Source organism: Oncorhynchus mykiss, chromosome 23 (genome assembly GCF_013265735.2).
Source record: "Oncorhynchus mykiss isolate Arlee chromosome 23, USDA_OmykA_1.1, whole genome shotgun sequence".
Lineage (NCBI taxonomy): Eukaryota > Metazoa > Chordata > Actinopteri > Salmoniformes > Salmonidae > Oncorhynchus > Oncorhynchus mykiss.
Genome location: NC_048587.1, coordinates 4,582,287 through 4,654,375, shown reverse-complemented (window position 1 = coordinate 4,654,375; position 72,089 = coordinate 4,582,287). Strand labels below are relative to the sequence as shown.

Sequence of the window (72,089 nt, the reverse complement as noted above, 5' to 3'; positions counted from 1 at the left end):
GAGTTGAATGGCATTGAAGGTCGTCTGGAGTTTAGTTAACACAGTGTCCAACGAAGGGCCAGAAGTATACAGAACGATGTCGTCTGCGGAGAGGTGGATCAGAGAATCACCAGCAGCAAGAGCAACTTCATTGATATATACAGAGAAAAGAGTCGACCCGAGAATTGAACCCTGTAGCACCCCCATAGAGACTGCCAGAGGTCCGGACAACAGGACAACAGGACAACAACTCTGTCTGTGAAGTAGTTGGTGAACCAGGCGAGGCAGTCATGTGAGAAACCAAGGCTGTTGAGTCTGCCGATAAGAATGTGGTGATTTACAGAGTTGAAAGCCTTGGACAGGTCAAGGAATAGCGCTGCACAGTATTGTCTCTAATCGATGGTGGTTATGATATTGTTTAGGACCTTGAGCATGGCTGAGGTGCACCCATGACCAGTTCGGAAACCAGATTGCATAGAGGAGAAGGCATGGTGGGATTCGAAATGGTCGGTAACTTGGCTTTCGAAGACCTTAGAAAGGCAGGGTAGGATAGATATAGGTCTGTAGCAGTTTGGGTCTAGATTGTCTCCCCCTTTGAAGAGGGGGATGACCGCGGCAGCTTTCCAATCTTTGGGGATCTCAGACGATACAAAAGAGAGGTTGAACAGGCTAGTAATAGGGGTTGCAACAATTTCGGCTGATAATTTTAGAAAGAGAGAGCCCCGATTGTCTAGCCCTGCTGGTTTGTATGGGTCCAGATTTTGCAGCTCTTTCAGAACATCAGCTATCTGGATTTGTGTGAAGGAGAAATGGGGGAGGCTTTGGCAAGTTGCTGTGGGGGGTGCAGGGCTGTTGACCAGGGTTGGGGTGGCCAGGTGGAAAGCATGTCCAGCCATAGAAAAAGGCTTATTGAAATTCTCAATTATTGTGGATTTATCGGTTGTGACGGTGTTTCCAAGCCTCAGTGCAGTGGACAGCTGGGAGAAGGTGCTCTTATTCTCCATGGACTTTACAGTGTCCCAGAACTTTTTGGAGTTTGTGCTGCAGGATGCAAATTTCTGTTTGAAAAAGCTAGCCTTTGCTTTCCTAACTGCCTGTTAGTTCCTAACTTCCTTGAAAAGTTGCATTTCGCGGGGGCTATTCGATGCTAATGCCGTACGCCACAGGGTATTTTTGTGCTGGTCAAGGGCAGTCAGGTCTGGAGTGAACCAAGGAATATATCTGTTCCTGGTTCATGTTTTTGAATGAGTCATGCTTATTTAAGATGGTGAGGAAAGCACTTTTAAAGAATAACCAGGCATCTTTTACTGACGGAATGAGGTCAATGTCCTTCCAGGATACCCGGGCCAGGTCGATTAGAAAAGCCTGCTTGCTGAAGTGTTTTTTAGGGAGCATTTGACAGTGATGAGGGGTGGTCGTTTGACCGCAGATCCATTACGGACACAAGCAATGAGGCAGTGATTGCTGAGATCCTGGTTGAAGACAGCAGAGGTGTATTTGGAGGGCAGGTTGGTTAGGATGATATCTATGAGGGTGCCTTTGTTTACGGATATGGGGTTGTAACTGGTAGGTTCCTTGATCATTTGTGTGAGATTTAGGGCATCAAGATTAGATTGTAGGATGTCCGGGGTGTTAAGCATGTCCCAGTTTAGGTTACCTAACAGCACAAGCTCTGAAGATAGATGGGCGCAATCAATTCACATATGGTGTCCAGGGCACAGCTGGGGACAGAGGGTGGTCTATAGCAAGCGGCAATGGTGAGAGACTTGTTTCTGGAAAGGTGGATTTTTAAAAGCAGAAGCTCAAATTATTTGGACACAGACCTGGATAATAAGACAGAACTCTGCAAGCTATCTCTGCAGTAGATTTCAACTCCGCCCCCTTTGGCAGTTCTATCATGCTGGAAAATGTTATAGTTAGGGATGGACATTTCTGGGTTTTTGGTGGCCTTCCTAACCCAGGATTCAGACACGGCTTGGACATCCGGGTTGGCATGAATCTAAAGCAATGAGTAAAACAAACTTCTAGGCTTCTAATATTAACATGCATGAATCCAAGGCGTTTTCGGTTACAGAAGTCAACAAATGAGAGCACCTGGGGAATGGGAGTGGAGCTAGGCACTGCATGGCCTGGATTAACCTCTACATCACCAGAGGAGCAGAGGAGGAGTAGGATAAGGGTACGGCTAAGAGCTATAAGAACTGGTCATGTTGTATGTTCGGAAGAGAGAGTAAAAGAAGCAGGTTTCTGGGCGAGGTAGAATAGATTCAATGCATAATGTACAGACAAAGGTATGGTGGGATGTGAATACAGTGGAGGTAAACCTAGGCATTGAGTGATGATAAGAGAGGTATTGTTTCTAGAGACATCAATTAAACCAGGTGAGGTCACCGCATGTGCGGGAGGTGGGACAAGAGGGTTAGCTGAGGCATTTTCAGCAGGGCTGGAGGCTCTACAGTGAAATAAGACAATAACCACTAACCAAAACAGCAGTGCACAAGGCATTTTGACATTAGGGAGAGGCATGCATAGCCGAGTGATCACAAGGTCCAATGAGTAGCTGGACGGGCTGGAGACACGACGATTCAGACAGCTCGCGGGCCGGGGCAAGCAGGCTAGCAGTAGGGCCTTAGAGGGACGTCGTGATGGAAGAAGTCTGTTGTCGCCCCCTCGTGCGTATTACGTCAGCAGACCAGTCGTGATGGATCTGCAGAGGTCCGTGTCGTAAAAGGGTCCAGGCCAATTGGCAAAATTCTTATAGCCCAAGAAGTTGACGGATGGACCACTTCAGCTAACAGTCCGGTATGCTCTAGACAGCTAGAGGGTCGCGGCTAGCAGGCTATCAGATGGGCATTCAGGGGACGGAGGGGCCTCGGGCGGATTACGTCGGTAGTCCAGTCGTAATGGATCGGCGGGACTCCGTATCGGCAATGAAAGGGGTCCAGGCCAATTGGCAATAAAAGTATTGTAGCCCAAGGAGTGGCTGATGGACCTCTTCAGCTAGCTAGTTGGTGCTTGCTTCGTGACCGGGACGTTAGCCAGGAGAAGCCAATCAGGATAGCAGCTAGCTAGCTGCGATGATCCAGGTGAAGAGGTTCAGACCTTGCGGCAGGAATCCAGGGATATAGAGAAAAGGAGTCTGTTAAGATCTGGGTTTAATCACGCTGTGCAGACTGGCAGGAGTTGTCCAGGCTAAAGGTTAGCTGATGACTGCTAGCAGTGGCTAGCTGACTACTAGCTAGTAACTAGTTAGCTGGCTCGCTCTGTTGGGGGTTCCGTTTCTGAAGTAAAGAACATAGCAGAACCATACCACATTGGATGAGGCGGGTTGCAGGAGAGTATGTTGAAGTTGCGGTTAAGACAAGTATAAAAATATATATAGAAAGATAAATACACGGGACACAGGATCTGGGGGAACGTAATCATTTCTAACTCTAAAAATAAGGCTTCTTGCAAATGTTTAAAAAAGCTTCTGTAGGATTTGTGGTTTTGTAGAGACAAAATGTTCCTAGTTAAACTAATATAACAACTGAATTAAAACGCTAGGCATAGTCACATTTCAACAATGATGAATAAGTGTGCGCCATGAAAATTACAAGGTGTGGTATTTAAACACGTGACAGAGGTTGTGGTGAAGTGCACGGAAATCGATGACGTCATCATCCTGGCATTTATACCTGAATCAGAAGTAGATCCGTCATGGTCAGGACGTGTGTGTTATAGACTAAAAATAAAACATTCATTATTAGTAAACTTCAATCCCATAATGAAGTCTTTCATATGCTCTCTGGATTGGAGGCGTCTGTCTTTATTAGCCACGAGGGGTTAGGAGGCAGCTTTATTATCAAGCAAAATTAAAAGGATTGCCTGCGTCTATTTGATGAGGACACCATTCTTGGATCTCATAATTCTCATAATCACAAACGCCATGTAACTAGAAAAATAAAAAAAATGTCTTAGGAACATTAAAACTCTAGAATTATTTTAATTCAGTGTGGAAGCCATATTGCTTTTGTTACATTTAGCCTGACTCATAACTAACCAGTAATCATATACTTTATGTACTGTACTTTATATCTTATCGTGTGCAATTAGGACATCTAGGACTAGCACCTTATTTCATTAGTATATCTAATTAGGACATCTAGGAATAGTATCTTATTTCATTAGTATATTTAATTAGGACATCTATGAATAGTATATTTTATTTCATTAGTGTATTTAATTAGGACATCTAGGAATAGTACCTTTTATTTCATTAGTATATTTAATTAGGACATCTAGGAATAGTACCTTTTATTTCATTAGTATATTTAATTAGGACATCTAGGAATAGTACCTTATTTCATTAGTATGTTTAATTAGGATGTCTAGGTATAGTAGCTTATATTTAATTAATGTATTTAATTAGGATTTCTATGAATAGTACCTTATATTTAATTAGGACATCTAGGCATAGTACCTTATATTTAATTAGGATTTCTAGGAATAGTACCTTATTTCTTTAGTATATTTAATTAGGATGTCTAGGTATAGTACCTTATATTTAATTAATGTATTTAATTAGGATTTCTATGAATAGTACCTTATATTTAATTAGGACATCTAGGCATAGTACCTTATATTTAATTAGGATTTCTAGGAATAGTACCTTATTTCTTTAGTATATTTAATTAGGATGTCTAGGTATAGTACCTTATATTTAATTAATGTATTTAATTAGGATTTCTATGAATAGTACCTTATATTTAATTAGGACATCTAGGCATAGTACCTTATATTTAATTAGGATTTCTAGGAATAGTACCTTATTTCATTAGTATATTTAATTAGGATGTCTAGGTATAGTACCTTATATTTAATTAATGTATTTAATTAGGATTTCAATGAATAGTACCTTATATTGAATTAATATATTTAATTAGGACTTCTAGGAATAGTACCTTGTACAGTATATTTCATTATGTTTCTAGGAATCGTACCTTGTACAGTATATTTCATTATGGTTCTAGGAATAGTACCTTGTACAGTATATTTAATAAGGAACTTCTAGGAATAGTACCTTGTACAGTATATTTAATTAGGACTTCTAGGAATAGTACCTTGTACAGTATATTTAATTAGGACTTCTAGGAATAGTACCTTGTACAGTATATTTAATTATATTTCTAGGAATAGTACCTTGTACAGTATATTAAATTAGGACTCCTAGGAATAGTACCTTGTACAGTATATTAAATTAGGAGTTCTAGGTGAAAGTACCTTGTACAGTATATTAAATTAGGAGTTCTAGGTGAAAGTACCTTGTACAGTATATTAAATTAGGAGTTCTAGGTGAAAGTACCTTGTACAGTATATTTAATTAGAACGTTTAGATAAAGTACCATGTACAATATATTTAGTGCACTTAACTTTCTGTTCTGACATTAAGTAAACCCTGTCTTACAATCTTTTACAAGAAACCATCAAACCAGACCTTTACCTTCCTGTAGAAGTGCACAGTAACTGTACAGACAACACCTATATAATATGTATTACTCACTGTCATGGTATTGTTGTTCAAGGCCTCTCCCTGCATTGTTACCTTGGTTGCTAGAAAGAGCTGACAAGCAGCAGTACAGGAGAATAAGAACCTCTGCAGTCCAAAGCACATTTTTTGGGCTCTCAATAAATCATCTGTCATTGTGGCCCCACACATAATGAGCAATAAAGTTTCCTCGCGGACCGAATGAAGACTTTCATGAAAGAAGAATAAAAACACAGGAGGAGGAAGAGGCTGCGTCCTCTTCCTCCAGAGGTCCATAAAAGATCTGCCTCCTCTTGCATTTTTCAAACACTATTTTCAAATTTGTTGAATAAACAGTATAATGAATTGATTGTGTCACCAAACAACAAAGAAACAGAGTGTTGCTGAGACATTGTGGATTGTTTTTGTACAGGGAGCAAAACTCATCGGACGTTACAGGGAAGTCAGAATCACACCTTACAGGGAGGTCAGAATCACACCTTACAGGGAGTTCAGAATCACACCTTACAGGGAGGTCAGAATCACACCTTACAGGGAGGTCAGAATCACACCTTACAGGGAAGTCAGAATCAGACAGGGAGGTCAGAGTCACACCTTTCAGGGAGGTCAGAATCAGACAGGGAGGTCAGAATCACACCTTACAGGGAGGTCAGAATCACACCTTTCAGGGAGGTCAGAATCACACCTTACAGGGAGGTCAGAATCACACCTTACAGGGAGGTCAGAATCAGACAGGGAGGTCAGAGTCACACCTTTCAGGGAGGTCAGAATCAGACAGGGAGGTCAGAATCACACCTTACAGGGAGGTCAGAATCACACCTTTCAGGGAGGTCAGAATCAGACAGGGATGTCAGAATCACAACTTACAGGGAGGTCAGAATCACACCTTTCAGGGAGGTCAGAATCAGACAGGGAGGTCAGAATCACACCGTACAGGGAGGTCAGAATCAGACAGGGAGGTCAGAATCAGACAGGTAGGTCAGAATCAGACAGGGAGGTCAGAATCACACCTTACATGGAGGTCAGAATCACACCTTACAGGGAGATCAGAATTAGACAGGGAGGTCAGAATCACACCTTACAGGGAGGTCAGAATCAGACAGGGAGGTCAGAATCAGACAGTGAGGTCAGAATCAGACCTTACAGGGAGGTCAGAATCAGACAGGGAGGTCAGAATCAGACAGGGAGGTCATGCCACTTTATGTGGCTATTTTTAATTGACCCTTTATTTAAATAGGCCAGTCAGTTAAAAACAAAATCTTCTTTACAATGACGGCCTCCTGCGGGGACGGGGCCTCGGATATATAAAACATATAGACAAAACACATGTCACGACAAGAGAGACTTCACAACATAAAGAGACACGTCACGACAAGAGAGACTTCACAACATAAAGAGACACGTCACGACAAGAGAGACTTCACAACATAAAGAGACACGTCACGACAAGAGAGACTTCACAACATAAAGAGACACGTCACCACAAGAGAGACTTCACAACATAAAGAGACACGTCACGACAAGAGAGACTTCACAACATAAAGAGACACGTCACGACAAGAGAGACTTCACAACATAAAGAGACACATCACCACAAGAGAGACTTCACAACATAAAGAGACACATCACCACAAGAGAGACTTCACAACATAAAGAGACACGTCACCACAAGAGAGACTTCACAACATAAAGAGACACGTCACGACAAGAGAGACTTCACAACATAAAGAGACACGTCACGACAAGAGAGACTTCACAACATAAAGAGACACGTCACGACAAGAGAGACTTCACAACATAAAGAGACACGTCACCACAAGAGAGACTTCACAACATAAAGAGACACGTCACGACAAGAGAGACTTCACAACATAAAGAGACACATCACCACAAGAGAGACTTCACAACATAAAGAGACACGTCACCACAAGAGAGACTTCACAACATAAAGAGACACATCACCACAAGAGAGACTTCACAACATAAAGAGACACGTCACGACAAGAGAGACTTCACAACATAAAGAGACACATCACCACAAGAGAGACTTCACAACATAAAGAGACACATCACCACAAGAGAGACTTCACAACATAAAGAGACACATCACCACAAGAGAGACTTCACAACATAAAGAGACACGTCACGACAAGAGAGACTTCACAACATAAAGAGACACGTCACGACAAGAGAGACTTCACAACATAAAGAGACACATCACCACAAGAGAGACTTCACAACATAAAGAGACACATCACCACAAGAGAGACTTCACAACATAAAGAGACACGTCACGACAAGAGAGACTTCACAACATAAAGAGACACATCACCACAAGAGAGACTTCACAACATAAAGAGACACATCACCACAAGAGAGACTTCACAACATAAAGAGACACGTCACGACAAGAGAGACTTCACAACATAAAGAGACACATCACCACAAGAGAGACTTCACAACATAAAGAGACACATCACCACAAGAGAGACTTCACAACATAAAGAGACACATCACCACAAGAGAGACTTCACAACATAAAGAGACACGTCACGACAAGAGAGACTTCACAACATAAAGAGACACGCAAGACAACAACATAGCATGGTAGCAACACAACATGGCAGCATAACAACATGGTAGCAACACAACATGGTAGCAACACAACATGGCAGCATAACAACATGGTAGCACAACAACATGGTAGCAACACAACATGGTAGCATAACAACATGGTAGCAGCACAACATGGTAGCAACACAACATGGTAGCAACACAACATGGTAGCAACACAACATGGCAGCATAACAACATGGTAGCAACACAACATGGTAGCAACACAACATGGCAGCATAACAACATGGTAGCACAACAACATGGTAGCAACACAACATGGTAGCAACACAACATGGCAGCATAACAACATGGTAGCACAACAACATGGTAGCAACACAACATGGTAGCAACACAACATGGCAGCATAACAACATGGTAGCACAACAACATGGTAGCAACACAACATGGCAGCATAACAACATGGTAGCATAACAACATGGTAGCAACACAACATGGCAGCAGCACAACATGGTAGCAGCACAAAACATGATACAAACATTTTTGGGCACAGACAACAGCACAAAGGGGCAAGAAGGTAGAGACAACAACATACCCAAATTTAATGTTACCAGGTCAAGGCTTCCAAAATGCCGGGCAGTCAAAACAGACTGGTCAGAGATTGTTAGTGCATTAACTTGACACATGAACATAGATTGGGTAGGGGAAGTAACACCTGGGTAGAGACAATAAAGCAATTACTCTGTAAAACACACCTGAGACTCTCTCACCTCTCAATAAGAGTCTATAGGACTGTCAACATCTCCACTCATCCTCAGTCTAGACCTGAGACTCTCTCACCTCTCAATAAGAGTCTGTAGAACTGTCAACATCTCCACTCATCCTCAGTCTAGACCTGAGACTCTCTGACCTCTCAATAAGAGTCTGTAGAACTGTCAACATCTCCACTCATCCTCAGGCTAGACCTGAGACTCTCTGACCTCTCAATAAGAGTCTGTAGAACTGTCAACATCTCCACTCATCCTCAGGCTAGACCTGAGACTCTCTCACCTCTCAATAAGAGTCTGTAGAGCTGTCAACATCTCCACTCATCCTCAGTCTAAACCTGAGACTCTCTCACCTCCCAATAAGAGTCTGTAGAACTGTCAACATCTCCACTCATCCTCAGTCTAAACCTGAGACTCGCTCACCTCCCAATAAGAGTCTGTAGAACTGTCAACATCTCCACTCATCCTCAGTCTAAACGAGGTGCATCAGTCGTAGAGTGAACAGAACATTGTTGGAGAACATAACATTACTCTTGGGTTAGACCCTGTTGGGGTTTAACCAATACGTATTCCTCTTTGCTCTCTTCATCCAGAAGCTTACAGTGAGGTAAGAACCTGAGACAATGACAACGAGACAATCAAGAGATCAGCATGTTGTCTGGGATTGGGTGACCCACCGACAAATGATACATGATAATTGTTGAAGCCTGTTTTCCAACATGAAGACGATCCACATGCTCCTGACGCTCTGACGTCTTCCCCTGTATTCTGAGGAAGAGAATGACAAGTAACTTTGCTAATAAATGCTGACCCAGATAAGATAATTTCCTGACAGGAACAGTCGAGGGCTGGTTGGACTCTCATATACTTTCTGGGTCATGGACTGTGTCTGAAATGGCTCCCTTATATAGTGCATATGTCTCTGGTCGAAAGTAGTGCACTCTATAAGGAATAGGGTGCCATTTTGGATACGACCATGCAGTCCCATGACATAGCCCCCCCCCCCCCCCCCCCCCCCCCTCCACTCCACTCCACTCCTCAACACCCCACCCCCCTTCTGTCAAGAGAGTCAGGAGGCTTTCCATGGAAGCTGTGAAGCCATCCTCTCATATCCTCTGGTCTTACCATATGGTACAAAGGTAGGCTGAACTAATGGCCTATATTGTAATTACTATACTGTGATAGTTCTTGTTACATGGTTTAAGGTCACTGTCAAGGTCAGCTAGTGACACAGAGGTACTTGTAAGTGTACCCAGGAACACAGACGGTTAACTACATCCTATAGTCAGGAAATATAACCTCTAATCCAACAGAATTCCTCAAATTCAAAAGACCATTTATTCTTATGATGCAATTAATGTAGAAAACGTTTGAGGCGACTTTGCTTTAGGTAATGCTGCCCTGCGTGACACGTGAAAACAAACCCGAAACAGCCAGGCAGTCAATCCACTTTGTTTTGACCAGACACATAATGAGTCTTCAGGGACATGCTAAGGGGGAAATAGCTAATGATTCATGCCATACTGTTATACCATTCTGCATGTTACAAGGTTGCATACGTCAACTGTTCCACGTAGAGGATGGCTCACGGAAAGGCTGCTGAAGGAGGGTTGGTATCAGTAATGACTGCTGCTGAAGGAGGGTTGGTGGTACCAGTAATGACTGCTGCTGAAGGAGGGTTGGTGGTATCAGTAATGACTGCTGCTGAAGGAGGGTTGGTATCAGTAATGACTGCTGCTGAAGGAGGGTTGGTATCAGTAATGACTGCAGCTGAAGGAGGGTTGGTGGTATCAGTAATGACTGCTGCTGAAGGAGGGTTGGTATCAGTAATGACTGCTGCTGAAGGAGGGTTGGTATCAGTAATGACTGCTGCTGAAGGAGGGTTGGTATCAGTAATGACTGCTGCTGAAGGAGGGTTGGTATCAGTAATGACTGCTGCTGAAGGAGGGTTGGTATCAGTAATGACTGCTGCTGAAGGAGGGTTGGTATCAGTAATGACTGCTGCTGAAGGAGGGTTGGTATCAGTAATGACTGCTGCTGAAGGAGGGTTGGTGGTATCAGTAATGACTGCTGCTGAAGGAGGGTTTGTATCAGTAATGACTGCTGCTGAAGGAGGGTTGGTATCAGTAATGACTGCTGCTGAAGGAGGGTTGGTATCAGTAATGACTGCTGCTGAAGGAGGGTTGGTGGTACCAGTAATGACTGCTGCTGAAGGAGGGTTGGTGGTATCAGTAATGACTGCTGCTGAAGGAGGGTTGGTATCAGTAATGACTGCTGCTGAAGGAGGGTTGGTATCAGTAATGACTGCAGCTGAAGGAGGGTTGGTGGTATCAGTAATGACTGCTGCTGAAGGAGGGTTGGTATCAGTAATGACTGCTGCTGAAGGAGGGTTGGTATCAGTAATGACTGCTGCTGAAGGAGGGTTGGTATCAGTAATGACTGCTGCTGAAGGAGGGTTGGTATCAGTAATGACTGCTGCTGAAGGAGGGTTGGTATCAGTAATGACTGCTGCTGAAGGAGGGTTGGTGGTATCAGTAATGACTGCTGCTGAAGGAGGGTTTGTATCAGTAATGACTGCTGCTGAAGGAGGGTTGGTATCAGTAATGACTGCTGCTGAAGGAGGGTTGGTATCAGTAATGACTGCTGCTGAAGGAGGGTTGGTGGTATCAGTAATGACTGCTGCTGAAGGAGGGTTGGTATCAGTAATGACTGCTGCTGAAGGAGGGTTGGTATCAGTAATGACTGCTGCTGAAGGAGGGTTGGTGGTATCAGTAATGACTGCTGCTGAAGGAGGGTTGGTAACAGTAATGACTGCTGATGAAGGAGGGTTGGTGGTATCAGTAATGACTGCTGCTGAAGGAGGGTTGGTGGTATCAGTAATGACTGCTGCTGAAGGTGGGTTGGTATCAGTAATGACTGCTGCTGAAGGAGGGTTGGTATCAGTAATGACTGCTGCTGAAGGAGGGTTGGTATCAGTAATGACTGCTGCTGAAGGAGGGTTGGTATCAGTAATGACTGCTGCTGAAGGAGGGTTGGTATCAGTAATGACTGCTGCTGAAGGAGGGTTGGTATCAGTAATGACTGCTGCTGAAGGAGGGTTGGTGGTATCAGTAATGACTGCTGCTGAAGGAGGGTTTGTATCAGTAATGACTGCTGCTGAAGGAGGGTTGGTATCAGTAATGACTGCTGCTGAAGGAGGGTTGGTAACAGTAATGACTGCTGCTGAAGGAGGGTTGGTGGTATCAGTAATGACTGCTGCTGAAGGAGGGTTGGTATCAGTAATGACTGCTGCTGAAGGAGGGTTGGTGGTATCAGTAATGACTGCTGCTGAAGGAGGGTTGGTAACAGTAATGACTGCTGATGAAGGAGGGTTGGTGGTATCAGTAATGACTGCTGCTGAAGGAGGCTTGGTATCAGTAATGACTGCTGATGAAGGAGGGTTGGTATCAGTAATGACTGCTGCTGAAGGAGGGTTTGTACCAGTAATGACTGCTGCTGAAGGAGGGTTGGTACCAGTAATGACTGCTGCTGAAGGAGGGTTGGTGGTACCAGTAATGACTGCTACTGAAGGAGGGTTGGTATCAGTAATGACTGCTGCTGAAGGAGGGTTGGTATCAGTAATGACTGCTGCTGAAGGAGGGTTGGTATCAGTAATGACTGCTGCTGAAGGAGGGTTGGTATCAGTAATGACTGCTGATGAAGGAGGGTTGGTATCAGTAATGACTGCTGCTGAAGGACGGTTGGTACCAGTAATGACTGCTGCTGAAGGAGGGTTGGTACCAGTAATGACTGCTGCTGAAGGAGGGTTGGTGGTACCAGTAATGACTGCTGATGAAGGAGGGTTGGTGGTACCAGTAATGACTGCTACTGAAGGAGGGTTGGTATCAGTAATGACTGCTGCTGAAGGAGGGTTGGTATCAGTAATGACTGCTGCTGAAGGAGGGTTGGTATCAGTAATAACTGCTGCTGAAGGAGGGTTGGTGGTACCAGTAATGACTGCTGCTGAAGGAGGGTTGGTGGTATCAGTAATGACTGCTGCTGAAGGAGGGTTGGTATCAGTAATGACTGCTGCTGAAGGAGGGTTGGTATCAGTAATGACTGCTGCTGAAGGAGGGTTGGTGGTATCAGTAATGACTGCTGCTGAAGGAGGGTTGGTATCAGTAATGACTGCTGCTGAAGGAGGGTTGGTACCAGTAATGACTGCTGCTGAAGGAGGGTTGGTGGTATCAGTAATGACTGCTGCTGAAGGAGGGTTGGTATCAGTAATGACTGCTGCTGAAGGAGGGTTGGCATCAGTAATGACTGCTGCTGAAGGAGGGTTGGTATCAGTAATGACTGCTGCTGAAGGAGGGTTGGTGGTACCAGTAATGACTGCTGCTGAAGGAGGGTTGGTATCAGTAATGACTGCTACTGAAGGAGGGTTGGTGGTACCAGTAATGACTGCTGCTGAAGGAGGGTTGGTATCAGTAATGACTGCTGCTGAAGGAGGGTTGATGGTATCAGTAATGACTGCAGCTGAAGGAGGGTTGGTATCAGTAATGACTGCTGCTGAAGGAGGGTTGGTATCAGTAATGACTGCTGCTGAAGGAGGGTTGGTACCAGTAATGACTGCTGCTGAAGGAGGGTTGGTATCAGTAATGACTGCTGCTGAAGGAGGGTTGGTATCAGTAATGACTGCTGCTGAAGGAGGGTTGGTACCAGTAATGACTGCTGCTGAAGGAGGGTTGGTATCAGTAATGACTGCTACTGAAGGAGGGTTGGTATCAGTAATGACTGCTGCTGAAGGAGGGTTGGTATCAGTAATGACTGCTGCTGAAGGAGGGTTGGTACCAGTAATGACTGCTGATGAAGGAGGGTTGGTGGTACCAGTAATGACTGCTGATGAAGGAGGGTTGGTGGTACCAGTAATGACTGCTGATGAAGGAGGGTTGGTGGTACCAGTAATGACTGCTGATGAAGGAGGGTTGGTACCAGTAATGACTGCTGATGAAGGAGGGTTGGTGGTACCAGTAATGACTGCTGATGAAGGAGGGTTGGTGGTACCAGTAATGACTGCTGATGAAGGAGGGTTGGTACCAGTAATGACTGCTGATGAAGGAGGGTTGGTGGTACCAGTAATGACTGCTGCTGAAGGAGGGTTGGTATCAGTAATGACTGCTGCTGAAGGAGGGTTGGTATCAGTAATGACTGCTGATGAAGGAGGGTTGGTACCAGTAATGACTGCTGCTGAAGGAGGGTTGGTGGTCTCAGTAATGACTGCTGCTGAAGGAGGGTTGGTACCAGTAATGACTGCTGCTGAAGGAGGGTTGGTGTCAGTAATGACTGCTGCTGAAGGAGGGTTGGTACCAGTAATGAACCACAGATGCGGCTGTATCCGATGCATGGACCCCAACGTGTGGGCCATTACTTTCAGCTTCCTTTCAACACACGACCCCCACATGAGGGAGAAGGTCTTCTACTCATCATGAAGGATGAATCTCCGGTGTGAGGACCAGAGGGAGCCAGTTTAAAACACATACCATATGCAGTTGGGAAAGAGCTCATTTATCAGCTTGGAAATACAGTTTTCTTGCTATCCCTTCCAAGCCTCCTATCCTCTCCACTCACTCCCCGAGAGCACAATCGCCTCCTAACTGTGTGATTTGACAGGTTTCAAGAGGCAGAAATGTAATCTCAAGTGCTGCCTGGTGTCTGGTCCGGTGTGAATCTCGCTGTGGTAGGGAAGGGACAGGAAGGGGAATCATGTAAAGGTAATGAGGGAATGCACTAGAACTAGTAGGTTCTAATGAGATCCTGTAGTAAGGGACCCGGAGCAGGGAGAAATGGAGACGGATAAGTACCTACTACGAGAAGACGATTGTTTGCAGTGTTCCCGCCATGGAAAATGGATCCGAGCCAAACCTGGGCAATGTGTTTGGCGAGTGAGAAATAATGTGAAAGGTTGACAATCTACAACGGGCATATGGTGCAACCCTGGCCATTTGTTATTGCTAATGACCTAATCGTTCTCCTGGCAGAAATAAAAAATTAAGACCGCTTTACGTCATTTACCAAAACGTCTAAAATAATTCAAAAGAATATGATGAGGGGCCAATGCAAGCATGTGAGATGGGGGGGAAAAAAAAGCTTTGCCTGACAAATGTCTTGGTAGGTGTCTAACGATTTGTCTATTTCGCCAAGCAACTGTCTCTTTATCCCGAACAGCAGGTGCTCTAATCATGTTCAGTGGTCCACTGCATTTATCCTCTGAATGAAAAGGAAGTGTGCATCGTGTGTGTGTGTGTCTTTTAGGTGATGACGGCAGCAACTCAACTATAGGTTTAACCCAGGTCTCAACAACTCAACTATAGGTTTAACCCAGGTCTCAGCAACTCAACTATAGGTTTAACCCAGGTCTCAGCAACTCAACTATAGGTTTAACCCAGGTCTCAGCAACTCAACTATAGGTTTAACCCAGGTCTCAGCAACTCAACTATAGGTTTAACCCAGGTCTCAGCAACTCAACTATAGGTTTAACCCAGGTCTCAGCAACTCAACTATAGGTTTAACCCAGGTCTCAACAACTCAACTATAGGTTTAACCCAGGTCTCAGCAACTCAACTATAGGTTTAACCCAGGTCTCAGCAACTCAACTATAGGTTTAACCCAGGTCTCAGCAACTCAACTATAGGTTTAACCCAGGTCTCAGCAACTCAACTATAGGTTTAACCCAGGTCTCAGCAACTCAACTATAGGTTTAACCCAGGTCTCAGCAACTCAAATATAGGTTTAACCCAGGTCTCAACAACTCAACTATAGGTTTAAACCAGGTCTCAGCAACTCAACTATAGGTTTAACCCAGGTCTCAGCAACTCAACTATAGGTTTAATCCAGGTCTCAGCAACTCAACTATAGGTTTAACCCAGGTCTCAGCAACTCAACTATAGGTTTAACCCAGGTCTCAGCAACTCAACTATAGGTTTAACCCAGGTCTCAGCAACTCAACTATAGGTTTAACCCAGGTCTCAGCAACTCAACTATAGGTTTAACCCAGGTCTCAGCAACTCAACACGTTGAAGTAGCAAGACAAAACTCTTATTTGATGTATTGATTCTTTAAAATTCATACAGAATCCATTAATTCAATCTAACATGCGTATTATTTAAGTGCTAAAACTAGTCTTAAATAGCAACATGACTGCAGTTTCTGCAGGATCGGCAGTAAGATTAGCACACTGAGAAAACTTGCTTTACAAAATGTCAGGTAGAGTCATGTTATTGCAGTGTGCAAAGTCACTCTTTCAAAATACAACTTTGAATCTAATTGTTTTTTTATTTACCAGTAAAACAATGAATAACTGAAGATGAGACAATACATGCTACTCTATACATCACCTATACATCCTGCTCTGTACATCACCAATACATGCTGCTCTGTACATCACCTATACATGCTGCTCTGTACATCACCTATACATGCTACTCTGTACATCACCTATACATGCTACTCTGTACATCACCTATACATGCTGCTCTGTACATCACCTATACATCACCTATACATGCTGCTCTGTACATCACCAATACATCACCTATACATGCTGCTCTGTACATCACCTATACATCACCTATACATGCTGCTCTGTACATCACCTATACATCACCTATACATGCTGCTCTGTACATCACCTATACATGCTGCTCTGTACATCACCTATACATGCTACTCTGTACATCACCTATACATGCTGCTCTGTACATCACCTATACATCACCTATACATGCTGCTCTGTACATCACCTATACATCACCTATACATGCTGCTCTGTACATCACCTATACATGCTGCTCTGTACATCACCTATACATGCTGCTCTGTACATCACCTATACATGCTGCTCTGTACATCACCTATACATGCTGCTCTATACATCACCTATACATCACCTATACATGCTGCTCTGTACATCACCTATACATGCTGCTCTGTACATCTGTACATACTTTGAATCTAATTGTTTTTTTATTTACCAGTAAAACAATGAATAACTGAAGATGAGACAATACATGCTACTCTATACATCACCTATACATCCTGCTCTGTACATCACCAATACATGCTGCTCTGTACATCACCTATACATGCTGCTCTGTACATCACCTATACATGCTACTCTGTACATCACCTATACATGCTGCTCTGTACATCACCAATACATGCTGCTCTGTACATCACCTATACATGCTGCTCTGTACATCACCTATACATGCTGCTCTGTACATCACCTATACATGCTGCTCTGTACATCACCTATACATGCTGCTCTGTACATCACCTATACATGCTACTCTGTACATCACCTATACATGCTGCTCTGTACATCACCTATACATCACCTATACATGCTGCTCTGTACATCACCAATACATCACCTATACATGCTGCTCTGTACATCACCTATACATCACCTATACATGCTGCTCTGTACATCACCTATACATCACCTATACATGCTGCTCTGTACATCACCTATACATGCTGCTCTGTACATCACCTATACATGCTACTCTGTACATCACCTATACATGCTGCTCTGTACATCACCTATACATCACCTATACATGCTGCTCTGTACATCACCTATACATCACCTATACATGCTGCTCTGTACATCACCTATACATGCTGCTCTGTACATCACCTATACATGCTGCTCTGTACATCACCTATACATGCTGCTCTGTACATCACCTATACATGCTGCTCTATACATCACCTATACATCACCTATACATGCTGCTCTGTACATCACCTATACATGCTGCTCTGTACATCACCTATACATGCTGCTCTGTACATCACCTATACATGCTACTCTGTACATCACCTATACATGCTGCTCTGTACATCACCTATACATGCTGCTCTGTACATCACCTATACATGCTGCTCTGTACATCACCTATACATGCTGCTCTGTACATCACCAATACATGCTGCTCTGTACATCACCTATACATCACCTATACATGCTGCTCTGTACATCACCTATACATGCTACTCTGTACATCACCTATACATGCTACTCTGTACATCACCTATACATCACCTATACATGCTACTCTGTACATCACCTATACATCACCTATACATGCTGCTCTATACATCACCTATACATCACCTATACATGCTACTCTGTACATCACCTATACATCACCTATACATGCTGCTCTGTACATCACCTATACATGCTGCTCTGTACATCACCTATACATGCTGCTCTGTACATCACCTATACATGCTAATCTGTACATCACCTATACATGCTGCTCTATACATCACCTATACATGCTGCTCTGTACATCACCTATACATGCTGCTCTATACATCACCTATACATGCTGCTCTGTACATCACCTATACATGCTGCTCTGTACATCACCTATACATGCTGCTCTATACATCACCTATACATCACCTATACATGCTGCTCTGTACATCACCAATACATGCTGCTCTGTACATCACCTATACATGCTACTCTGTACATCACCTATACATGCTACTCTGTACATCACCTATACATGCTACTCTGTACATCACCTATACATGCTGCTCTGTACATCACCTATACATGCTGCTCTGTACATCACCTATACATGCTGCTCTGTACATCACCTATACATGCTGCTCTGTACATCACCTATACATCACCTATACATGCTGCTCTATACATCACCAATACATCACCTATACATGCTGCTCTGTACATCACCAATACATGCTGCTCTGTACATCACCTATACATGCTACTCTGTACATCACCTATACATGCTACTCTGTACATCATCTATACATGCTGCTCTGTACATCACCTATACATCACCTATACATGCTGCTCTGTACATCACCTATACATCACCTATACATGCTGCTCTGTACATCACCTATACATCACCTATACATGCTGCTCTGTACATCACCTATACATGCTGCTCTGTACATCACCTATACATGCTACTCTGTACATCACCTATACATGCTGCTCTGTACATCACCTATACATCACCTATACATGCTGCTCTGTACATCACCTATACATGCTGCTCTGTACATCACCTATACATGCTGCTCTGTACATCACCTATACATGCTACTCTGTACATCACCTATACATGCTGCTCTGTACATCACCTATACATGCTGCTCTGTACATCACCAATACATCACCTATACATGCTGCTCTGTACATCACCTATACATGCTGCTCTGTACATCACCTATACATGCTGCTCTGTACATCACCTATACATGCTACTCTGTACATCACCTATACATGCTGCTCTGTACATCACCTATACATGCTGTTCTGTACATCACCAATACATGCTGCTCTGTACATCACCTATACATGCTGCTCTATACGCCACCTATACATCACCTATACATGCTGCTCTGTACATCACCTATACATGCTACTCTGTACATCACCTATACATCACCTATACATGCTACTCTGTACATCACCTATACATCACCTATACATGCTGCTCTATACATCACCTATACATGCTGCTCTGTACATCACCTATACATGCTGCTCTGTACATCACCTATACATGCTGTTCTGTACATCACCAATACATGCTGCTCTGTACATCACCTATACATGCTGCTCTATACATCACCTATACATCACCTATACATGCTGCTCTGTACATCACCTATACATGCTGCTCTGTACATCACCTATACATCACCTATACATGCTGCTCTGTACATCACCTATACATGCTGCTCTGTACATCACCTATACATGCTGCTCTGTACATCACCTATACATGCTACTCTGTACATCACCTATACATCACCTATACATGCTGCTCTGTACATCACCTATACATCACCTAAACATGCTGCTCTGTACATCACCTATACATGCTGCTCTATACATCACCAATACATGCTGCTCTGTACATCACCTATACATGCTACTCTGTACATCACCTATACATGCTACTCTGTACATCATCTATACATGCTGCTCTGTACATCACCTATACATCACCTATACATGCTGCTCTGTACATCACCTATACATCACCTATACATGCTGCTCTGTACATCACCTATACATCACCTATACATGCTGCTCTGTACATCACCTATACATGCTGCTCTGTACATCACCTATACATGCTACTCTGTACATCACCTATACATGCTACTCTGTACATCACCTATACATGCTGCTCTGTACATCACCTATACATGCTGCTCTGTACATCACCAATACATCACCTATACATGCTGCTCTGTACATCACCTATACACGCTGCTCTGTACATCACCTATACATGCTGCTCTGTACATCACCTATACATGCTACTCTGTACATCACCTATACATGCTGCTCTGTACATCACCTATACATGCTGTTCTGTACATCACCAATACATGCTGCTCTGTACATCACCTATACATGCTGCTCTATACACCACCTATACATCACCTATACATGCTGCTCTGTACATCACCTATACATGCTACTCTGTACATCACCTATACATCACCTATACATGCTACTCTGTACATCACCTATACATCACCTATACATGCTGCTCTATACATCACCTATACATGCTGCTCTGTACATCACCTATACATGCTGCTCTGTACATCACCTGTACATGCTGTTCTGTACATCACCAATACATGCTGCTCTGTACATCACCTATACATGCTGCTCTATACATCACCTATACATCACCTATACATGCTGCTCTGTACATCACCTATACATGCTGCTCTGTACATCACCTATACATCACCTATACATGCTGCTCTGTACATCACCTATACATGCTGCTCTGTACATCACCTATACATGCTGCTCTGTACATCACCTATACATGCTACTCTGTACATCACCTATACATGCTGCTCTGTACATCACCTATACATCAGCTATACATGCTGCTCTGTACATCACCAATACATGCTGCTCTGTACATCACCTATACATGCTGCTCTATACATCACCTATACATCACCTATACATGCTGCTCTGTACATCACCTATACATGCTACTCTGTACATCACCTATACATCACCTATACATGCTACTCTGTACATCACCTATACATCACCTATACATGCTGCTCTGTACATCACCTATACATCACCCATACATGCTGCTCTGTACATCACCTATACATGCTGCTCTGTACATCACCTATACATGCTGCTCTGTACATCACCTATACATGCTGCTCTATACATCACCTATACATCACCTATACATGCTGCTCTGTACATCACCTATACATGCTGCTCTGTACATCACCTATACATGCTGCTCTGTACATCACCTATACATGCTACTCTGTACATCACCTATACATGCTGCTCTGTACATCACCTATACATGCTGCTCTGTACATCACCTATACATGCTGCTCTGTACATCACCTATACATGCTGCTCTGTACATCACCTATACATGCTGCTCTGTACATCACCAATACATGCTGCTCTGTACATCACCTATACATCACCTATACATGCTGCTCTGTACATCACCTATACATGCTACTCTGTACATCACCTATACATCCTACTCTGTACATCACCTATACATCACCTATACATGCTACTCTGTACATCACCTATACATCACCTATACATGCTGCTCTATACATCACCTATACATCACCTATACATGCTACTCTGTACATCACCTATACATCACCTATACATGCTGCTCTGTACATCACCTATACATGCTGCTCTGTACATCACCTATACATGCTGCTCTGTACATCACCTATACATGCTGCTCTGTACATCACCTATACATGCTGCTCTATACATCACCTATACATGCTGCTCTGTACATCACCTATACATGCTGCTCTATACATCACCTATACATGCTGCTCTGTACATCACCTATACATGCTGCTCTGTACATCACCTATACATGCTGCTCTATACATCACCTATACATCACCTATACATGCTGCTCTGTACATCACCAATACATGCTGCTCTGTACATCACCTATACATGCTACTCTGTACATCACCTATACATGCTACTCTGTACATCACCTATACATGCTACTCTGTACATCACCTATACATGCTGCTCTGTACATCACCTATACATGCTGCTCTGTACATCACCTATACATGCTGCTCTGTACATCACCTATACATGCTGCTCTGTACATCACCTATACATCACCTATACATGCTGCTCTATACATCACCAATACATCACCTATACATGCTGCTCTGTACATAACCAATACATGCTGCTCTGTACATCACCTATACATGCTACTCTGTACATCACCTATACATGCTACTCTGTACATCATCTATACATGCTGCTCTGTACATCACCTATACATCACCTATACATGCTGCTCTGTACATCACCTATACATCACCTATACATGCTGCTCTGTACATCACCTATACATCACCTATACATGCTACTCTGTACATCACCTATACATGCTACTCTGTACATCACCTATACATGCTACTCTGTACATCACCTATACATGCTGCTCTGTACATCACCTATACATGCTGCTCTGTACATCACCTATACATGCTGCTCTGTACATCACCTATACATGCTGCTCTGTACATCACCTATACATCACCTATACATGCTGCTCTATACATCACCAATACATCACCTATACATGCTGCTCTGTACATCACCAATACATGCTGCTCTGTACATCACCTATACATGCTACTCTGTACATCACCTATACATGCTACTCTGTACATCATCTATACATGCTGCTCTGTACATCACCTATACATCACCTATACATGCTGCTCTGTACATCACCTATACATCACCTATACATGCTGCTCTGTACATCACCTATACATCACCTATACATGCTGCTCTGTACATCACCTATACATGCTGCTCTGTACATCACCTATACATGCTACTCTGCACATCACCTATACATGCTGCTCTGTACATCACCTATACATCACCTATACATGCTGCTCTGCACATCACCTATACATGCTGCTCTGTACATCACCTATACATGCTGCTCTGTACATCACCTATACATGCTACTCTGTACATCACCTATACATGCTGCTCTGTACATCACCTATACATGCTGCTCTGTACATCACCAATACATCACCTATACATGCTGCTCTGTACATCACCTATACATGCTGCTCTGTACATCACCTATACATGCTGCTCTGTACATCACCTATACATGCTACTCTGTACATCACCTATACATGCTGCTCTGTACATCACCTATACATGCTGTTCTGTACATCACCAATACATGCTGCTCTGTACATCACCTATACATGCTGCTCTATACACCACCTATACATCACCTATACATGCTGCTCTGTACATCACCTATACATGCTACTCTGTACATCACCTATACATCACCTATACATGCTGCTCTATACATCACCTATACATGCTGCTCTGTACATCACCTATACATGCTGCTCTGTACATCACCTATACATGCTGTTCTGTACATCACCAATACATGCTGCTCTGTACATCACCTATACATGCTGCTCTATACATCACCTATACATCACCTATACATGCTGCTCTGTACATCACCTATACATGCTGCTCTGTACATCACCTATACATCACCTATACATGCTGCTCTGTACATCACCTATACATGCTGCTCTGTACATCACCTATACATGCTGCTCTGTACATCACCTATACATGCTACTCTGTACATCACCTATACATGCTGCTCTGTACATCACCTATACATCACCTATACATGCTGCTCTGTACATCACCAATACATGCTGCTCTGTACATCACCTATACATGCTGCTCTATACATCACCTATACATCACCTATACATGCTGCTCTGTACATCACCTATACATGCTACTCTGTACATCACCTATACATCACCTATACATGCTACTCTGTACATCACCTATACATCACCTATACATGCTACTCTGTACATCACCTATACATCACCTATACATGCTGCTCTGTACATCACCTATACATGCTGCTCTGTACAACACCTATACATGCTGTTCTGTACATCACCAATACATGCTGCTCTGTACATCACCTATACATGCTGCTCTATACATCACCTATACATCACCTATACATGCTGCTCTGTACATCACCTATACATGCTACTCTGTACATCACCTATACATCACCTATACATGCTACTCTGTACATCACCTATACATCACCTATACATGCTGCTCTGTACATCACCTATACATGCTGCTCTGTACATCACCTATACATGCTGCTCTGTACATCACCTATACATGCTGCTCTATACATCACCTATACATGCTGCTCTGTACATCACCTATACATCACCTATACATGCTGCTCTATACATCACCTATACATGCTGCTCTGTACATCACCTATACATGCTGCTCTATACATCACCTATACATGCTGCTCTATACATCACCTATACATGCTGCTCTGTACATCACCTATACATGCTGCTCTATACATCACCTATACATGCTGCTCTGTACATCACCTATACATGCTACTCTGTACATCACCTATACATCACCTATACATGCTGCTCTGTACATCACCTATACATGCTGCTCTGTACATCACCTATACATGCTGCTCTGTACATCACCTATACATGCTGCTCTATACATCACCTATACATGCTGCTCTGTACATCACCTATACATCACCTATACATGCTGCTCTATACATCACCTATACATGCTGCTCTGTACATCACCTATACATGCTGCTCTATACATCACCTATACATGCTGCTCTATACATCACCTATACATGCTGCTCTGTACATCACCTATACATGCTGCTCTATACATCACCTATACATGCTGCTCTGTACATCACCTATACATGCTACTCTGTACATCACCTATACATCACCTATACATGCTGCTCTGTACATCACCTATACATGCTGCTCTGTACATCACCTATACATGCTGCTCTATACATCACCTATACATCACCTATACATGCTACTCTGTACATCACCTATACATCACCTATACATGCTGCTCTGTACATCACCTATACATGCTGCTCTGTACATCACCTATACATGCTGCTCTATACATCACCTATACATCACCTATACATGCTGCTCTATACATCACCAATACATCACCTATACATGCTGCTCTGTACATCACCTATACATGCTACTCTGTACATCACCTATACATGCTGCTCTGTACATCACCAATACATGCTGCTCTGTACATCACCTATACATGCTGCTCTGTACATCACCTATACATCACCTATACATGCTGCTCTATACATCACCAATACATCACCTATACATGCTGCTCTGTACATCACCTATACATGCTACTCTGTACATCACCTATACATGCTGCTCTGTACATTACCAATACATGCTGCTCTGTACATCACCAATACATGCTGCTCTATACATCACCTATACATGCTGCTCTGTACATCACCTATACATGCTGCTCTGTACATCACATATACATGCTGCTCTGTACATCACCTATACATGCTGCTCTGTACATCACCTATACATCCTGCTCTGTACATCACCTATACATGCAGCTCTGTACATCACCTATACATGCTGCTCTATACATCACCTATACATGCTGCTCTGTACATCACCTATACATGCTGCTCTATACATCACCTATACATGCTGCTCTGTACATCACCAATACATGCTGCTCTGTACATCACCTATACATCACCTATACATGCTGCTCTGTACATCACCTATACATGCTGCTCTGTACATCACCTATACATGCTGCTCTGTACATCACCTATACATGCTGCTCTATACATCACCTATACATGCTGCTCTGTACATCACCTATACATGCTGCTCTGTACATCACCTATACATGCTGCTCTGTACATCACCTATACATGCTACTCTGTACATCACCTATACATGCTGCTCTGTACATCACCTATACATGCTGCTCTATACATCACCTATACATGCTACTCTGTACATCACCTATACATGCTGCTCTGTATATCACCTATACATTCTGCTCTGTACATCACCAATACATCACCTATACATGCTGCTCTGTACATCACCTATACATGCTGCTCTGTACATCACCTATACATGCTGCTCTGTACATCACCTATACATCACCTATACATGCTGCTCTATACATCACCAATACATCACCTATACATCACCTATACATGCTGCTCTATACATCACCAATACATCACCAATACATCACCTATACATGCTGCTCTATACATCACCTATACATGCTGCTCTATACATCACCTATACATGCTGCTCTGTACATCACCTATACATGCTGCTCTGTACATCACCTATACATGCTGCTCTGTACATCACCAATACATCACCTATACATGCTGCTCTGTACATCACCTATACATGCTGCTCTGTACATCACCAATACATCACCTATACATGCTGCTCTGTACATCACCAATACATGCTGCTCTGTACATCACCAATACATGCTGCTCTGTACATCACCTATACATGCTGCTCTGTACATCACCTATACATGCTGCTCTGTACATCACCTATACATGCTGCTCTGTACATCACCTATACATGCTGCTCTATACATCACCTATACATGCTGCTCTGTACATCACCAATACATGCTGCTCTGTACATCACCTATACATGCTACTCTGTACATCACCAATACATGCTACTCTGTACATCACCTATACATGCTGCTCTATACATCACCTATACATGCTACTATGTACATTCCAATACATGCTGCTCTATACATCACCTATACATGCTGCTCTGTACATCACCTATACATGCTGCTCTGTACATCACCTATACATGCTGCTCTGTACATCACCTATACATGCTGCTCTATACATCACCTATACATCACCTATACATGCTGCTCTATACATCACCTATACATGCTGCTCTGTACATCACCTATACATGCTGCTCTATACATCACCAATACATGCTGCTCTATACATCACCTATACATCACCTATACATGCTGCTCTATACATCACCAATACATGCTGCTCTGTACATCACCTATACATGCTGCTCTATACATCACCTATACATCACCTATACATGCTGCTCTATACATCACCAATACATGCTGCTCTGTACATCACCTATACATGCTGCTCTATACATCACCAATACATGCTGCTCTATACATCACCTATACATGCTGCTCTATACATCACCAATACATGCTGCTCTATACATCACCTATACATCACCTATACATGCTGCTCTATACATCACCAATACATGCTGCTCTGTACATCACCTATACATGCTGCTCTATACATCACCTATACATGCTGCTCTGTACATCACCTATACATGCTGCTCTATACATCACCAATACATGCTGCTCTGTACATCACCTATACATGCTGCTCTATACATCACCTATACATGCTGCTCTGTACATCACCTATACATGCTGCTCTATACATCACCTATACATCACCTATACATGCTGCTCTATACATCACCAATACATGCTGCTCTATACATCACCTATACATGCTGCTCTGTACATCACCTATACATGCTGCTCTATACATCACCAATACATGCTGCTCTGTACATCACCAATACATGCTGCTCTATACATCACCTATACATGCTGCTCTATACATCACCTATACATGCTGCTCTGTACATCACCTATACATGCTGCTCTGTACATCACCTATACATGCTGCTCTATACATCACCTATACATGCTGCTCTGTACACCACCTATACATGCTGCTCTGTACATCACCTATACATGCTGCTCTATACATCACCTATACATGCTGCTCTGTAAACCACCTATACATGCTGCTCTGTACATCACCTATACATGCTGCTCTATACATCACCAATACATGCTGCTCTATACATCACCTATACATGCTGCTCTGTACATCACCTATACATGCTGCTCTATACATCACCAATGCATGCTGCTCTGTACATCACCTATACATGCTGCTCTGTACATCACCAATACATGCTGCTCTGTACATTCCAATACATGCTGCTCTATACATCACCTATACATGCTGCTCTATACATCACCTATACATGCTGCTCTGTACATCACCTATACATGCTGCTCTATACATCACCAATACATGCTGCTCTGTACATCACCAATACATGCTGCTCTATACACCACCTATACATGCTGCTCTGTACATCACCTATACATGCTGCTCTATACATCACCTATACATGCTGCTCTGTACATCACCTATACATGCTGCTCTGTACATCACCAATACATGCTGCTCTATACATCACCTATACATGCTGCTCTGTACATCACCTATACATGCTGCTCTGTACATCACCTATACATGCTGCTCTGTACATCACCTATACATCACCTATACATGCTGCTCTGTACATCACCAATACATGCTGCTCTATACATCACCTATACATGCTGCTCTATACATCACCTATACATGCTGCTCTGTACATCACCAATACATGCTGGTCTGTACATCACCTATACATGCTGCTCTGTACATCACCTATACATGCTGCTCTATACATCACCTATACATGCTGCTCTATACATCACCTATACATGCTGCTCTGTTCATCACCTATACATGCTGCTCTGTACATCACCTATACATGCTGCTCTATACATCACCTATACATGCTGCTCTGTACATCACCTATACATGCTGCTCTGTACATCACCAATACATCACCTATACATGCTGCTCTGTACATCACCAATACATCACCTATACATGCTGCTCTGTACATCACCAATACATCACCTATACATGCTACTCTATACATCACCTATACATGCTGCTCTGTACATCACCTATACATGCTGCTCTATACATCAACTATACATGCTGCTCTATACATCACCTATACATCACCTATACATGCTGCTCTGTACATCACCTATACATGCTGCTCTGTACATCACCAATACATGCTGCTCAATACATCACCAATACATGCTGCTCTGTACATCACCTATACATCACCTATACATGCTGCTCTGTACATCACCTATACATGCTGCTCTGTACATCACCTATACATGCTGCTCTGTACATCACCTATACATGCTGCTCTGTACATCACCTATACATGCTGCTCTGTACATCACCTATACATGCTACTCTGTACATCACCTATACATGCTGCTCTGTACATCACCAACACATGCTACTCTGTACATCACCTATACATGCTGCTCTGTACATCACCAATACATGCTGCTCTGTACATCACCAATACATCACCAATACATGCTACTCTGTACATCACCTATACATGCTGCTCTGTACATCACCAATACATGCTGCTCAATACATCACCAATACATGCTGCTCTGTACATCACCAACACATGCTACTCTGTACATCACCTATACATGCTGCTCTGTACATCACCAATGCATCACCAATACATGCTGCTCTATACATCACCTATAAATGCTACTCTGTACATCACCAACACATGCTACTCTGTACATCACCTATACATGCTGCTCTGTACATCACCAATACATGCTGCTCTGTACATCACCAATACATGCTGCTCTATACATCACCTATACATGCTGCTCTGTACATCAGCTATACATCACCTATACATGCTACTCTGTACATCACCTATACATGCTGCTCTATACATCACCTATACATGCTGCTCTGTACATCACCAATACATCACCTATACATGCTGCTCTGTACATCACCTATACATGCTGCTCTATACATCACCTATACATGCTGCTCTGTACATCACCTATACATGCTACTCTATACATCACCTATACATGCTGCTCTGTACATCACCTATACATGCTGCTCTGTACATCACCAATACATCACCTATACATGCTGCTCTGTACATCACCAATGCATCACCAATACATGCTGCTCTATACATCACCTATACATGCTACTCTGTACATCACCAACACATGCTACTCTGTACATCACCTATACATGCTGCTCTGTACATCACCAATACATGCTGCTCTGTACATCACCAATACATGCTGCTCTATACATCACCTATACATGCTGCTCTGTACATCACCAATACATGCTGCTCTGTACATCACCAATACATGCTGCTCTATACATCACCTATACATGCTGCTCTATACATCACCTATACATGCTGCTCTGTACATCACCAATACATGCTGCTCTATACATCACCTATACATGCTGCTCTGTACATCACCTATACATCACCTATACATGCTGCTCTGTACATCACCTATACATGCTGCTCTATACATCACCTATACATGCTGCTCTGTACATCACCTATACATGCTGCTCTGTACATCACCAATACATCACCTATACATGCTGCTCTGTACATCACCTATACATGCTGCTCTATACATCACCTATACATGCTGCTCTGTACATCACCTATACATGCTGCTCTGTACATCACCTATACATCACCTATACATGCTGCTCTGTACATCACCTATACATCACCAATACATGCTGCTCTGTACATCACCTATACATGCTGCTCTATACATCACCTATACATGCTGCTCTGTACATCACCTATACATGCTGCTCTGTACATCACCTATACATCACCTATACATGCTGCTCTGTACATCACCTATACATGCTGCTCTGTACATCACCTATACATGCTACTCTGTACATCACCTATACATGCTGCTCTGTACATCACCTATACATGCTGCTCTGTACATCACCTATACATACTGCTCAATACATCACCTATACATGCTGCTCTGTACATCACCAATACATGCTGCTCTGTACATCACCTATACATGCTACTCTATACATCACCTATACATGCTGCTCTGTACATCACCTATACATGCTACTCTGTACATCACCAATACATGCTGCTCTGTACATCACCTATACATGCTGCTCTATACATCACCAATACATGCTGCTCTGTACATCACCTATACATGCTACTCTATACATCACCTATACATGCTGCTCTGTACATCACCTATACATGCTGCTCTATACATCACCTATACATGCTGCTCTGTACATCACCTATACATGCTGCTCTATACATCACCTATACATCACCTATACATGCTGCTCTGTACATCACCTATACATGCTGCTCTGTACATCACCTATACATGCTACTCTGTACATCACCTATACATGCTGCTCTGTACATCACCTATACATGCTGCTCTGTACATCACCTATACATGCTGCTCTGTACATCACCTATACATGCTGCTCTGTACATCACCTATACATGCTGCTCTATACATCACCTATACATCACCTATACATGCTGCTCTGTACATCACCTATACATACTGCTCTGTACATCACCTATACATGCTGCTCTGTACATCACCTATACATACTGCTCTATACATCACCAATACATCACCAATACATGCTGCTCTGTACATCACCAATACATCACCAATACATGCTACTCTGTACATCACCAATACAAATTATGTGGCTGTGAGAGCAGAGGGAATTGTGCTGACTTTAACTGGGCATGTGTCCCAAATGGCACCCTCCTGCCTTTATAGTGTGCTACCCCATAGTCCCTGCTCAAATGTAGTGCACTATAAAGGGAGTAGGGTGCCATTTTTGAATGACTAACTTAGTCTGACCTTGAGTTGGGGTTTAGAGGAGGCAGGCCTTGATGGAGTGTGGAGCCACCTCATAATTTACTGCCCTTATCCCAATTAAAGAACTGTAAAAACATTCAAATTAATGCAGTCTTAACTTCTGGAGCAGGCCCTACTTTTCTTAATTAGTGCATAATTATTCCGATTTTGATATCCGCTGAAAACGATCACATGGAAATTATTTCAGGCTCTGTAACAATAGCTCTTGTATGATATATAAATATATATATATATATATATATATATATGCTCTTCTGCTAAAATCTCTATTAACATGTGGAAGTAATTAACTGGTAATTACATTGGAAGTACAACGACCATTAGGAAGTTTGATAGCCTCTGGTCTGTCACTCAGGCCAGAAAGTTCAGCCGTCTGTGAAAAACGATGGTCACTCCATGAAGAAGCTTGGATAGTAAACTAACAGACATTGTAGCTCAGACAGGACACTAACAAGACATTGTAGCTCAGACAGGACACTAACAAGACATTGTAGCTCTGACAGGACACTAACAAGACATTGTATCTCAGACAGGACACTAACAAGACATTGTAGCTCAGACAGGACACAGACAGGACACTAACAAGACATTGTAGCTCAGACAGGACACTAACAAGACATTGTATCTCAGACAGGACACTAACAAGACATTGTAGCTCAGACAGGACACAGACAGGACACTAACACGACATTGTAGCTCAGACAGGACACTAACAAGACATTGTATCTCAGACAGGACACTAACACGACATTGTAGCTCAGACAGGACACTAACAAGTCATTGTATCTCAGACAGGACACTAACAAGACATTGTATCTCAGACAGGACACTAACAAGACATTGTAGCTCAGACAGGACACAGACAGGACACTAACATGACATTGTAGCTCAGACAGGACACTAACAAGACATTGTATCTCAGACAGGACACTAACAAGACATTGTAGCTCAGACAGGACACAGACAGGACACTACCACGACATTGTAGCTCAGACAGGACACTACCACAACATTGTATCTCAGACAGGATACTACCACAACATTGTATCTCAGACAGGACACTAACAAGACTTTGTATCTCAGACAGGACACTAACCCGTCATTGTATCTCAGACAGGACACTAACAAGACTTTGTATCTCAGACAGGTCACTAACCCGTCATACAGGACAATAACACATCATTGTATCCACTATTGACAAGGTGGAAAATACAGATCTTATTGACATCATTGGTCAGCTATAAAAATCTTCTTTTTTTTAAACATCTTCAGTTTATCATCTATTTACTCTGAACCAGAACTGTTAATTTAAATATTTACTTGAATTGTGCCAGAATAGTGTTACATTTCCTGTTTTTAGGGAGTAGTGGGACCTTTGGTTGTTTTAAACGGTAACACAGGACTTCTTGGTTGTTTTGAGGGATGTACGGACGACTTTGTATTAGATAGATTGTACGAAAAGGAAAGATAAATAGTCTTTGCATATCAAGATGAAGTCATCGAAGCTGGCTGGGGGAGAGACAGTCTACACTGGGCTAAGTATATGACTCCCTAATGTAAAGCGTTGTTTTTTACTCTTAAACTTTTACTGGATAGAACATGGGGATTAAGGGACGATTTAGTCAGCAAGCCATATCCACTCTATTTGAAGGAACTCCTCTCTCCTGTGGAAAGGGGAAGTGTATCCTGCATATCCTGCAGTGTGAGACACTGTATCCTGCAGTGTGAGACCAGAGCTGGAGGCCCGAGTACACGGACAGAACACGGACAGAACACGGACAGTACACGGACAGAACACGGACAGAACACGGACAGAACACGGACAGAACACGGACAGATAATTCCGCCACAGCTGCCCTTTCAACTCCTGACCCCCATCCACTTGCAGGGTCAACAAATTAGTGCTCTGGATGTGTTGACCGAGGGAATATAATGTCTTTCCTCTGACTCAACTGTTTACGTAACCGAGAGACTTTTAATGAGGCTATGTCATGTGGCCAGAGAGAAATGGGTCATTTAATCTGCGGTGAGCTAATATAGAAACAATATTTATAAAAACCACCAATGAAAACATGAGAATATATAATTAGGAATAGTTTGAATGGTGATGGGAAAAATGAATAGTGTATCCGGTCAAAGTAATGTTTTGCTTTGGTTCCAGACAAAATCGGAGAAAATATGTTTAAAACTCGGAAATAAGATACGCGGGAACAATCAGGCGAAACATGAGAATATATATAAATGAATATAAATATATAAAATAAAGATGATACATGTTTCACAATCATATTTCCGACTTCTGATCTCATTTGGAACGAATCCAAAACGTGGACTTTACGTAAATCAGGTATTGATGTCAATGCAATATTTTCGTGTTTCGGATAAATACTTGCGGAGAGTGGGGTAACATTCAACATCACTCCGTCAAGGAAAATAAAATATTATTTCCAACAAAGATATCTACGTATATTTCAGGATGTTGTGTATTCCTGGAAATAATCAGAGTGTATGTAATCATAAACGTTTTGAAAACACAGCTTAAGTATCTTGGCACAACTTACCCCACAGGTATATAAAATAATAAAAATTGTTTGTTACATTTCCGTAGCACTTTTCATAACAATCGAAAGCATTTCAAGTATTATTTTTATTTTTTATATAGGTACATAATAATTTGTAGCCTAGCTATATTCAGAGAAGTCTAGCTATATTTAGAGTAGTCCAGCTATAGTTAGAGTAGTCCAGCTATATTTAGAGTAGTCCAGCTATATTTAGAGTAGTCCAGCTATAGTCAGAGTAGTCTAGCTATATTTAGAGTAGTCCAGCTATATTTAGAGTAGTCTAGCTATATTTAGAGTAGCCTAGCTATATTTAGAGTAGCCTAGCTATATTTAGAGTAGTCTAGCTATATTTAGAGTAGTCTAGCTATATTTAGAGTAGTCTAGCTATATTTAGAGTAGTCCAGCTATATTTAGAGTAGCCTAGCTATATTTAGAGTAGTCTAGCTATATTTAGAGTAGCCTAGCTATATTTAGAGTAGCCTAGCTATATTTAGAGTAGTCTAGATATATTTAGAGTAGTCTAGCTATATTTAGAGTAGTTCAGCTATAGTTAGAGTAGTCTAGCTATAGTTAGAGTAGCATGGCTATAGTTTGAGTAGCCTAGCTATAGTTTGAGTAGCATGGCTATAGCTAGGCTACTCTAAATATAGCTAGGCAACTTTAAATATAGTTAGGCTACTCTAAATATAGCAAGGCTACTGTAACTATAGCTGAACTACTGTATATATATATCTAGACTACTCTAAACTATAGCTAGACTACTCTAACTATAGCTAGGCTACTCTAAATATAGCTTGGTTTCTTTACCTCTAGCTAGACTACTCTAAATAAAACCAGGCTACTCTAAATATAGCTAGACTACTCTGAATATAGCTAGACTACTCTAAATATAGCTAGGCTACTTAAATATAGCTAGACTACTCTAAATATAGCCAGGCTACTCCAAATATAACCAGACTACTCTAAATATAGCCAGGCTACTCCAAATATAACCAGACTACTCTAAATATAGCCAGGCTACTCCAAATATAACCAGACTACTCTAAATATAGCTAGACTACTCTAAATATAGCTAGGCTACTTAAATATAACCAGACTACTCCAAACATAACCAGACTACTCTAAATTAAGGTTCTGTGCTGCCATCCTGCCCTGGTTGTCATATGGTGACAAGGACCATGTCATTTTTCTTTTCTTTGACAAAAATGTCTCTCTTTCAGCTTGGGGGATTTCTTCTACATCTGAAGATGATGCATCGTGCTCTGGGTTGTATTCTTCACCGTCCTCTTCTTCAGATACCTCCTCCTCTTCTAAATCATTGTTCTCCTGTACCTCCTGAACATTTGAAAAAAACCTGATCTACGACTTGTTGGTCACTGAAAAGTGCCCTCATGGCTTAAGCAAAGGGGGGACTGTCGTCTGCAACACCTTTATAGCCTCTGACTGCATTCCCCATTAGTAAACGATACTTTCAAGAAATGTTTATTTTGTCTGAAATGTTGTTCATTTTGTGTGTGAACTAGAGTCATGTGTGGGGTCGTGAAGGGGTCGTGGAGGGGAAACGCTAGGAAGTTTTAGTTTTGTCTGAGTTCAGTCAGCAGCACACAATCTCAATTTCTCAGTGCATGTGTGTGTGTGTGTGTGTGTGTGTGTGTGTGTGTGTGTGTGTGTGTGTGTGTGTGTGTGTGTGTGTGTGTGTGTGTGTGTGTGTCTTTGTGGTGTTTAAATGATTTTATAACTGCCGGGTCAAAATTGACCCTAAGACCTTTGTTCCCAGGTGGTGTACAGCGTTCATGGAAATATGAACAAAGGCGATGTTTCACTTGTTCTAATGTTGGGATCACTCTAGGAAAAGTCGTTACATTTCAAGTTGAAAAAATATTATTTAGGGGCGGTTTCTCTGCTGTTAAACATAGGGGCAGGTCATTTTTGACCGTTAAGAAAACACACGGGTTAACCAATGGCCATTGGCTCAACTTAACCAATGGCCATTGGCTCAACTTAACTAATGGCCATTGGCTCAACTTAACTAATGGCCATTGGTTCAACTTAACTAATGGCCATTGGCTCAACTTACCCAATGGCCATTGGCTCAACTTACCCAATGGCCATTGGCTCAACTTACCCAATGGCCATTGGCTCAACTTACCCAATGGCCATTGGCTCAACTTACCCAATGGCCATTGGCTCAACTTAACCAAAGGAAAATATTTTGACTGTATTAGTCCACACAGCTACAAGGAGGCACTTTCATGCCAGGTTTAAGACCTCATATTGAAGCTGATAGAGACTCCAACTGATGTATAGACCGCTCTCAATATTGTACCTTTATTTAACTAGTCAGTTAAGGACAAATTCTTATTTTCAATGACAGCCTAGGAACAGTGGGTTAACTGGTCTAGGAACAGTGGGTTAACTGGTCTAGGAACAGTGGGTTAACTGGCCTAGGAACAGTGGGGGTTAACTGGTCTAGGAACAGTGGGTTAACTGGTCTAGGAACAGTGGGTTAACTGGTCTAGGAACAGTGGGTTAACTGCCTTGTTCAGGGGAGAACAGCAGATTTTTACCTTGTCAGCTCAGGGATTCGATCTTGTAACACTTTTGGTTACTAGTCCAACGCTCTAACCACTAGGCTACCTGCTCTAACCACTAGGCTACCTGGCTCTAACCACTAGGCTACCTGGCTCTAACCACTAGGCTACCTGGCTCTAACCACTAGGCTACCTGGTTCTAACCACTAGGCTACCTGGCTCTAACCACTAGGCTACCTGCTCTAACCACTAGGCTACCTGGCTCTAACCACTAGGCTACCTGGCTCTAACCACTAGGCTACCTGGCTCTAACCACTAGGCTACCTGGCTCTAACCACTAGGCTACCTGGCTCTAACCACTAGGCTACCTGGCTCTAACCACTAGGCTACCTGGCTCTAACCACTAGGTTACCTGGCTCTAACCAATTGGCTACCTGGCTCTAACCACTAGGTTACCTGGCTCTAACCACTAGGTTACCTGGCTCTAACCACCAGGCTACCTGGCTCTAACCACCAGGTTACCTGGCTCTAACCACTAGGCTACCTGGTTCTAACCACTAGGCTACCTGGCTCTAACCACTAGGTTACCTGGCTCTAACCACTAGGTTACCTGGCTCTAACCACCAGGCTACCTGGCTCTAACCACCAGGTTACCTGGCTCTAACCACTAGGCTACCTGGTTCTAACCACTAGGCTACCTGGCTCTAACCACTAGGTTACCTGGCTCTAACCACTAGGCTACCTGGCTCTAACCACTAGGCTACCTGGCTCTAACCACTAGGCTACCTGGCTCTAACCACTAGGCTACCTGGCTCTAACCACTAGGCTACCTGGCTCTAACCACTAGGTTACCTGGCTCTAACCACTAGGTTACCTGGCTCTAACCACTAGGTTACCTGGCTCTAACCACTAGGTTACCTGGCTCTAACCACTAGGCTACCTGGCTCTAACCACTAGGTTACCTGGCTCTAACCACTAGGTTACCTGGCTCTAACCACTAGGTTACCTGGCTCTAACCACTAGGCTCCCTGGCTCTAACCACTAGGTTACCTGGCTCTAACCACTAGGCTCCCTGGCTCTAACCACTAGGCTACCTGGCTCTAACCACTAGCCTACCCTGCCGCCCCATATAACCTGCTTTGGTTTAGATACAAACACCAAGAAAACTCTAACACAATACATTTACTTGACTCTGTGAAATTCTGTTTTTTGGACATTACCACTTTTCCCATGTAGTTTCTTCCTTCACAGACTCCATGAAATGATGACCTCGTCCTAAATATTTGGTCACTTGGTAAAGCTTGTGTATGGTTTCCTTAAACAAAGGGGGTTACTTCCCCCAACAAATGGGGTTGCTCAACGTCCCCTGTTTTTTCTCAACTTCCCCCAATCTACTGATCTACAAACAATATGTATTTTTGTTTGGTAACTAAATAACACAATTGCACATTCTTTGCACAGATGTGCGTAAGCTGCTGAACAGTTGCAGGGTATTACAGACATGATTACATTTAGTCTTTATTACATTAGTATTATACCTATAATGTGTACAAATCAAATAGAGTTGTTCAATGTTCATTATTTTTAATAATGCATGTAATATGTATGGCTATCCTGTAATGTATAAAATGTTGCAATTTATCTCATGTAGATGAATATCATTAGGGGGGGCGTACTCTGGGTAAATTGTCTAATATTTCACAGTTACAGGGAGTTAAACAGTACTACACAATACACTGTGAAAATCACTGTTATAGAGGAATATGCAGTACTACACAATACACTGTAGAAATCACTGTTATAGGGGAATATACAGTACTACACAATACACTGTAGAAATCACTGTTATAGGGGAATATACAGTCCTACACAATACACTGTAGAAACCACTGTTATAGGGGAATGTACAGTACTACACAATACACTGTAGAAATCACTGTTATAGGGGAATATACAGTACTACACAATACACTGTAGAAATCACTGTTATAGGGGAATATACAGTACTACACAATACACTGTAGAAATCACTATTATAGGGGAATATACAGTACTACACAATACATTGTAGAAATCACTGATATGAATGTAATTGTCTTCATATGTCAAATGTCTATATTATCTAATTCACATGGGCAAATACTAGACTTTAATTGAAGCTGAGAGCTCCAGTGTGTCATTATGAAGATGTTTCAGGGCAGCAGAGGTCTCAGAGACACCACACATATTGTTATTCATTTCCTGGTTGTAGTTTACTGTCTGTACATATTGTTATTCATTTCCTGGTTGCAGTTTACTGTCTGTACATATTGTTATTCATTTCCTGGTTGTAGTTTACTGTCTGTACATATTGTTAGTCATTTCCTGGTTGTAGTTTACTGTCTGTACATATTGTTATTCATTTCCTGGTTGTAGCTTACTGTCTGTACATATTGTTATTCATTTCCTGGTTGTAGTTCACTGTCTGTACATATTGTTATTAATTTCCTGGTTGTAGCTTACTGTCTGTACATATTGTTATTCATTTCCTGGTTGTAGTTCACTGTCTGTACATATTGTTATTCATTTCCTGGTTGTAGTTTACTGTCTGTACATATTGTTATTCATTTCCTGGTTGTAGTTCACTGTCTGTACATATTGTTATTAATTTCCTGGTTGTAGCTTACTGTCTGTACATATTGTTATTCATTTCCTGGTTGTAGTTCACTGTCTGTACATATTGTTATTAATTTTCCGGTTGTAGCTTACTGTCTGTACATATTGTTATTAATTTCCTGGTTGTAGTTTATTGTCTGTACATATTGTTATTCATTTCCTGGTTGTAGTTTACTGTCTGTACATATTGTTATTCATTTCCTGGTTGTAGTTTACTGTCTGTACATATTGTTATTCATTTTCCGGTTGTAGCTTACTGTCTGTACATATTGTTATTAATTTCCTGGTTGTAGTTTATTGTCTGTACATATTGTTATTCATTTCCTGGTTGTAGTTTACTGTCTGTACATATTGTTATTCATTTCCTGGTTGTAGTTTACTGTCTGTACATATTGTTATTCATTTCCTGGTTGTAGCTTACTGTCTGTACATATTGTTAAAATTGTAATGTCAATGTTTACAACACATTAAACAATATATGTAGACTTTATTTTCCAAAGAGGGGGACACCTCTAAAGTTTGGTTATGTAAAATAAAATAAATTACACCTCTCTCAGTTTACTACAAATTAATCCTTAGAGAACCCCCCCCCCTCCCCCCCATGTTCCCCACTCATTACCTTCAAGCAAAGAGGTGTAGCTACAATTAGTACACGCCTTTCATTACAATATGGATATTCCCTACTTGTCCTTGGGACACCAACACATCTTACAATCCACAGAAACACCCCCTACCAACCCCCCTTACCTCCCCCACCCTCTCCCCCCGACCTACCGGCAACCCCCTGCCGTGCCTTCCAAGGCGTTTTGTGTCGACGCGGTGCCGGAGCTCAAGGTGCTTGTCCTGGTAAATTGAAGAGCGCTGTAAAGCAAAGGAGAGAGATAATATTACATTTCATCGTGTCAAAAAGGTGTTACTTACTGTGTTAATGGAGCCCAATACGTTTTGGCTGTGAGGCTGAACGCGAGCTCCTCTAACCAGCTGATGATAAAGGCCTCTGAAGATTAAAGCCAGCCCATGCTGTTCTAATATGATGTCATTGTGTAGATTATAGAATGGAAGATATTCACCATTCATTACTCTATCATTAAATATTTCTCAGTGGACACATCATATGAAACACAGTTTTTTTTTACATTTTATTGAAACTTTATTTAACTTAGACAAGTCAGTTAAGAACAAATTATTATTTACAATGACGGTCTACCCCGGCCAAAACACGGACGGCGCCGGGCCACTTGTGCGCCGCCCTATGTTGACTACCAATCACGGGCCGGATGTGATGCAGCCTGTGATACAATGACAATGATAACACTATTCGTCTATTTCTAACAAATTAATTTGTATGTCAAGTTATTTTATTTTTTTGTCTGGAATTTTAAAAATATTTTTTTTGTGGTGTAGTAGTTCTATATTGAGCTGCCGGCAGGCAGTGGAGCAGCACCAGTGTGTCTGGAGACGACACAGGAAATGGGTGTTGAACAGAGCAACAGGATTCACGCAGAGCTTCTCACACTTCCTGCTCTATCTCCTATCCGACGGTGAGAGGAGGGAGGGAGGGAGGGAGGGAGGGAGGGAGGGAGGGAGGGAGGGAGGACAGTGAGAGAAGGAGGGAAGGAGAGCAAGAGAGGGAAGGAAGGCAGGAAAGCGAGAGAGGGGGGGAGGGAGTGAAGGAGAACGAGAGAGGAAAGGAGTGAATGAGAGATAGAGAGGAAGGCAGGGAATGGGAGAAAGGGAGTCTGAGAAAGAAAGAGAGGAAGGCAGGGAATGGGAGAAGGGGAGTCTGAGAAAGAAAGAGAGGAAGGCAGGGAATGGGAGAAGGGGAGTCTGAGAAAGAAAGAGAGGAAGGCAGGGAATGGGAGAAGGGGAGTCTGAGAAAGAAAGAGAGGAAGGCAGGGAATGGGAGAAGGGGAGTCTGAGAAAGAAAGAGAGAGAGAGAGAAACAGAATATCTGCATAGCGGAGGTATAACTGACAGCCGGGGTCAGACCCTCTCTGTTTAATGACACTGACACTTACACATTTTGAATAGTTTAAATATCTACACTTTCAACAATCATCAACTCACCGGTTCCACTCTTCATACCAACCCGCCTAAACCTGACACATAATTACACACGTACTGATGGCATTGCCAGGGGCCGATAATTAAACACTGCCCCGGGAGGATTGGTATTGCTGGTCTACAGCTGGGATGTTGTCGAGAGGTGGAGAGAAAATGCAGCGTTTAACCAGATCCTCTTTAAAGAAGTTGGACCAGAGGTGCTGCTGTTGCGTTAATGGCGTAAGTCTCCGCACACCAATCACCATGTGTGTGTAGTGTGTATACAACGGTACCCTATTCCCTATCTGGTGCACTACTTTTTTTTTACCCCGGGGCACATAGGTACCAGGGTGCTTTTTTGGGGGGGGAAGCAAGCCAATGTCTCTCACCCAACAAGTGATACACAAACAGTGTTACCTGGGGGTTAAACAGCTCCGTCAGGCCCGAGTCTGGTTCTGTCTGTCCATTCATCTATTATCGTCCATTACAGCAACACTCGCACGTTTGATTTGGAAACGTGTCACCCTGCAAAAAAGGCAATTTCGGACACCTTTATGATTCAACCAACACAGATCAGAAAAGGCACAAAGACGACGAATAGGACACATATGCTCAGCATATAACTAGATTTATCTCTCCTGTCCTGAGTGGAAACAATACATCAATATATCTAGATTTATCTCTCCTGAGGGGATAGAATACCTCAATATATCTAGATTTATCTCTCCTAAGGGGGAACAATACCTCAATATATCTAGATTTATCTCTCCTAAGGGGGAACAATACCTCAATATATCTAGATTTATCTCTCCTTTCCTGAGGGGAAAAATACATCAATATAACTAGATTTATCTCTCCTGAGGGCAAACAATACCTCAATATTACTAGATGTATCTCTCCTGAGGGCAAACAATACCTCAATATATCTAGATTTATCTCTCCTGAGGAGAAACAATACCTCAATATATCTAGCTGTATCTCTCCTGAGGAGAAACAATACCACAATATAACTAGATTTATCTCTCCTGAGGAGAAGCAATACCTCAATATATCTAGATTTATCTCTCCTGAGGGGATACAATACCTCAATATATCTAGATTTATCTCTCCTGTCCTGAGGAGAAACAAAACCTCAATATATCTAGTTTTATCTCTCCTGTCCTGAGGGGGAAGACATCACACTCATTGTTTTTCAGAGCCAACATTATTATTGTGACAAAGCGAGACTATTTTGGGCCCATTTCTGTTTTCATTTAAAGCATTTATAATAGAAACCAGTCACGTCATACTCTGGTGTACAGGAACCTGCTCTCACTGTGGACACATGTATTTTCAACATTAAAAACAAGCCATTTAAAAACAATACATGACCTGAACTTTGTACTTTCCACAGATCTCAACAGGCCCTGATATTTCCTTATACGAAGTTGTGAAGCCCACTGAGTCGAGGGAAGGTTTGCGATCCAGACAGATCTGAAGGAGCCAACTCCATGGTGGAACAGGAACAGGAACAGGAACAGGTACAGGGACAGGAACAGAAACGGAACGGGAACGGGAAAGGGAACAGGAACAGCCACCCGTCCTGACTCCTCACCGTAGGTTATGTCCTTTTCATCTCCATGAACCTCTGCTCCCTGCCATGAAAACAAATCACACTTCTCTATTCAAGAGGCCAGTGAATAATGTCCCATTAACCAATCTGGACAGGTTCACACACTACCATCCTCAGACTGGGCAAGAGAGAAACACTGTGTCTTCCCTTCATCTCTATTCTGTTCACCCTGAATATTTTGATTTTGTTATTTCACCTTTATTTAACCAGGTAGGCTAGTTGAGAACACCTTTATTTAACCAGTTAGGCTAGTTGAGAACAAGTTCTCATTTGCAACTGCGACCTGGCCAAGATAAAGCATAGCAGTGTGAACAGACAACACAGAGTTACACATGGAGTAAACAATAAACAAGTCAATAACACAGTAGAAAAAAAAGAGAGTCTATATACATTGTGTGCAAGAGGCATGAGGAGGTAGGCGAATAATTACAATTTAGCAGATTAACACTGGAGTGATGAATGATCAGATGGTCATGTGCAGGTAGAGATACTGGTGTATCTGACCCCCAACAGGTGTCAGTGCAGACAGACAGACTCAAAACCCCAAAACAGGAAGTATCCAGGGTGACCTACATCTTCAAAACATTTACATTTTAGACACAACTGTAACTTATATATTTTACAATGTAAAAATAAAAAGAGAGAGAAAAAAAAAAGTTGAAATCTTACAGGAAGAAAGAAAACAGCACGGTGGTCATTTATTGCTCAAGAATTTTCTAGAAAGGTTAGCTCTACATTACGGCCAGATGCAAATCTGTACTTTCCAGGTAGTCCCGTGTAGCCCACTAGGGGGAAGCCACAGAACTCGGCTGTAATTCAAGTCTCACGTTTCACACACAAATAACATGGGTCATGACACGAATTGTGGTTCATATTAACCATATTCCCATAAGGCCCTTTTCTATAATGACTTTTTTTTTTGATATCGCATCGTAAAGACGAAGGTAATTGAACGAAGATTTTCACAGCATCTAGATCTGAGAGTAGTGAAAATTGGCGGGTATTGTTCTGAAATTGTTGATAAATAAACGTGACTAGAAAGCCGAAAGCTCAGATCAAAAGCGATCTACTGAGTACGTTACAAGGAGTAGCTATAGGAACCCTCCTGGACCACGGTCCCTTATCCCTGTAGCTATACTTTTGGGAGATGGTATCATCACAAATTATAGTGCCGATCACAGTCCAGCAAAAAACAAAAAAAACATTTTTGTTCCTAATCATTGACCGAATTAGTCTTGCATGTTCTTGACCAAAGTCAGATGTCATCGTCATCTAATTGTTCCAAATGACACAGGCCAAATACATGACAAAAGTGTTGTGGAAATGTCCTCAGGCCAGAAACATGCTGAGGTAAATGATGGTAAAGGAAACCTGTCTGTGTCTCTAAACGTGGCTTGGCAGCGAGGTTGCTGCCTCATTAAGGGTTCTCAGCAAGGGCCACGCAAGGCCTTTCACTTCGAGGTTGCTGCCTCATTTCCTGCTGACGGCTCTTTAGGGCCAACTGCTGATGGCTTCTGGAGCCCCGGCTCCGAGAGGACAGGTGTCCGCCGTTGTGAAACCTCTAGCACAGCTGGTAGCATCTGGCACACAGCACTCCATTCACAGGCCTGGCAAAAGACCTGGCGTCCAACCTGGCGTTCCCGGGTCTGCAGAGAAGGTATGTCAAGGGCAGCCGTGGTAAAAGCTTACTCACAGGGCAACCCGGGCCCCCTTGGGAGAGCCTACAACGGAGGGTAGAGGGTCATTTAGTTTCCACACCCACGCTAGGCCTGGCCTCCACGGGAATGGCAACAATGAGCCTCATCAATGCCAAATGTTGTAATTACTGCTGCTGTGTATATGTGAGTGTGTGTGTGTGAGTGTGTGAGTGTGTGTGTGTGTGAGTGTGTGTGTGTGTGTGTGTGTGTGTGAGTGTGTGAGTGTGTGAGTATGTGTGTGTGGCGAGAGAGACAACCGATTCATTAAAATCTGGGCAACAACAGACATATCCTGTGAAGCAAAAAAAAATAAGAAAGGACAACAGTAGTCATATCCCATGTAGCAGAAACAGGGCAACAGCAGTCATATCCCATGTAGCAGAAACAGGGCAACAGCAGTCATATCCCATGTAGCAGAAACAGGGCAACAGCAGTCATATCCCATGTAGCAGAAACAGGGCAACAGCAGTCATATCCCATGTAGCAGAAACAGGGCAACAGCAGTCATATCCCGTGTAGCAGAAACAGGGCAACACCAGTCATATCCCTTGTAGCAGAAACAGGGCAACAGCAGTCATATCCCATGTAGCAGAAACAGGGCAACAGCAGTCATATCCCTTGTAGCAGAAACAGGGCAACAGCAGTCATATCCCATGTAGCAGAAACAGGGCAACAGCAGTCATAGGGAAAGAAAGAACATATATATATATATATATATATATATATATATATATATATATTGTCCACTTCATTCTGTGTATGTCTGCCCCATGTGGGTACAGTCCCCAGTGGAACATGTTTTCTATGATCACAGAGCAGTCCTGATACTCTCCAGGTTTCCCTGTAAATACCTGCGAGTCTAGATGCTGCAGCAACAAAACCCCACTATTTAAGACGTCTGACCTAGAAAGCCTGAGAAAACCATATGGAATACAGGAAGCAGGGAAAAAAGGCAGATTTAGTATGGCTAAAGGTCTTGTGGGATGTTGCGGTGTTTCTCCAAGAGCAGCCTCATAGGAACCATGGCCTAAATCCCTGGGTGGTATAACCGTGATGGAAGCTAGGGCTGTAGTATGATGGAAGCTAGGGCTGTAGTATGATGGAAGCTAGGGCTGTAGTATGCTCTAATAATTTAATGATAACCTAGTGGTCTATAGTCTGTTCTCTAGTCATTAACTTACTGATAACCTACTGGTCTATAGTCTGTTCTGTAGTCATTAACTTAATGATAACCTAGACTTAATGATAACCTATGGATCTATAGACTTAATGACAACCTACTGGTCTCTAGTCTGTTCTCTAGTCATTAACTTAATGATAACCTAGTGGTCTATAGTCGGTTCTCTAGTCATTAACTTAATGATAACCTACTGGTCTATAGTCTGTTCTGTAGTCATTAACTTAATGATAACATACTGGTCTATATATAGTCTGTTCTCTATTCATTAACTTAATGATAACCTAGTGATCTATAGACTTAATGATAACCTAGACTTAATGATAACCTATGGATCTATAGACTTATTAATGACAACCTACTGGTCTATTGTCTTTTCTCTACTCATTAACTTGATAATGATAACCTAGTGTTTTCTATAGACTTTTCTCTATTCATTACCTTCATTAATGATAAGCTAGCGTTCTTGTCAATGCTGTCCTGTATATTTAGGGATAACTATGCAAAGGGGATATAGACATACCTCGTATTTATATGTGATGCGTTGTTCTTCTTCTGTAGTCGAACAATCTAATAAACGGTATTAGATAAACATTCACAATGTGAATCTATTGGATTTGCTGCAGGGGAAATGGACGAACCACTATGTATGTGTCATCTCATGTTATACGGGTGGACGACTCAATTGGTAATAAATATGGATCAAGAGGCCCTTTTACATTGGAAATAATAAAAACAGATATCGCAGTGATATAAGCGACCACTTTGCGATGTTACGGTGAAATTGCTCGGGCACGTTGTGCAGAATACAAAATCTAATTTCTGTGAGCAACCCTCTTCTATCCGCTGTCGTCTCCGCAGATCATTTTTATTCATAGCGGGTAGGACGTATAGCCTAGAACAACGCCAGTGATCTATTTACCGCGAAGCATCCCAGGCCTTTACAGGCAGTTTTGGACAGCTGTGATAGACACATGCTGTATCTGAAATATCTTCAAGCACTCAGCCGATCTAATACATTGATTAAACTTTGCCTGTACCAATCATTTTCCCTGTATCTTCCCTGTCTGTCGGGCACCACCTGAAGGATCGCTGCCTACTTACGTGGAACCACAACGGAGAAGGAAATGGTTTAATTGAAGTATCTGACGTTTTTGAGAACTGTCAAGACTCTTTCAGCCAGAATGATATATGATCTTATAAGGACACGCTTCCCCTTCAAGCTGTGAATTATATTACCCAGCGGTCTGAGAACCCTATTTTAATGGTGCTGTGATGGCAGTATTACGCCCCAATCAGCAGAACAGCAGGACCAGGAAAAAAACAGCCCCTATGACGATTGTAAAATGCCTTGTTTATTTGTTGATGTTCCCAACATTTGAAATGGGATTTGCTTCGGTCACGCAGTCAGATCTGTGACTGGCAGTAGACTCTACTGTGGGTCAGAGCTTCTGGATCCTTCCACCAGTCTCACAAACGATCCAGACTGATCCATACATAATATTCACTTTATACGATTAACATAGGCGATAAAGGGCAACCCTGATTAACACCACTATATAATATTATGAAATATATTATAGGATTAACACTCTATATTATATTATTAGATATATTATAGGATTAACACTCTATATAATATTATTAGATATATTATAGGATTAACACTATATAATATTTTTAGATATGTTATAGGATTAACACCTCTATATAATATTATTAAATATGTTATAAGATTAACACTCTATATAATAGTATTAGATATGTTATAGGATTAACACCTCTATCTATATAATATCATTATATTATTATCATCAACCCCAAACATAAACGTAGAGTAAATCACTATACTAGAAAAATTGTTGGTACCTTTAGGATCAATACATTTTTTAGGTAATCAAATATTTACTCCTCTATAAACCGACCAATGAGTTGACCAGTCATAACGTTGTTTCCTCAGAGAGCAGGCGCTGACTGTTATAGAAAGACCTACCGTTCGCTATGTAAAATAACACTGGTAGAGTTCTCTATGAGAGAGATGGACAGTACTGTACGCTATGTAAAATAACACTGGTAGAGTTCTCTACGAGAGAGATGGACAGTACTCTACGCTATGTAAAATAACACTGGTAGAGTTCTCTACGAGAGAGATGGACAGTACTCTACGCTATGTAAAATAACACTGGTAGAGTTCTCTATGAGAGAGATGGACAGTACTCTACGCTATGTAAAATAACACTGGTAGAGTTCTCTACGAGAGAGATGGACAGTACTCTACGCTATGTAAAATAACACTGGTAGAGTTCTCTACGAGAGAGATGGACAGTACTCTACGCTATGTAAAATAACACTGGTAGAGTTCTCTACGAGAGAGATGGACAGTACTCTACGCTATGTAAAATAACACTGGTAGAGTTCTCTACGAGAGAGATGGACAGTACTGTACGCTATGTAAAATAACACTGGTAGAGTTCTCTACGAGAGAGATGGACAGTACTCTACGCTATGTAAAATAACACTGGTAGAGTTCTCTACGAGAGAGATGGACAGTACTCTACGCTATGTAAAATAACACTGGTAGAGTTCTCTACGAGAGAGATGGACAGTACCGTACGCTATGTAAAATAACACTGGTAGAGTTCTCTACGAGAGAGATGGACAGTACTGTACGCTATCTAAAATAACACTGGTAGAGTTCTCTATGAGAGAGATGGACAGTACTGTACGCTATGTAAAATAACACTGGTAGAGTTCTCTATGAGAGAGATGGACAGTACTGTACGCTATGTAAAATAACACTGGTAGAGTTCTCTACGAGAGAGATGGACAGTACTGTACGCTATGTAAAATAACACTGGTAGAGTTCTCTATGAGAGAGATGGACAGTACTCTACGCTATGTAAAATAACACTGGTAGAGTTCTCTATGAGAGAGATGGACAGTACTGTACGCTATGTAAAATAACACTGGTAGAGTTCTCTACGAGAGAGATGGATGGTACTGTACGCTATGTAAAATAACACTGGTAGAGTTCTCTATGAGAGAGATGGACAGTACTGTTCACTATGTAAAATAACACTGGTAGAGTTCTCTACGAGAGAGATGGACAGTACTGTACGCTATGTAAAATAACACTGGTAGAGTTCTCTACGAGAGAGACGGACAGTACTGTTCGCCATGTAAAATAACACTGGTAGAGTTCTCTACGAGAGAGATGGACAGTACTGTACGCTATGTAAAATAACACTGGTAGAGTTCTCTACGAGAGAGATGGACAGTACCGTACGCTATGTAAAATAACACTGGTAGAGTTCTCTACGAGAGAGATGGACAGTACTCTACGCTATGTAAAATAACACTGGTAGAGTTCTCTACGAGAGAGATGGACAGTACTGTACGCTATGTAAAATAACACTGGTAGAGTTCTCTACGAGAGAGATGGACAGTACTGTACACTATCTAAAATAACACTGGTAGAGTTCTCTACGAGAGAGATGGACAGTACTGTACGCTATGTAAAATAACACTGGTAGAGTTCTCTATGAGAGAGATGGACAGTACTCTACGCTATGTAAAATAACACTGGTAGAGTTCTCTACGAGAGAGATGGACAGTACCGTACGCTATACTTACAGGGGTTGTCTATAACAGAGACAGACTGTACAGTTTGCAATATAATACTGATAGGTTTGTCTGGTAGAGACCTGCGGTAGGTTAGCTACTATAAAACTGATAGGTTTGTCTGGGAGAGGTAGAGACCTACGATAGGTTAGCTACTATAATACTGGTAGGTTTGTCTGGTAGAGTTAGAGACCTACGGTAGTTTAGCTTCTATAACACTGATAGGTTTGTCTGGTAGAGGTAGAGACCTACGGTAGTTTAGCTACTATAATACTGATTGGTTTGTCTGGTAGAGACCTACAGTAGGTTAGCTACTATAATACTGATAGGTTTGTCTGTTCTACTCTGGTCCTGGTCTACGCTGGTCCTGTTCTACTCTGGTCCTGGTCTACTCTGGTCCTGGTCTACTCTGATCCTGTTCTACTCTGGTCCTGGCCTACTCTGGTCCTGGTCCTGGTCTACTCTGGTCCTGGTCTACTCTGGTCCTGGTCTACTCTGGTCCTGGTCTACTCTGGTCCTGTTCTACTCTGGTCCTGTTCTGCTCTGGTCCAGGTCTACTCTGGTCCTGGTCTACTCTTGGTCCTGTTCTACTCTGGTCCTGGTCTACTCTGGTCTACTCTGGTCCTGGTCTACTCTGGTCCTGGTCTACTCTGGACCTGGTCTACTCTGGTCCTGTTCTACTCTGGTCCTGGTCTACTCTGGTCTACTCTGGTCCTGGTATCCTCTGGTCTACTCTGGTCCTGGTCTACTCTGGTCCTGGTCTACTCTAGTCCTGTTCTACTCTGGTCCTGGTCTACTCTGGTCCTGGTCTACTCTGGTCCTGGTCTACTCTGGTCCTGGCAGCACCTTATCACCAATTCTATCTGGTAGTCATTCAGCCATTTCATGGCCATTCTGATGCAGGCAAAAAGCAGACACCACTTTACATTTCCTAAGCTCTCTGGACACGCAGTTTGGAAAAACGTTACGATGACATATGAGTCCTCCCTTCCCCCTCTGATGCCTGGTTTGGCCTCCGCCCACCTGGTCTTTCTATCCTCTCAATGAGTCCTTCCTTCCCCCTCTGATGCCTGGTTTGGCCTCCGCCCACCTGGTCTTTCTATCCTCTCAATGAGTTCTTCCTTCCCCCTCTGATGCCTGGTTTGGCCTCCGCCCACCTGGTCTTTCTATCCTCTCAATGAGTCCTTCCTTCCCCCTCTGATGCCTGGTTTGGCCTCTGTCCTCTCAAAGCTGTCATTCATTAGGTGGTGAATTGGGGTCTCTGTCAACCCTTGCTAACTTGGTAATTTGATAAATGGAACATCTATGCTCTCATGTTTATCACACTGACAATCAAACAACCATGTTATTATATTACACTGGGGGGAGACCTTCAACCCAGACTGTTCCTAGTGTGTACATGTAGAGCCAGCCAGAACTACCAGATATTCAGCTGTCACCTGGGGGGGTGACTATATATTCACCTCAGTTGAGGATAGACCTGAATCAGATTCTAATGTTAGCTTCTCAGAACAGTTTTTCTCTGCACAAAATAAACTCAACCCTTTCTAAAGTCTAGATTTAAATCAAATATAAATATTATTTTGGCGACGATGAGGTGATTTATAATAGAACCATTATTTATAGAAAAGGACTGGCATAGGAGTAAGAATAGGACTAGCAGTAGGATTAAGAATAGGACTGGCAGTAGGATTAAGAATAGGACTGGCAGTAGGATTAAGAATAGGACTGGCAGTAGGATTAAGAATAGGACTGGCAGTAGGATTAAGAATCGGACTGGCAGTAGGATTAAGAATAGGACTGAGAGTAGGATTAAGAATAGGACTAGCAGTAGGATTAAGAATTGGACTGGCAGTAGGATTAAGAATATAACTAGCAGTAGGATTAAGAATTGGACTGGCAGTAGGATTAAGAATAGGACTGGCAGTAGGATTAAGAATCGGACTGGCAGTAGGATTAAGAATAGGACTGAGAGTAGGATTAAGAATAGGACTAGCAGTAGGATTAAGAATTGGACTGGCAGTAGGATTAAGAATATAACTAGCAGTAGGATTAAGAATTGGACTGGCAGTAGGATTAAGAATATAACCAGCAGTAGGATTAAGAATATAACTAGCAGTAGGATTAAGAATATAACTAGCAGTAGGATTAAGAATATAACTAGCAGTAGGATTAAGAATATAACTAGCAGTAGGATTAAAAATTGGACTGGCAGTAGGATTAAGAATAGGACTGGCAGAAGGATTAAGAATAGGACTGGCAGTAGGATTAAGAATAGGACTGGCAGTAGGATTAAGAATAGGACTGGCAGTAGGATTAAGAATTGGACTGGCAGTGGGATTAAGAATTGGGCTGGCAGTAGGATTAAGAATTGGACTGACAGTAGGATTAAGAATAGGACTGAGAGTAGGATTAAGATTAGGACTGGCAGTAGGATTAAGAATATAACTAGCAGTAGGATTAAGAATTGGACTGACAGTAGGATTAAGAATAGGACTGGCAGTAGGATTAAGAATATAACTAGCAGTAGGATTAAGAATTCGACTGGCAGTAGGATTAAGAATATAACTAGCAGTATGATTAAGATTTGGACTGGCAGTAGGATTAAGAATATAACTAGCAGTAGGATTAAGAATATAACTAGCAGTAGGAATAAGAATATAACTAGCAGTAGGATTAAGAATTTAACTAGCAGTAGGATTAAGAATTGGACTGGCAGTAGGATTAAGAATATAACTAGCAGTAGGATTAAGAATTGGACTGGCAGTAGGATTAAGAATATAACTAGGAGTAGGATTAAGAATAAGACTGGCAGTAGCATTAAGAATAGGACTGGCAGTAGGATTAAGAATAGGACTGGCAGTAGGATTAAGAATAGGACTAGCAGTAGGATTAAGAATTGGACTGGCAGTAGGATTAAGAATAGGACTGGCAGTTGGATTAAGAATGGGACTAGCAGTAGGATTAAGAATTGGACTGGCAGTAGGATTAAGAATAGGACTGGCAGTAGGATTAAGAATATAACTAGCAGTAGGATTAAGAATAGGACTGGCCGTAGGATTAAGACTTGGACTGGCAGTAGGATTAAGAATTGGACTGGCAGTAGGATTAAAAATTGGACTGGCAGTAGGATTAAGAATATAACTAGCAGTAGGATTAAGAATAGGACTAGCAGTAGGATTAAGAATTGGACTGGCAGTAGGATTAAAAATTGGACTGGCAGTAGGATTAAGATTATAACTAGCAGTAGGATTAAGAATTCGACTGGCAGTAGGATTAAGACTAGGACTGGCAGTAGGATTAAGAATTGGACTGACAGTAGGATTAAGAATTGGACTGGCAGTAGGATTAAGAATTGGACTGGCAGTAGGATTAAGAATTCAACTAGCAGTAGGATTAAGAATATAACTAGCAGTAGGATTAAGAATTAGACTGGCAGTACGATTAAGAATTCGACTGGCAGTAGGATTAAGAATTCGACTGGCAGTAGGATTAATAATTTAACTAGCAGTAGGATTAATAATAGGACTGGCAGTAGGATTAAGAATAGGACTGGCAGTAGGATTAAGAATTCGACTGGCAGTAATATTAAGAATATAACTAGCAGTAGAATTAATAATAGGACTGGCAGTAGGATTAAGAATAGGACTGGCAGTAGGATTAAGAATAGGACTGGCAGTAGGATTAAGAATAGGACTGGCAGTAGGATTAAGACTATAACTAGCAGTAGGATTAATAATTTAACTAGCAGTAGGATTAAGAATTCGACTGGCAGTAGGATTAAGAATTCGACTGGCAGTAGGATTAAGAATAGGACTGGCAGTAGGATTAAGAATTCGACTGGCAGTAGGATTAAGAATTCGACTGGCAGTAGGATTAAGAATAGGACTGGCAGTAGGATTAAGAATTCGACTGGCAGTAGGATTAAGAATAGGACTGGCAGTAGGATTAAGAATTAGACTGGCAGTAGGATTAAGAATTGGACTGGCTGTAGGATTAAGAATTCGACTGGCAGTAGGATTAAGAATTCGACTGGCAGTAGGATTAAGAATTCGACTGGCAGTAGGATTAAGAAAATACCTAGCAGTAGGATTAAGAATTCGACTGGCAGTAGGATTAAGAATATAACTAGCAGTAGGATTAATAATTCGACTGGCAGTAGGATTAAGAATATAACTAGCAGTAGGATTAATAATTCGACTGGCAGTAGGATTAAGAATAGGACTAGCAGTAGGATTAATAATATGACTGGCAGTAGGATTAAATATAGGACTAGCAGTAGGATTAATAATAGGACTGGCAGTAGGATTAGTTCAATAACAATTCAGGTTGGTTTAACATTTGACTTGTTCATAAGTCTGGAAGACTTCTCATTGGGGAATAATCATTTTTTCCTACCCATTTTAATCAGTTCCTCCAACGAAAGGCAAAATTGGATTGCATTGCTTGATTGCAAAAAGCTATAAATTGGATAACAAATCAATTGCCGCGAAACTTGGTAAGAATTTGGTAAACCTGGTAAGAACCCCCTCATCGGACAACAAAGAATGCACGGGTACGACAAAACATGTATTTTTACTGCTTTAATACCGTGTGGAATCCACTTTGTAATAGCAACGAGGCACCTCTGGGGTTTGTGGTATATGCCCAATATACCACGGCTAAGGGCTGTAATCCAGGCACTCCGCGTTGCGTCTTGCCTAAGAACTTCCCTTAGCTGTGCTATATTTGCCATATACCCCCCCCCCCCGCCGCTTGAACATACCATGCATGTGCTCCAACACTGACTTACACTGTACATCCATCAACCTGTGTCAAACAATAAGCGGTTCCTGCCACGGCTCCTCTGTCATCAGGGCTAATAAACTGAACAGCAGTCATTACGAGGGAACATGGCACATATTACAGTTGCATTATGTTCCTGGGCAATACACTAGATTAATTTCCCCTCCAACATAATGTGTGTTTTATTGCTTCCAATAAGCATTTTTAATAAGCAAAGTGATAAGTGCTTCCCTTGTAAAACGTCTCCAATTAGCTAGCGTTAGTGGCGTCCTCAGAATGCCGCTAACTCCCATAACGAATTTAGCGTGCTAGACTAATGACCGCCCCCTCGCAACAGCCACTTCCACCCCGACACAAATAACCTTGACAGTAAACAGGGCCTGTAAACAAGACCCCTAGTACCTGAGGAGGACAAAGACAACTCCTCTTTGGAGACACTCTAGTACCTGAGGAGGACAAAGACAACTCCTCTTTGGAGAGACTCTAGTTCCTGAGGAGGACAACGACAACTCCTCTTTGGAGAGACTCTAGTACCTGAGGAGGACAAAGACAACCCCTCTTTGGAGACACTCTAGTTCCTGAGGAGGACAACGACAACTCCTCTTTGGAGACACTCTAGTTCCTGAGGAGGACAAAGACAACTCCTCTTTGGAGACACTCTAGTTCCTGAGGAGGACAAAGACAACCACTCTTTGGAGACACTCTAGTTCCTGAGGAGGACGAAGACGACCCCTCTTTGGAGACCAGAGACTGGAGTTTGGAGCATGTCTGGTACTTCTTGTGTTGAATCATGGTGTGAAGGTTCATGGGGTTTTTAATACGGGGGTTTTCCCAAGATGCTTTGGGTTTACTAGTACAGTTTTTCTTCATTACTAAGACAATGTTAATGAAACTGGGGTCCACTTGATCTCCATCCTAGCCTAATGAGGGCAACAGTATTATTTTTTGCTAAACTGTAAGTCATTTCTCCTTGCTTTCACACACAATGGAAATGCTAAGCACTTTTTTTACAAAACAGAAAACACAACTTACTACAAAAGACTCAAAAGGGGGTAAAGAGCACGACAAACAAAATTTTAACATTTGGTCACGGCTGGTACAAATTACTCCCATGAATGTGAACCTTTTTTGCAATTGAGCAAAAAATGTTTTTGCACAATCGTTCAAATCCGAAATCAGTCCTTATTCATGCATAAAATAGGTCACCTCTGAGTTTCTGTTTACAAGACCGGACCAAGTAAGAGGCCCCCGAGGGCAAGGACAAGGAGAGGTAGAAGGGGCCCACAGAGGAAGACTGTCCATTTTAACTGGCAACTGAACTAAGGTCAAATGAAGCTTTTTCTTTCTGGATATTCGTGCTCTTGAGTGACATTTGTCATCTTTGGTCAAATCAATTTTGGACGAAAGAGTACAGCCAATGCTCTGATAATATGTTTACTTGCCTTTATGGTGCAGTACTATAATTAGAGTATCAACACATGGCACAGACCCACAGTATAAAATAAGGCTAATCATGTTACGGTATATATTTATATATATATATATATATATATATATAAAAATACTAACTACAATTATCAATATATATATATATATATATATATATATATATATGTATATATATATATATATATATATATATATATATATATATATATTGTAGTTAGTATTTATTGGGACATTGTGTAACTATTGATTGATATCACTTTTCCTTAGATAATAACAAGTTGTATGTTTTGATGGAGGTCGTTGATTTTGTCATGTATTTAATGTTTTCAGATTCTTAAAAGCATTTTGCTAATGATGTTTTCTGTCATTTCGGCCAATGTGTTTCAGTTTGGAGCTGTGTGTGTAAATAGTTTTTATTTTCATTTTTTATTAATTTACTCTGTTTGGACAAATGTGCTCAAGCAATGGAGACAGTAAGATAACAATGTCCCTCAGAGGTGTAACACAATCCCCAAATCATAATTTCCTTTTACATTGATATAGTCCAGGAACCTAATAGATGTCTGTGTTTGTACTGGAAGGAGGCTAGGTTTTGCCTGGTAAGGAAAACCACATATAGTAGAGCTGTTTTCAAACTATGGAATAACCACAGATAGTAGAGCTGTTTTCACACTATGGAATAACCACATATAGTAGAGCTGTTTTCAAACTATGGAAAAACCACATATAGTAGAGCTGTTTTCACACTATGGAATAACCACATATAGTAGAGCTGTTTTCAAACTATGGAAAAACCACAGATAGTAGAGCTGTTTTCAAACTATGGAAAAACCACATATAGTAGAGCTGTTTTCAAACTATGGAATAACCACAAATTGGCAAACAAAATATCCTTCTTTTATATGCCTAACAGTCTTCTAAGAAAATGTATTTAATTGGCAAAATAAGATATAAACAAACAATTTAATTCAAACACTTTCTTGTGTGAAAAATAAAACATTACTGTGTGTTGGTTAATAAAGCAGACACTAAGAATAAAAGTATTTTATCTGCTTCTTGTCCTTGTAAATGTCTCGGCTGGTCCACAGCGGGTTGTTCCGATTAAACCTGCCTGACAGGTTAGTTATAATGGATGTTATAATGTAGAGGGGGGCCAACACACAAAAAAAAAAAAAACACACACTCTGTTCAAGTCCACTGCTAATTAGCAGGGTATATGGAGGTATTCTCCAGCTCTTTCATTATGAAGGCTTTACCAAGCGATAGTTCATCTTTAATCTAAGGCAGAGGCACATGATGTCCTCTGGGGTGGAATGTTAAAGGCAGCATCTTCCTGAAACATAACATACTAATTAATTGTATTTTTTTTATTTTTTTTTCAGGAGGGTTTCAATAAGCTACGGCCTGTCCTGTATTTATGGGGACTTACACCCCACACTGTTTGCTTTCATAGAAGGTTTGGTTAATTGCTGCTGTGCCTGACATCATTAGATGGATATGCACGGGGATATAGCCTGTTTAATTAAGGTTGCTTGCTAAGTTCATTATGTCGATTCAACACAGTGTTGTGTGCTTGGTTTAACCCAAACCCCTCTGTAATCTAATATAAAAGAGGCTTTGATTTCCATGTTTAATTTGATTTGCAGGTCTTCCCACTCGGTATTAAAACGCCACACAGTATTATTACAGTGGAAACACCCGTTTGCACTCACATATAATGGCTGTCTAGCATATAACACAAAGACTAGGACTGTTTTTATAATTGGCTAAAGATTTAAAAACATCAGTGGAATAATATAACCATTTCAGTGAGTTCTTATCCATTTCAGTGAGTTCTTATCCATTTCAGTGAGTTCTTATCCATTTCAGTGAGTTCTTATCCATTTCAGTGAGTTCTTATCCATTTCAGTGAGTTCTTATCCATTTCAGTGAGTTCTTATCCATTTCAGTGAGTTATTTTCCATTTCAGTGAGTTCTTATCCATTTCAGTGAGTTCTTATCCATTTCAGTGAGTTCTTATCCATTTCAGTGAGTTCTTATCCATTTCAGTGAGTTATTTTCCATTTCAGTGAGTTCTTATCCATTTCAGTGAGTTCTTATCCATTTCAGTGAGTTATTTTCCATTTCAGTGAGTTCTTATCCATTTCAGTGAGTTATTTTCCATTTCAGTGAGTTCTTATCCATTTCAGTGAGTTCTTATCCATTTCAGTGAGTTCTTATCCATTTCAGTGAGTTCTTATCCATGTCAGTGAGTTCTTATCCATTTCAGTGAGTTCTTATCCATTTCAGTGAGTTTTTATCCATTTCAGTGAGTTCTTATCCATTTCAGTGAGTTATTTTCCATTTCAGTGAGTTCTTATCCATTTCAGTGAGTTATTTTCCATTTCAGTGAGTTCTTATCCATTTCAGTGAGTTCTTATCCATTTCAGTGAGTTCTTATCCATGTCAGTGAGTTTTTATCCATTTCAGTGAGTTCTTATCCATTTCAGTGAGTTATTTTCCATTTCAGTGAGTTTTTATCCATTTCAGTGAGTTCTTATCCATTTCAGTGAGTTATTTTCCATTTCAGTGAGTTCTTATCCATTTCAGTGAGTTCTTATCCCTTTCAGTGAGTTCTTATCCATTTCAGTGAGTTCTTATCCCTTTCAGTGAGTTCTTATCCATTTCAGTGAGTTATTTTCCATTTCAGTGAGTTCTTATCCATTTCAGTGAGTTCTTATCCATTTCAGTGAGTTCTTATCCATTTCAGTGAGTTCTTATCCATTTCAGTGAGTTCTTATCCATTTCAGTGAGTTTTTATCCATTTCAGTGAGTTCTTATCCATTTCAGTGAGTTATTTTCCATTTCAGTGAGTTCTTATCCATTTCAGTGAGTTTTTATCCATTTCAGTGAGTTCTTATCCATTTCAGTGAGTTCTTATCCATTTCAGTGAGTTATTTTCCATTTCAGTGAGTTCTTATCCATTTCAGTGAGTTCTTATCCATTTCAGTGAGTTTTTAACCATTTCAGTGAGTTCTTATCCATTTCAGTGAGTTATTTTCCATTTCAGTGAGTTCTTATCCATTTCAGTGAGTTCTTATCCATTTCAGTGAGTTTTTAACCATTTCAGTGAGTTCTTATCCATTTCAGTGAGTTCTTATCCCTTTCAGTGAGTTCTTATCCATTTCAGTGAGTTCTTATCCCTTTCAGTGAGTTCTTATCCATTTCAGTGAGTTCTTATCCATTTCAGTGAGTTTTTAACCATTTCAGTGAGTTCTTATCCATTTCAGTGAGTTATTTTCCATTTCAGTGAGTTCTTATCCATTTCAGTGAGTTCTTATCCATTTCAGTGAGTTTTTAACCATTTCAGTGAGTTCTTATCCATTTCAGTGAGTTCTTATCCCTTTCAGTGAGTTCTTATCCATTTCAGTGAGTTCTTATCCCTTTCAGTGAGTTCTTATCCATTTCAGTGAGTTCTTATCCATTTCAGTGAGTTTTTAACCATTTCAGTGAGTTCTTATCCCTTTCAGTGAGTTCTTATCCATTTCAGTGAGTTCTTATCCATTTCAGTGAGTTTTTAACCATTTCAGTGAGTTCTTATCCCTTTCAGTGAGTTCTTATCCCTTTCAGTGAGTTCTTATCCATTTCAGTGAGTTCTTATCCATTTCAGTGAGTTTTTAACCATTTCAGTGAGTTCTTATCCCTTTCAGTGAGTTCTTATCCATTTCAGTGAGTTCTTATCCATTTCAGTGAGTTTTTAACCATTTCAGTGAGTTCTTATCCCTTTCAGTGAGTTCTTATCCATTTCAGTGAGTTCTTATCCATTTCAGTGAGTTTTTAACCATTTCAGTGAGTTCTTATCCCTTTCAGTGAGTTCTTATCCATTTCAGTGAGTTCTTATCCATTTCAGTGAGTTCTTATCCATTTCAGTGAGTTCTTATCCATGTCAGTGAGTTCTTATCCATTTCAGTGAGTTCTTATCCATTTCAGTGAGTTCTTATCCATTTCAGTGAGTTCTTATCCATTTCAGTGAGTTTTTAACCATTTCAGTGAGTTCTTATCCATTTCAGTGAGTTCTTATCCATTTCAGTGAGTTCTTATCCATTTCAGTGAGTTCTTATCCATTTCAGTGAGTTCTTATCCATTTCAGTGAGTTCTTATCCATGTCAGTGAGTTCTTATCCATTTCAGTGAGTTCTTATCCATTTCAGTGAGTTCTTATCCATTTCAGTGAGTTCTTATCCATTTCAGTGAGTTTTTAACCATTTCAGTGAGTTCTTATCCATTTCAGTGAGTTCTTATCCATTTCAGTGAGTTCTTATCCATTTCAGTGAGTTCTTATCCATTTCAGTGAGTTCTTATCCATTTCAGTGAGTTCTTATCCATTTCAGTGAGTTATTTTCCATTTCAGTGAGTTCTTATCCATTTCAGTGAGTTCTTTTCCATTTCAGTGAGTTCTTATCCATTTCAGTGAGTTATTTTCCATTTCAGTGAGTTCTTATCCATTTCAGTGAGTTCTTTTCCATTTCAGTGAGTTCTTATCCATTTCAGTGAGTTCTTATCCATTTCAGTGAGTTATTTTCCATTTCAGTGAGTTATTTTCCATTTCAGTGAGTTATTTTCCATTTCAGTGAGTTCTTATCCATTTCAGCGAGTTCTTATCCATTTCAGTGAGTTCTTATCCATTTCAGTGAGTTCTTATCCCTTTTCAGTGAGTTCTTATCCCTTTCAGTGAGTTCTTATCCATTTCAGTGAGTTCTTATCCATTTCAGTGAGTTCTTATCCATTTCAGTGAGTTATTTTCCATTTCAGTGAGTTATTTTCCATTTCAGTGAGTTATTTTCCATTTCAGTGAGTTCTTATCCATTTCAGTGAGTTCTTATCCATTTCAGTGAGTTCTTATCCATTTCAGTGAGTTCTTATCCCTTTTCAGTGAGTTCTTATCCCTTTCAGTGAGTTCTTATCCATTTCAGTGAGTTCTTATCCATTTCAGTGAGTTCTTATCCATTTCAGTGAGTTCTTATCCATTTCAGTGAGTTCTTATCCATTTCCGTTAGTTCTTATCCATTTCAGTGAGTTCTTTTCCATTTCAGTGAGTTCTTATCCATTTCAGTGAGTTCTTATCCATTTCAGTGAGTTATTTTCCATTTCAGTGAGTTCTTATCCGTTTCAGTGAGTTCTTATCCATTTCAGTGAGTTCTTTTCCATTTCAGTGAGTTCTTATCCATTTCAGTGAGTTTTTAACCATTTCACTGAGTTCTTATCCATTTCAGTAAGGTCTATTTTTTTTCCTCCCTTGAAGAAAGCAGTTGCTGAATTCCTGCGGCGTTAGCTTTTTATCAGCATGGCAGGTTTGGAGAAATACAAAATGACTGGTCTAATTGAGAGACACAAGAGTTAACCGACGCTAATAGTGTTTAGATGAAGTCACCTGTCTTTCCCAGCGCTTCTTAACCTCCCCAACACACACTGGTGTTCATCCAGTTTGTCACCGTGACAGCCCGGCCCTGCCTGTCGTTAGTCTTCGTTAACCCCCCCCTCTCAGATTCATCTGATGAAACACGAACGCTACAAAATCATAGATTCTTTACATTTTTATTATGTTTCAAATGTATGCTAATGAGAACGCAAATCTAAAATAATCTAGTTGAAACCTATCAGCGTCAAATACGTAAGTGTAAGTGGATATTGATTCCTGATTAACACCATGGCGTCTGTCTTGTAATTGTCTGAGCAGCTTGCTGAGAGACATCCATCCCGAACAAGGACGACATTTATTTTTTTATACTATCGGAGAAAATTAAGTCATGTATTAAAAACAACTTATAAAATACATTACAATGTTCCCACACGCCGGGCTTTGTAATGCTGTCATGTGCACACATGTCCATTACGATGACGGCGAGGCACTGAATCCACACGTTAATTAATATTGACACTGTAGATTGCTTACTGCAGCTCTAAAGTTTAAAATGATAATTACTTGGTTTGGTACAAAAACTGACCCGTCTTGACATTTTAACGTTTGCACATACGTTGCATATTTGAATGCGAAACTGTCCGCGTACAAGTATAATAATCACTAGCATCACGTCCATTGTGTGAAATTGTAACGGTTTTCTTGAGTTGAAGGAGAGGCGGACCAAAATGCAGCGTGGTTTCTATTCATGGTTATTTAATAAAGCAACTACACATGAATAGACTAACAAAACAAGAAATGTGGGGGGGGGGGAAAACAAAACAGCCCTATCTGGTGCAAACACAGAGACAGGAACAATCACCCACAAAACCCAACACCAAACAGACTACCTAAATATGGTTCCCAATCAGAGACAATGACTAACACCTGCCTCTGATTGAGAACCATATCAGGCCAAACCTAGAAGTAGACAAACTAGACATGAAACATAGAATGCCCACTCAGATCACACCCTGACCAAGCAAAACATAGAAACATACAAAGCAAACTATGGTCAGGGTGTGTGTGACAGAAATGTCTATGCAATCAAGTCATAAGAACCACAGCCCAGCCTCAGAGTGGAATGTCCAGTCCTTAACTCTTTTAGAGGGAAGATAAAGGGTTCCAAAAGGGTTCTTTGGCTGTCCTCATAGGAGAAGCCCCTTTTTTTGGTTCCAGGTGAATCCCTTTGAAGTTCCAGGTAGAATCAGTTTTTTGCTTCCATCTAAAACAAACTCAGGGTTCTACATGGAGCCCCAAAAGGTTCTACCTGAATCCAGCCAGGGTTCTTCAAAGGGGACAGCTGAAGAACACTTTTTTTCCTAAGAGTGAGTGTCCCCAGGGATCCTCTCCTCACACCACTGGCTGAGTCTGGAGATGTGGAGAATCACCTCACACCACTGGCTGAGTCTGGAGATGTGGAGAATCACCTCACACCACTGGCTGAGTCTGGAGATGTGGAGATGTGGAGACTCACCTCACACCACTGGATGAGTCTGGAGATGTGGAGACTCACCTCACACCACTGGATGAGTCTGGAGATGTGGAGACTCACCTCACACCACTGGATGAGTCTGGAGATGTGGAGACTCACCTCACACCACTGGCTGAGTCTGGAGATGTGGAGACTCACCTCACACCACTGGCTGAGTCTGGAGATGTGGAGAATCACCTCACACCACTGGCTGAGTCTGGAGATGTGGAGACTCACCTCACACCACTGGCTGAGTCTGGAGATGTGGAGACTCACCTCACACCACTGGCTGAGTCTGGAGATGTGGAGAATCGCCTCACACCACTGGCTGAGTCTGGAGATGTGGAGACTCAGCTCACACCACTGGCTGAGTCTGGAGATGTGGAGACTCAGCTCACACCACTGGATGAGTCTGGAGATGTGGAGACTCACCTCACACCACTGGATGAGTCTGGAGATGTGGAGACTCACCTCCCACCACTGGCTGAGTCTGGAGATGTGGAGATGTGGAGGCAGATCAAACAGGCCCTGTTTCTGCACCAACACCTTCTACAGCACTCAAAACAGGCCTGACTTCACAGGACCACACAGACTCTGCTTTCTATACGGCTAGAGTGTGTGTGTGTGTGTGTATGTGTGTGTGTGTGTGTGTGTGTGTGCGTGTGTGTGTGTGTGGCGTGTTTGTGTGTGTATTAATAGTTGACTGTTAGCACTGGCATTAACCACCCTGCAGAGTGTGGATGGTGTTGGTCTGGAATCTGGAGCAGTGGGAGGAGAGAGGGGGGAGTGGGATCACTGTGCCCCGAGGCCAGGCAGCTCAGAGGAGGCTTGTGTCGGCTGTGAGGCTCCTGTCCCTGGCTCCTGGCTCCAGGCATGTTGAGGCTCAGTCAGGCTGACCTTGTTCAAGGTTCTCTTCCTGCAAATGACTTCTTCTCCTCAAACACACGCACACACACACACACACACACACACACACACACACACACACACACACACACACACACACACACACACACACACACACACACACACACACACACACACACACACACACACACACACACACACAGCAGGCTGAGGTCTGTCTGGAAATGGATCTGTTTACACACGGTGTAATAATTGATATGATTTCATTCACTCTGGGATGAAATATGTGGCTCCTTCATTCTGAGTTATTGGCAGGAATCTGTACTACAAGGTCAATGACGCAGCCTCACTTCTTCACTCACCTTCTGGGTAACTTAATAATCTGTCATTCTCACTGTCGCCGACTGTCTCCCTCATCTGCTCATTATTATTTTTATTAATTTTCTTTATTTAACCTTTATTTAACTAGGCAAGTCATTTTAAGAACAAATTATTATTTACAATGACGGCCTACTCCGGCCAAACCCAGACGACACTGGGCCAATTGTGTGCCGCCCTATGGGACGGTCCCTATGGGTCCCTATAGGTCCCTATGGGACGGTGCCTATGGGTCCCTATGGGACGGTCCCTATGGGACAATCCCGGCCGGTTGAGATACAGCCTGGAATCGAACCAGGGTCTGTAGTGACCCGCTGCGCCACTCGTGAGCCCCCCAAACAGTACACCCTAACACACAGTTAGAATTTTCTTGGGGAAAAAAAAGGAAATATTTTTGGGGAAAATGTCTTCCACTATATTCAGTAATTCCATCTGTCTCCTTCTACATGGGACTCATGATGTGCAGCTCACTAAAAGAGAAAGCGTGTTGCAGCGTTGTCCGTTTCTATTTCTTCACCCCCCCCCCACCCACCCCCACCCACCCCCCCCACCCCAGTCCCTTTAAGAGCCCATTAAAATCTAATTGCATTCATCGGCGCTGACTAACAATTTCAGCAAAACGTGGCTGCGGTTTGTGTAATACCATACCAATCAACAACAACAAATAACCAGCAGCAATTCCGCCAAAAACATTATAAATCATTTGAGCCGCCTCTGCTTACTGTAGCAATTAATGTTTAAGGCTATTGAGCATGTTGCTAACAGTACGCAACGACGCTAACCGCGCACTTAGCACAGCGTATTAACTCATTAGCATCATTGTTTGCATGTAGCATGCTGTAAATACGCCTCGTCTGTAGTTTGCAAATGAGGATGGTAATTAGTGAGGCACAAGAAAATAAAGAAGAAACAATATGGCCGATCCATCATGTCCTTAGCAACGCCTCGTGACCGGAATCGACTTTGTCGTCGTAAAAGGTGCCTCTTGTTCTTAGGTGGCCGGCCCCCTTAACACCGTAACAACAACACAGTCTAGAATCACGTGTCGAAGTTTACCTAATAAAACAAACTGAAAATTCACAAGAGGAGGTCACTATTCACTGTCATTTCATTCGGAACCATTTAAACGTTGGCAAGTCCTCTGCCTGAATGACTTTGGATTAGTCTGACATGTGTAGATGTCTGATCCGATTTCATGTCTGTTAGTGTGGCTAGAATTCTTCAGATCATTCCCACCTTGTTTTTCTCTTGCAGGATTAGGGCCAATAGCACCCCTGTCTGTGGTCATTATGTTCACAGAGCGCTGGCTGACCTGTAACAGAGTCCTACCATCCTCCTAATTGATATGTACAAAGTATTAGAGGCCCCCGTTATCCATGCTTATGGAAAATAAATGGATTGAGGAATGTGTATTCCATGCTTTGACTACGAAATCGGGCCAGGAATGTGAGTTGGGCTAACTCAATCAATGAATTTAGTAAAGATGTATTTGAGAGGGTTTATTTAGGGGATTAAACTCACAGAGTTTTAGAAATGAAATGAAACGGGATGGGGAGGACACTCTAACAAATCCATCAGGAGGTTAGATCAACAACTTAATGTTGAAACCAATCATCCTGAATATATATTTGAACTTGGATATGCAGATGTGGTTCAGTCAGTCCCCGAGGGTCAGGAACACACACCAAGGCTCAACAGCCCCTCTAGATGGCTAAATTACTCCGAAAGCCTGGGAATTTATCAAAACATGAATTTCAAAAAGGATCCTCGCCTCAAGGTAAAAAAAAAATTAAAAAAGAGGTGGCAATTTTCCTACATACAAATAAATGCATTCAAGGTTTATTAACTAGTTATTTCTTTGACATGCCATCAGCACAAGTCCTTTAATTTACATAGTGTGATAAATACCATCTGCCCCCTAAACGTTGAAATATCTCAAGGTAAGATCTCTGAGCAGTTTACGTAGCAACCAATCAATGGAACAGTCATGGACATCTCCAGGCCTGTTGGTCACTCTGAATATCTTGAAACATCAGAGGAATGGAAATCACATAGCTCGACTCTCCCAAAAAAACCTTGGCCAGATGGGCTTTGTTTTTGTTTGTGACAGAAGGGTATTTACCAATACAATGGACATGAATCTTGTGTCTGATCACCTGATACTCTAGCTACATCGGGTCAGATGAAGGAATGTTACGACCCTCCAAGATGTTTATATTGTTATTTGTAGATGTCCCAGATAACTGGCACTCCTTTTAGTTGTGATTTCTGTGTTTGGTGTGATTGTGTGCTCACGTCGATCTATTCCTGGAAGGATTCCAGACTCCAGATTAATGTTGATTGTGTCCATTTGTTTGCATAACTCATTGCAGTGCAGTTATAACAGGTATAAAACATCAGGCTATAATTTGAATACACAGCATGCCTTTCTCTCTGTCTGGATAGTGAGAGCAGGGGCCCCTGGGACATTCTGAGAGCATGCACAACGTCCCTTTAAAACTTAGGGAGTATTTTCTGGCCAAGACAAACAAATCACTAGCATATCTCTGTGCAATCTGTTCTGGAACAGCCTTCCTGTTCTGTTCTGTGAACACTAGCTCTGTGCAGTCTGTTATGGAAAAGTCTTCCTGTTCTGTTCTGTGAAGGCTAGCTGTAAAGCCTTCCTGTTCTGTTCTGTTCTGTGAAGGCTAGCTCAGTGCAGTCTGTTATGGATAATACTTCCTGTTCTGTTCTGTGAAGACTAGCTGTAAAGCCTTCCTGTTCTGTTCTGTTCTGTGAAGGCTAGCTCTGTGCAGTCTGTTATGGATAAGACTTCCTGTTCTGTTCTGTGAAGACTAGCTGTAAAGCCTTCCTGTTCTGTTCTGTTCTGTTCTGTGAAGGCTAGCTCTGTGCAGTCTGTTATGGATAAGCGTTGCCCGTTCTGTCGTGTGAAGGCTTGGCCAGTTCCAGTTTTATTGTAGAGAATCTGTTGTTCCACGGTCACACCAACATCATTCTAGTCAGAGGTCTGTTCCACCGTAACCCACGGAGAAGATGTATCAGTTAGCTTCGGGAAAGGATACGGATGGCAGGAAACAGACAGGCTTCCACCGTAACCCACAGAGAAGATGTATCAGTTAGCTTCGGGAAAGCATAAGGATGGCAGGAAACAGACAGGCTTCATACCGTAACCCACAGAGAAGATGTATCAGTTAGCTTCGGGAAAGGATAAGGATGGCAGGAAACAGACAGGCTTCATACCGTAACCCACAGAGAAGATGTATCAGTTAGCTTCGGGAAAGGATAAGGATGGCAGGAAACAGACAGGCTTCATACCGTAACCCACAGAGAAGATGTATCAGTTAGCTTCGGGAAAGGATAAGGATGGCAGGAAACAGACAGGCTTCATACCTATGGCCATCAGAACAAAGCTGATACAACACTCTCAATTGATTTTTCACTTCCAACATATGATACGTTCTTCATAAACCTCTCTGTTGATCTTCTATGTGGTTTTCTGGGTTTTTCAGGGTTTTATAAGGTTAAGCCTTGACTCTACTTCCGTAACAAAATGCTTTCAAACTTTAACAAAAGGAGTTGGTTGTTTAGTTTAACTCCTGTGACATACACTTCTAGATACCAGCCAGGTTATTTCCCCGGCACAAGGATATCTAATGGTGTGTAGATCCAGGAAATATAACAAGATTTGTTTACCTTGTTTACGTCCCCTCCACCTCCTCTCCCTCCTCCCCCTCCTCCCCTCCTCTCCTCTGGGCAGGGTACATTGGATCCCACTTTACTGACTGTAGACAAATCATGTTGTTGTCATGGCAAGACGACAGATAGGGTCTGATGGACGGTTCAGTACTATACCCATTAAATGGCAGGATTTGTTTACAGTAGCAGTGCAGTTCAATGGGCTGTGGGCAGTACATGCTGGGTCTGAGGTGAGGAAAACTGGTGGTGCTCAGCTCAGCCGTGGTGGGGGGAAGAGATGATTTGTGTTAGCTGTGGTTTAGATTAGCTCAAGCACCCCATATTGGACGTGGTATTTCCCAAGGTGTTTCTACTGCAGGCTGAATACCAGATGTTATACCCATCAACTAGTACGGAAATATGATCTGTGTTGTTCTTGTTTATGTCACTAGATCTGCAACTAAAAGATGAACAAAAAATACAGCAGAGAAAGTCTCTAGCTTGGATCGAAAACAAAAATCTCCTTCAACTCATTCATCACAAATTATGTTTTATCACAGCCTCTGCTCACGTCTACAAGTCATGGGACAAGGCATGAAGCCTGTGTTCACGTCTACATGTCATGGAACAAGGCCTGAAGCCTGTGTTCACGTCTACATGTCATGGAACAAGGCCTGAAGCCTGTGTTCACGTCTACATGTCATGGAACAAGGCCTGAAGCCTGTGTTCACGTCTACATGTCATGGAACAAGGCCTGAAGCCTGTGTTCACGTCTACATGTCATGGAACAAGGCCTGCATTATTGTTATGTGTCATTACACAATGGAAGTGTTTTGGTGTGATTGTGTGAAGCTGTAAAGCACCCATGCTAGATCAGTAACGTTCAGATCAATGTTGAGGCATCTTAGTTAAACTGCATGCCAAGACGTGATGGCATCCAGCGGGTGGTAGGCAGCCCCCCAAACGCAGGACGGTGGCGTGGAGGTAGGCAGCCCCCCAAACGCAGGGCGGTGGCGTGGCGGTAGTCAGCCCCCCTTACGCAGGACGGTGGCGTGGCGGTAGGCAGCCCCCCTAACGCAGGGCGGTGGCGAGGTGGTAGGCAGCCCCCCGAACGCAGGGCGGTGGTGTGGTGGTAGGCAGCCCCCCTAACGCAGGGCGGTGGCGTGGTGGTAGGCAACCCCCCTAACGCAGGACGGTGGCGTGGCAGTAGGCAGCCCCCCTAACGCAGGGCGGTGGCGAGGTGGTAGGCAGCCCCCCTAACGCAGGGCGGTGGCGTGGCGGTAGGCAGCCCCCCTAACGCAGGACGGTGGCGTGGCGGTAGGCAGCCCCCCGAACGCAGGGCGGTGGCGAGGTGGTAGGCAGCCCCCCTAACGCAGGGCGGTGGCGAGGTGGTAGGCAGCCCCCCTAACGCAGGGCGGTGGTGGTAGGCAGTCCCCTTAACGCAGGGCGGTGGCGTGGTGGTAGGCAGCCCCCCTAACGCAGGGCGGTGGCGTGGTGGTAGGCAGACCCCCTAACGCAGGACGGTGGCGTGGTGGTAGGCAGCCCTCCTAACGCAGAGCGGTGGTGTGGTGGTAGGCAGCCCCCCTAACGCAGGGCTGTGGCGTGGTGGTAGGCAGCCCTCCTGACGCAGGGCGGTGGTGTGGTGGTAGGCAGCCCCCCTAACGCAGGGCTGTGGCGTGGTGGTAGGCAGCCCTCCTAACGCAGGGTGGTGGTGTGGTGGTAGGCAGCCCCCCTAACGCAGGGCTGTGGCGTGGTGGTAGGCAGCCCTCCTGACGCAGGGCGGTGGCGTAGTGGTAGGCAGCCCTCCTAACGCAGAGCGGTGGCGAGGGGGTAGGCAGCCCCCCGAACGCAGGGCGGTGGCGAGGGGGTAGGCAGCCCCCCGAACGCAGGGTGGTGGCGAGGCGGTAGGCAGCCCCCCTAACGCAGGGTGATGGCGTGGCGGTAGGCAGCCCCCCGAACGCAGAGCGGAGGAGTGGCGGTAGGCAGCCCCCCTAACGCAGGGCGGCGGAGTGGTGGAGTGGAGTGGCGTGGCATGTAGAGCGAGACAGCGTCAGATGGAGAGGCCCGTATCTGGCAGACGACTAGTCCCCCGGGGGCCGCTGCAGCTGACGATCTGTAAGATGTGTCTGCTAATTATAAAAAGTAAAAAAAAAAAAAAAAAATCCTAATGACTTTGAAGATGGGAAGCTTTGGAAACTCTCAACAGGAGTCGCTCTGTAACCTTTCCCCCTGTCAAGATGGAGGGTCCCCCCCCCCCCCCCCCTCAATGGTTCCCCTTCTCATTGGCGAGCCAATCTCAAATGTGCATAGACTCATAATACTAGAGTCAGGAAGAGGTGCCGGTCACGCAGAGTTCAAAATGTGTATTTTTTTAAATATTTTTTATGTGTGTAATTTCATTTCATATAATTGTATTAGTGTTCACTCAAATTACACAGTACACACAGTGGCATTGATAGAGTTGACGTTTAAAGAACATGAAACTAATGAGCCAGACAGGAAAATATGGAGGTGATCAATGCATTAATTCATAACATTTATACAACTGAAACTATGACCCCCCCACACCCCCCCCCCCCCCCCCACCCCCTCTCCATTTCTCCCCTATGTCAATATATTGAAACCATCTGTATGTAATGAATAAGTCTATTAAAGGAAACAAATAAAACATGGCTGTTGAAACCTCACCGAGAAGGAACGCTGGTTCTGAATAGCCAACATATCTGGCTTTAAATTGAAGTGGACAACCCCCCACCCCCCCTGCAGCAGTCTTGGTTTGTTAACGGTTACTGAATATCGCATCGTACCACGTCATTAACAATGCCACAATTATACAATGCAAAAACAAAATGTGTCAAACAGCTTCAAGCCTATAATAGTCAAACTATATATTAAAACTATAACACTCAAAACATTCCTTTATGTTCCAAACAGAAACAGTACATGGGGTCACTAAAACCTTTTCTGTTCCAAACAGCAACAGTATATGGGGGCACTAAAACCCTTTATGTACCAAACAGCAACAGTATATGGGGTCAATAAAACCCTTTATGTTCAACAGCAACAGTATATGGGTCACTAAAACCCTTTATGTACCAAACAGCAACAGTATATGGGGTCACTAAAACCCTTTATGTTCCAAACAGCAATAGTATATGGGGTCACTAAAACCCTTTATGTTCCAAACAGCAACAGTATATGGGGTCACTAAAACCCTTTATGTTCCAAACAGCAATAGTATATGGGGTCACTAAAACCCTTTATGTTCCAAACAGCAACAGTATATGGGGTCACTAAAACCCTTTATGTACCAAACAGCAACAGTGTATGGGGTCACTAAAACCCTTTATGTTCAACAGCAACAGTATATGGGGTCACAAAAACCCTTTATGTTCCAAACAGCAACAGTATATGGGGTCACTAAAACCCTTTATGTACCAAACTGCAACAGTATATGGGGTCATTAAAACCCTTTATGTTCCAAACAGCAACAGTACATGTGCTTAAAGTGGAGCAGAGCAAATTTCACTTTTTCTCTCCATTTAATTCGTCCCACGAGGACTTTAGCAGGTTGCATGCGTCAGTAAAGTCAGCACAGATCTGTGTTGAGCTGGAAAAACCTTCTGGAAATATCATCAGTGTGCCTTGTACAAGGACGTGGCTGTCAATCATCTTGATGAATGGTGATTTCATTGTAGATTTGAACATCTCATTTGTATTTGATAAGAGACATGATGTTTAAATACCGGGCCACAAATATATGTAGAATACTGTGACTCAAAGATTCCTTTATCAGTCCTGAATCTGACATTTAGTCCTGTATCTGCCTGACATATAGTCCTGTATCTGACATATAGTCCTGTATCTGACATTTAATCCTGTATCTGCCTGACATATAGTCCTGTATCTGACATATAGTCCTGTATCTGACATATAGTCCTGTATCTGACATTTAGTCATGTATCTGACGTTTAGTCCTGTATCTGTCTGACATATCGTCCTGTATCTGACATATAGTCCTGTATCTGACATATAGTCCTGTATCTGACATATAGTCCTGTATCTGACATATAGTCCTGTATCTGTCATATAGTCCTGTATCTGACATATAGTCCTGTATCTGTCATATAGTCCTATATCTGACATATAGTCCTGTATCTGACATTTAGTCCTGTATCTGACATTTAGTCCTGTATCTGACATTTAGTCCTGTATCTGACATTTAGTCCTGTATCTGACATATAGTCCTGTATCTGCCTGACATATTGTCCTGTATCTGACATATTGTCCTGAATCTGTCTGACATTTAGTCCTGTATCTGACATTTAGTCCTGTATCTGTCTGACATATAGTCCTGTATCTGCCTGACATATTGTCCTGTATCTGACATATAGTCCTGAATCTGTCTGACATATAGTCCTGTATCTGACATATAGTCCTGTATCTGACATTTAGTCCTGTATCTGACATATAGTCCTGTATCTGACATATTGTCCTGTATCTGACATATAGTCCTGCATCTGACATATAGTCCTGTATC

The 72,089-nt window shown here is 42.2% G+C and overlaps 1 long non-coding RNA gene across 1 annotated transcript; it reads right to left on the bottom strand.

Moving 5' to 3' along the window:
* Positions 1-40,112: 40,112 nt before the first annotated feature.
* LOC118943908 lies at positions 40,113-43,230 on the bottom strand. The gene is made up of 3 exons (XR_005039263.1): positions 42,750-43,230; positions 41,796-41,903; positions 40,113-40,196 (listed from the first exon to the last, which is right to left on the bottom strand). It is a non-coding gene; the product is annotated as an uncharacterized LOC118943908 (long non-coding RNA).
* Between the last annotated feature and the right edge of the window lie 28,859 nt (positions 43,231-72,089).